The sequence below is a fragment of the Melospiza georgiana genome, chromosome 3 (genome assembly GCF_028018845.1).
Source record: "Melospiza georgiana isolate bMelGeo1 chromosome 3, bMelGeo1.pri, whole genome shotgun sequence".
In the NCBI taxonomy this organism is placed as follows: Eukaryota; Metazoa; Chordata; class Aves; order Passeriformes; family Passerellidae; genus Melospiza; species Melospiza georgiana.
The window spans coordinates 51,664,695-51,736,783 of record NC_080432.1 but is presented as its reverse complement, the minus strand read 5'-3'; positions in this window follow the sequence as shown (position 1 = coordinate 51,736,783).

The window sequence follows — 72,089 nt, the reverse complement described above, 5'->3', positions numbered from 1 at the left end:
ATGTTTTATAGTTTTATTATAAATTTAAACAGACTGGACATGTAAAATCGATAAAAATATTCAACGTATTTCTGATTTTAAGAGGATACAAAAGACTGCCTTTTCAACTCAATGAGTTCAGAAAAACTGTGTGTGTTTGTTGGTTTTTAATGAAGAAGTCTTTAAAATGGAGAATTTTTGAATCTAGCGAATGTGGACAACTCTTGTTAGGCCTGTGCTAGCAGTATGAATTTTAGTTTATGAAAGCGCAAATTCACTGTAAATTTTTGGAGTTGCTTTATTACATTTGGGTAAAATTTAGTGCATAAAACACTACAGGAGATTATTTTTTCCTCCTTAGCTGAAACTGGCCACAGTACTGTTTCCCAGCAGGGATTTTATGAAAACATTTCTGTGCAATGTGTCATAATCTTCTTTCCATCCATATTGATGCTCACTTATGTCTTTCACTCAACATGGAAGTACTTTCCGGCAGCATTACCTTGTTGAAAAGTTGAAAAAGCCTAAAAATATATACACAGGGCATTTATTTGTAAAATATCATTATCCCAAATCTTGAATTTTTACTGTGGCTGCTTTGAAATGTTTGTCTTCTATTTCTGTGCTTACTGGTTGAATAGGTTCTAAACTCCTGATTCTTTCAGGTCATCAGTCTTTATTTACAGAAAGTGGCAAATGCTACAGGCATAACAGGCAAAAGCTATGCTCGTTGTCCATGTTATAGTGAATTTTGTGTCTTTTCAATAAAAAGTGTTAAATTTTTTTTCTCGACACATGTGTCTGTTTATGTATAGTTGACATGTTGCTATTATATAAATCCTGATGCTTTATTCTTTAGACAACATTTTTCTTTTCTTTCCTTGTCTCTCTGCCTCAGTTCTGGCAAGCAAAACCCAGTCTTAATGAAAGAGTGCTGGTAGTAGCATGTTCTGTCTTTGGCTACCTGCCTTGGAGCTCCACACTGCAAAAAAGCAAGACCTAAAGAGCTTTTCATAGAAATTTGCTAGGGCTGAAACCATGGTAAATAGAGGTAAAAGATGAATGGCATAATGAATATTTTTTTTACCACTGCCTCTTTAATGAGTGCTATATTTTGGTAGTCTATAGAAATAAGAAAATTAGTCTGCTGCCATTGGCATAATTAATCATAGAAGACTGCTAACAATGACTTAAAGGGTCATTGCTAGCAGGAAAAGCAGTCTGTATCAATTAAGAATTTGCCTAATTGAATTCTCATAACTGCAGAGAGAATCTGAAGAACTGACTAGAGGGAAAAGGTTGTGGGTTTGGTTTCTCAAGGGTCCAAATCTTGTAGTGAGAGGTATCAACAGTTGTAGCTTGTGGCAAGGTCTGTTGAAGTATTTAATTTGAACTGCAAATAAAAATATTTCCTGTGCTTTTGCTTAAAATATACTGAAATTATAGCATTGGGCACACTTCTCTCTTCTTGAGGAGAGAGTAAGTTAAATCAATGATTAACATGTGTAGATTGAATTCTTTATACAGGAAAAACGTATCCCCTACCCCTTTCTTCCTTGTCCCTTTCCCTAGAGAACAGATCCCTTTTTTTTCTATGGATTTATGAATCCATAACTTTTGCAAAATTGCACCTGAATTGGTGTCCTCTAATAAAGAATACTACTTTTTGTTATTGTTGTTTTGTAACCTTATATCTGGAGAGATGTCTCTGCATGGGGTAAAAATAAAAAAATCGGTGGAGGTTGACTGAAAATAAAATGGAACAATTTATTATTGAAAAGCAGCATTTCTGGCATTCCAAACCCCAAACCACACTGGAGTCCATTCCTTGAATCAGAAAACCTTTACACATCCTCCACACATATCCCTTCCTATTGCTTTCTTTCTTCTGTTGGTATGCTTTCAGATCAAGGCCTACTTTCTGTTATTTTCTTGGTAAAACCACAGGTATGTGTCTTCTGTATCTGTCCAAAGCCCTTTCCCAATTCAAAAATTATCTGTGAAACCTTCTATGGTTTCCTCAGGGGACACTGCTGCAGCCAATCACCCTCTCTTTGCAAGAGAAAGTGGCTGATCTTGCTTTGATGGGGAGGAGGAGACTATCTGTATAATTTTATGATTAACTGGTTTGTTGGTGCTCATAATTAAAATTTCCTTTTGAAAAATATAGATTAGCTAACACAGGTTGCAGCAGAAAGTTTAAAGCAGAAGAGATGCCTGGATTTCATTTATCTAACAAGCAGCTTGTACTAACCAGTGAAGGAAATTTTGTAGCCTGTCCTGATCTCATTAGGACACTAATTTTTGAGAACATTCTGGAAGGAATTCATTGCATATTTTGAGTGATCATATATAGTAGGCATAAGGCTCCTTTACCTGCTCATTAAGAGTTAATTTTGGATTCAGCTGCAGCCTTCTCTGTTATTTCTCCCTGCTGTAAGGAGGTACCTGGTTTCTGCAATACAAGGTAGGAAAAATATGTTGTTGCCTATCATGTTACTTGCTTTTTAGTTCTGTAGGGTTAATCAGGGAGCTGGTAGCATTCAAAAAAAACCCTGAAAAAATAAAAAACAAATAAAAAACTAACAGAGGCAGAAGTAGAACCCAGGGGCATGGACTATTAATTTCTTGTGTGCATTTTACGTTCCCACTGCACAATATCTGGGCCACAGGACATGTGCTTGCCAAGCTTGACTGTTCCCTCAGCAGAGAAGGAGGAACAGGGAAGATAAATCTTTTACATGCAAAAAGCCCTGAACTTCTCTTTAGGCTAACACAATTTTATCTGTTAAATTGTTATGTTTGAAGGAAGACAGAGCCCTGAGATGGAGTGACTAGAGACTCTGTATAGGTTTAATTACCCCTCTAAGCATAAAAATATTAAGTGCACCTGAATACTGATAAGTGCAAATAAATAATTTGGTCAATGAAAATGTCTAAAGGAGACTTGTTTCCTGCAGGATAAACAGCTTCATTGGGCTTCTCATATATTTATACTGCCCAGTAGGAGAGACAGGTGCTTTAACTTACCTTTTTGGTGGTCAGTTTTGGGGGGGGAAGTTTGTTTTGGGGGATTTTTTGGCAACAATTTTCTTTCCTTTTGGGTAGGGCTTTGTCTCTACTATTGTGTCTCAAAGCATCTGGGAGACAAAACTTGCCCCTGTAGTTTGAGACCAGGATCACTGGGTGCCCCTAAGTCTTCCAAGATGTCTATGCAGGACTGAGACACTCTGATAGCCTCCTCTGGTACAAATCCTGGAAATGTGTGGCAGTAAACAGTTCAATGGCAACAAAAGGCATATTCCATGCTTGGGTAGGAAGGATAATTACAGATATTTTAAGAACTGCCTGAATGTTTCAGAGTAGTGACTCATCCCCAGGTTCTTCCGCACAACTGGTACATTTTTCTGTCGCAGTTATATTGCAACCAGGATGATAATTTAATTCTGTTTATATTTGTGGGTGTCTATCCCCTGTAAGGCTTAGCCTGTCTTAACAGTGTGTAAATACTGCTGAGTAAATAACAAATGAAAGGTGAGCCTGGAAAGACAGTGTTCTATTAGTCATTAAAAAGCTCAGACACCTGGGATAGAATTTTCATGAATTGATTTTCTGAGAGACTTTCAGTGAATGTCAGTCATCCAGAATGCTGATTTGATAATAGTTTGGATCTATTTCAAATACCTGTCTGCAAATCAGACTGAAAAAGTTGGATTTGTAAGGAGGGGGAAATGAATTATTTCAGAATGTTCATCTAGTTATATTTTGGTTTAATACTAACCGAAATCAGTCTTTTCTTTTAACAATATGATGACTTCCCTCCACTCCACCCCCGTCCACCCCACAGATATATTTGAAGTGAAAAGAAAAGGGAATCAACAAAATATTTTGATCTTTCTGCAAGGATTTTGTCATTAAAAAAAAAAAAAGGTACCAAAAAAAGGTGACAGCATGTGTATGTATCTTTTCTCCTCTCTTCTTTTCCAGTCCCATTTCGCTGAATGTATGTCACAAGATCAAAAATTCTAGAATGGTTTGGGTTGGAATGGACTACAAAGATCCTCTTGTTCCAACCCTCCTTCCTTGGACAGGAACATCTCCCACTAGATTAGGTTGCTCAGAGCCCCATCCAACCTGACCTTGAGCATTTTCAGAGGTGTGGCATCCACAGCTTTGCTGGGCAATATGTTCCAATGCCTCATCACCCTCACAGTACAGAATTTCTTGCTAATATCTGATCTAAACCTACCTTCCTTCAGCCTAGGGCCCATCCCCCTTGTCCTATCACTATATGCCCTTGTGAAAAGCTCCTCTCCAGGTTTCTTGTAGCCTCTTTTGAGTACTGGAACGCTGCTGTAAGGTTTCCCCTGGGAGCTTTCTCTGGTGAGGTCTCAAAGGGCAAGATCCCCTCCTTCTGGCCACACTGCTCTTGATGCAGACCAGGGAGAAGTTGGCTTTCTGGGCTCTGAGAACACACTGTCAGCTCATGTTGAGGTTCTGCTTCACCAACACCCCCAAGTCCTTGTCCTCAGGGCTGCTCTTTTTGCATCTTCTGCCCAGCCTCTACTTAGGCCCCACAATTACTGTTTAAGATTTTTTTTGCAGTGTAATCTTTGCAGTTTTGTTTAGTATCCAGTTACAATTTCAGGCAGCTTTACTCCTATCTGAGATGAGTTGAATCTATATTTTCTTATTGTGGATTTTTCTTTACCCTAGTTTTGGAACAAAATTGAGGCCCCTGAGCAAAATGGTCTGTGAGGAGCAGCTTGCTGCTCTCAAAGAAATCATTTGATAAATGGAGTGATAGAAGGCTTCAGGGGAGTGCTCTGTCAATTTCAAGAGGAATAAAGTGTGTTTAATTAAAGCAATCTCTGTTTAGATTAAAATAAATCATTTGGTGCCAAGGGTGGATTTTTTTAATGACTATGGGATGCCATTCAAAGGAGATGCAGGAAGCTGATATAGTACTTAAATCCCTATTTCCTCAGCTCATGATCGATGACTTAGATGATGTACTCTGCCAAGAAAATGTTTATTAAACAGTATTCCACCGCACACCAGTAATTGGTAGGAGATGTGGCACTGAGGAAAGAGCAGCAATTCTGAAACAGGGAAGTTCAGGGGACAGAGACTTTGCAATGCATCAGAGGATTGACTATTTTAAAGTGACAACCCATGGACTGTAGGCTGCCAAGTTCTGTCAGCACTGTAATAGTTGCCAAGAGAAGTGTCCTGCAGTTAGACAGCTTCAAAATATTAGGTCTAGATAAAATTTAGGAGTATAACTACTCTTAATGAGCTTGGAAAAAATTAATGATCCTGCCTCCAGTTGTGAAGGCAGTTTTATTGGTGCTTCAGTCTCTCACTTTTAATTTCTTTTCTTCTCTGATTTTTGCTTTTTTTTCTTTTTTTTTTTCCTTTTAGCCAGTAACTTGACTCAAACCCATTTTGATATCCCACATTATTTCTATATCCTGCGCTGCACAGCAGAACCTAAAACTATCTGAGCTCTGCAGTGGTGGGAGCACCTGCTGTCTCAGAGCTTTCTCCCACATACAGCTGAACATTCCCCATGATGAAATGCAGTGGGGAAACAGCTGAACAGCTCTTCAGAACTGATGAGGTGATATGTGGTGCTGGGGATCAGGGAGAGTAGAACAATTTGTAGCAGAAACAAGCTTTGAGGGGCAGTTTTCGTGTTGATGCATGCCTCCATGCCATGTAATGAGGAGCAGAAACTAAAATTTCTACACAACCTGGAGTTAGGCATCTTGGCTCTCCATGTCCAAGGAACGTAGGCAACAAAATAAATGAGGATAGTCATGATAATACTTATTATGGCTTATCAGAAAGATACAACTTTTGGTTTTGTGACTGGATGTCTCCTTTCTTCTCCTTGACACTAGGTTAGACTTAATCCATTGCTCTTTGTAACATGTATATCCTGAAATGGCTCATCTGGCTGTTGAACTAAATGTTTTCTTCATCCAGAGAACATGACTGATGAGGCTGGCTCCTATATAGTTCTGTACTGCTTCTGTGAAATAAACACCGAGCTGCTGTTGCTGCTTCCTGTGTACTACGCAGAACTTCTAGGATAGATACAATTTTGTCGAGGTTCCACAGCTATCCTTGGCTTCATGCAGCACTGAAAAAGCCCTTTTCCTGTTGGCATGTAGCATCCTCTGGCAAAATGAACAGTGAACAAAGCTGAACCACTAGGGTGAGTGTTGTCTGCTCAAGGTGCAGTTCAGTCAATTCTCAATCCCAGATTTGAAGGTGAAACACTAACCTGAGTTTGGCTAGATTCCTGATGTGCTCAGTACCTTTGAGAATGGAGTTATTACACTTCAAATATTTGTGCTCGATTTGTCTTTAATGCTCTCCAGCTGTGGTTTAGTTTCTGAGGGTAATTATAGTGGAAATCAGGTGCTTTTTAATGAAAAAGACAGGACAGTGGTGCTGTAGTGTGGATTATTTTTTTGATAGACTTCCTTGGTTATGCTGTTTAATCCATCTTGTAGTTTAGGAGTAGTAATCCCTAATTTAATTCTCCTGCCAAGGTTCTCTAAACCATGCTGCTGCCTGTTCACTCTCCCTCCTCCTTTTCTGCTCCTGTGGAGAGGAGGACTGGAGACACAGAAGGCCAAGATCACAGGCTGAGATAAGAACCATTTATTGGAAATAGCAATGACAAAAAGAAATTAACAGTAACAGCAGCAGTATAAACAACAAGCGCATGCATGGATCCTTCCTCAACCAGCGAAGAGCTGTGAAGTTTGGTGATCACTCCACTGATTTTGATTATGCAATTACCTGTGTATTTTAGACTCCTCATTTTCTTATATAGGAATAGTGCTCTCATAATTTTACAGTGAACTCATTTTTTATGGAGACATTGTAGGAATAGTTTATCTCCTGAAATTCTTTTAAACTTTAGTATTAAACATTTGTAGAACTGACATTCTAATATTGAAACCAAAATGGCAAATATGATGGCAAACTGCTTTCTTCTGACTCTCTCTGGTTTTGACTTCCCAGTCAAGCCCTCCAAGATGATCAATTCGCTGTAATTTATTTTCTACAGATTGGTCCATTCTTTTCCACACCAGTTTCATGGGTTTTGGGTTAAAAAGAGTGTGCACTGTGTATTTCTATATTAGTGCCCTCAGGGGGTTACTTGGTAGCAGCAAACAAGTGTCATGGCAACTGAAAGAAAAGCCTCTCTCAAAGCTGCTAGCCCAGCATGGTTCTCCGTGCGTGGCTCTTGCCACTCTGAACTGCCATTAAGAAAAGTGCTCCTTGGGGTTTTGTTCATTGTTTTGGGTTTTTTTTCCTCCCCTGCAGCAGTCTTCAGTAACTTTCTTCAATTCTTGCTGCTCACTCACTCGCTTACTTTAAAATTAGGAAAAAAAAAATCTTGAAGTTAAAAAATGGTGGTGAAATAAGAGATGTAAGCAAATAAAAGCTGTGCTGGTCTGGTAGGAAAAAGAAAGAAACAAGGATTATCTGGAAACCAGTAGGAAATACTGATTTTTCAATTAGGCAAAAATAACTCGATTTTATTCTGTCTAAAAAAATCTACAAATTAACTCTTTCCTCTTTGCCCAGGCAGAAATTGAACCAGCAGGAATTCTCTCAAATTTCCTAAAGCTTTCCTTTAGTGTGTGTCCTACCTACATGTTTGATTTCCATCTGTGCGTTTCTTAGTGATATTGTAAGAAAATTTTCAAATGTATATTTAAAATTTTTAAAAGCAGGACTGCAAAGCCTAAGTCAACATAGACAGCCTTAACTAGTCCTTGCACTGGTACAGAAATAGTATGTTGTTAACCCTTTCTATCACTCTCTGGGTCAGTCTGCATTGTGATGCTTGAATTAAATAACTGAGGTCCAGAGCAGAAGAGTGTTTGAATGGGCTATTAACATCTACTAAATATAAACCATTACCTTTGTGGCAACTTGATAATTTACTGATGGCTCAAAGATTAAGAGGAAGGCATATCTGAAGAAGTCCTGATGTTAACATAAGTGCAGTGAATTCTGAGTTGAATTAATACATAATCAAGCAGGCTAGAAGCACAATTACCTTCATCTGGTAATGTTCCCCTAATGCAGCTCAGGGTACTGCTAGCCTTCTTTTCTGCAGGGGCACATTGCTGCTGTGCGTTCTACTTGTCCTTCATTACACCTAGGATCCAGCACAGGCTCGTGAATGGGTTTGCTCCTGCATAATAGCAAAATGGCCTGATTTATCAACCACTCCTCCTAATTCGATATAATCTGAAAACTTGCTAAAGTTGCACTCTTTCCCATTATTAATGGGACTTGTCATGAAGAAGTTCAATTGTATTGATCTCAGAACACGTCTCTTGGGAGCACCAAGCACTCCTTCCAACTGGACTTCAGTGCCACTCATGACAATCTTGTGAGTCCAGCAGTTCAGGCAGTTTTCAGTCTACTTCTTGGTCTATTTACCTACCCCATAATTAATCAGCTGTCTATGATGTCATGGGAGATAGTGTTAAAGCCTTATTAAATCTGTTGCGGGCAACATCCATTGCATCCCATTCTCCCTGCTTCCTTATCCAGCAAGCCAGTCCCATGACTTTGCAAAGATGATTGGAGTTCATCATACAGCAATGTTTGCCTACTCCTTCAGCAACCATGAATACTTCCCATCAAGTCAACATGTGTTCAACTTGTGTAAACATTCCCAAACTCGATCCTTCCACATCAAAGAGATGTCTTCTCTGTCCTCATAAATTTGTTGGTAATACTGGAATTTCAGAGAAATTGCAATGCTTTGCCTTTTCACTGATATCCAGTTCTAATGCCCATTAAACTGATGAGATTCCTGCTGTTTGGATCAAGCAATGCTCATCAGAATGCTCTGAAATTTCAGAAATCTATTTAAATGAAGGAAATAATGGATGCATTCCCCACCCTCCTTTGCAGAAAACTCTCCAAAGCAATGAGTTTTAAGTCCACTCCATTTAATTTGGGTTAGGTTTTTTGGACAAGTGTGGCAGTGGTGACTTGATGCTTGAATTGAAGGCTGAAGGAGTTTAAATACAGCTACTCTAAGACACTAGAAGAACCAGATTTTGAGGAAAAAAATTAAATGGGGGGATATGTGAAATCTAAGTCCTACCAGTTACAAAAGTGGAGAAAAGTGCTCAATCAACATGGTGGAAAAGAAATTAAATCCACTGCTAATTATCTCAGGCTGGACTGGAAGGTCATCTACATCTTACAAGATTCTTTTGTTTGTTTTTTCTTTGCCATTACTGTTCAGTTGGGGAGCAAAGAGTTAACTTAAATGTATGTGCTGGGAAGTGCAATAAAGCTCTTTCTGCAGAATTAGCAGTGTAATTCTGTTAAATCTGCAGTTTACTTTGAAAAGTGGCACTTCTGAATGCTAAACTCTAAATCCAGATTAGAAGGTGTTCGTGAATAGTGAACAAATCCTGCTAGAATCATCCTACCCTGCTTTACTTTTATGGAATTGAGCGTGTAAATTCATCTCAAAATCTTATGTAACTTTGCTTCTGTGAATGAAAGGCAGCTTGAACAATGGTAAAACATTGCAATTGTTCTGGGATTTTTTAGTGTGTTATATTGGCACTGATTGTACCTTTATTCATCTACTATGATCTTGAGTTTTCTGCTGTCAATATTTATTTGGTTCTGTGTGTAGCAGTGGATCTCTACAGGGTTTGAGTGTGTTTGTGTTTTATATATCAGGATAATTATCATGATTGTATTTTGGGGCTTTGGTTTAGGTTCTTTTGGTCATAATAATGATAATATACTTCCTAGTAATGATATTAGTAAATTCCGCTTACCAACTGGTCTATTTGATTATAAATATTTATCTACATTTGCTAAATCTGCAATGTTTTTTCTGGCTATGGCAAACCTGTTTGAGCTGCTATTAAATTTTTGAAAAACCTGTATGAAATGCAGTAGCAATAACAAGTTCTATGGTGAACTAGCAAGTGACAGGCTATCTGTCCACATTTTCTGTGTGTAGTTAGTTTCTTCCCTCCTTTTTACTTTATTCTTTGGTCTAATTGTCTGTGTCAGAAATAGTTTAGACTGCTGGGTGTAACATGGAAATGGAAGACCTGTAGATGGACTTTTGTCACTGTTGTAATATTTCTGGTGTGTCTTTGAGGCTACTGTTTGACTGGAATTATTTCTTTCCAAAAAATGATACCTTTTTAATTCTAGATGCTTGTTTAGCATATGATAATTAGTGTGCCTCTTGTTCAACTTTTTCTCTTAGCTCGGAGAAAAAGATTCTCAGGGCAACCTTATTACTCTCTATAACTATGTGAAAGGTTGTAGTTCTGTGGAGATTCAGTCTCATCTAACAGGTAACAGATGACAAGATCACGGGAAATGGCCTCAAGTTGCACCTGAGGAGGTTTAGACAGGATACTAGAAAAAAATTGTTCACTGGAAGGATTTTCAGGCATTGGGACAAAATGCATAGGAAAGTGATGGAATTGCCATCTCTGGAATTGTTCAAAAAGCATCCACAATGTGGCACTTGGGGACATGATTTAGTGATGAACACTGGGATCCTGGGGTTAGTGGTTGGATCTCATGATCTTAGAGACATTTTTCAACCTTAATGATCCTGTGATTCCACTACAGGCATGTTATTCTAATTAAAAAAAGGCCTACACTTAAATCTTGCTAGGAAAAAATCCATTTAGGAAGAGGGGTGACTAGTGGTCTATTCCTCAGGCAGACTTACGTAGAGATACACTTCTCTTCACCTCCTTCAGGAGGCCAGTGAGATGAGACTGACTAAATGTCATTCAGCTAAAGGCTGCTGTGCTGTAATGTGTCAGTCACAGAGCTTCAAATGAGGCACTGAGTGTCCATTTGCATCCCCAGACAAAGACAAGGATTTTTTCTTCTCTACTACATGCTAAACTTGTCTTCATCTCTCACCTGAGCTAGTTAGTACTGTTTTCCTTCTCCCCTGGTGATTTTCAAAGTTCTTCCCAACCTCTGTTTAATAGTTTATTTTTAACCAGTTCAAGAGTGTTGGTCAGGCTCCAGACACAGCTTTCTACCTAAAATGATCATTGAGAGAGCTGAGGGTAAGAGCACTTTGATTTGTAATTTACAGGAAATGTGTATTTGTAGGTGTGCTGATGAATAGCTCTTTGGAGAGAATAGAAGAGTATTAAGTTTCAAACAGAGTGCTGCCTTTGCTAATATAAGTACAAATACAAGGCTTCAGAAAGTATGCTTTTGTATTCTTTCCTTAATTAAAAGTGGAAAAAAAATTCCCTTGGGAAGAGAGAAATGTTAGTAGATTCAGTTAAGAGAGTTCTTTACTTAGAGCGCATCTAAATTATTCCTAGGTACCAAGGTGATGTCTGAATTTTACTTCACTTCATATATATGACTTTTTAATAATTACAGTAGCTGGGAGTATGGAAACTGCAGCGTGTATTGTAAAGCAGCAGATGTAAAAACAATAAAATATCCTTAAAATTAAAATCTGCCTTTCTCATGGGCCACATGAAATAGTGTATTCAGCTGTGGTATTTCTCCATCTCAAAGTCTGGAGGAGCAAACAGATGAATAATAATTATTCAAAATTTCTTGATGCTTCAGTTGAGAAAAACTGAATGTAGGCATATGGAGATATGGGGCAAGGCATGCAGCCATGATAGGGGAAGGATGAAATCTCTTCCTCAATCATTTGACTCAAGTGAGGGCTCTCTGACTTTGCTGGTGCCAGTTTGGGATCCTGCCACCCACCTAGTAAGGTCTGCTCTATTCCTTTTTTCCTGGTGATCTGTAATGATGCTGGGCTGGGCCAAAGGGCAGACTCAAAATTCTGTCCCTTTGTTTTGTGCCTCAGTGAGACAATCCTTTTTCTGTGGCTGACAATGGAAATAAGCAGCAGTTTAAGTGGCATGCATGGCTTTGCTGTGCTGCTGTCTTTCTGCAAAGTATTTGTTATTTGTAACAGAGTTGCCGTCAACATAAAGGGCTCTGAATCATGAACAATTAAAACCACATTATACTTCAGCCACAATTTCTGACTGTGAAATTGTTCATGACAGGTTGCAATGGGCATTCCTCTTGTGCTCCAGTAACTGCATCTACTTTCCTCTTTTTTTTTACCCCACTGTAACTGGAATGGGATTATCTGAGTGTCAGATGCTGCTGCACAGTGCTTCACTTTACTCTCATAATCCCCATCATCCTCTAATAAGATTGTTTCAAAACTAATGAGAACCTTTGACTGTAAGTCTCATTAACCCACTCTGCCTCAGGTGCTTATTAAGCTTTCTCCTCTTGTTGGTTTGACTCTTGAGATACAGAAGTGAGGAGTGGAAGTTGGTGTAAAAAAATGCTGTAGCGAACTTTTTTTAAATGTCCTGACTGGGGGAAAAATAACAGATGTCTCATCTCATTGCATCTTTCAAAACAGAGGAGCTGTCAGTGCCCTGATTTATTTTAAAAAGGAGGAAATTACCTGAGCTACAGAAATGTGCTGCTGACACAAGCTACACTCAGACTAGACTACCATGGGATGAATTAATGAAAATAATGCTGTTGGAAAATTTACAGTGTAGCCCTGATCTAAAAAATAAAATTAGATAAGGAAGAACTGGTGCAGGATGGTATAGGAATACACGCAATTTTGTGGCTGGAGAAAAGAACAACCTCAAACATCAGTGTCTCATGCTGGGAGAGGGAGGTGTGGGGTGGTGGAACAGAACAAAAACTCGTGATCCCTGGGAAAGAAGGATATCAGTATTCTCCATGCTTGATGGGCTATCAGTATCTGCCATGTTTGTATTCTTAATTTTGCCAGCTTTACTAAGGTATTGTAGAGTGACAATGACCCTTCACAGCCTCATACATTATGTGTAAGGCTCTACTAAACAATTAGTTGGGATATTAAGTGGTACAACAAACATTTGAACCCAGGAATTTGATATGCTACAGAGTATTTAATCAGTTTTCTTTGGCTAGCAATGGCATTAACCATTGTCTGCTGTCTATATGTCTCTTACAAAATTTACTAAGTGTTTTCTGCATTAGCCATATCTTATTACATTTTATATGAGAGAAAATGAAAGTTAATTCTGTCAAATCTGCGGGGGACAAATATTTGGACTCTGAAGATAAAAAGCAAAGTCCCAGTAGGACCAGAGTTAAAAAGTGAAATGTGCCCTGATTTTATAATGCCGTCCTTTCTGTTGAATGTTGATGGTTTTCCCCACACTTCTCATTGAAACCTGTGGTTTCCTGTGTTATTGATATCACTGTTGGAACCTATGCTATGTCAGGGTCTATGTCTTCTCTAGCCTGTGAGGAGACAGACTGATCCTGTGTCAGTTGTTTTTGTTTCTAGATGAGGTGAAGATGTATCACCCACACAGTCATGTAAGAAGTTTTAAATATGTGTTTTCTCACCTTTGAAAATGCTGCAACTCTTAGCAAGAATACTTTGGAAGTAAATGTCTACCACGTAGTACACTAATAAGAGGAATGAAACGCTGAGCCCTGAGTGTTATGACAGCTCTTTCAAAAATATTATTTCAGTTTTGTAGCTTGTATTTCCACAAGTTTTCCTTGATCAGCCTCCATATTTTTTGTATTATGTCCTTTTTAGTTTATTTATAAGCATTTCTTTATGCTCATCACCATTAATTAGACAGCAACTACTTGTAGCCAAGAATCAATTTTTCTAGCCGCAATTTATCCTGACTAAAGCAGAAAAAAATTAGAAGTGGAAGTTGTATTTTTAAGCACCAGATGATTTAGTTTCAGAGGTCTTGATCAAATTAAATGGAGGATCAAATTAAGTGCCAACTAGTGACTAAATTATACTGTAGACACTGTACTTGCAACAACTAGTTTTCCCATGCAAATGCTTATGAGGTGAAAATGGGTAGTTATTTAGAGCTGTAGCAGCTGTGTCCCATATTTTTGACTCTTTCATTCATCTGTCCCTCAGTCACTTCAGAGGAAATGCTGCTCCTCCAAGAGACACATTCAAACTGCCCTAATGCAGCAGTTTGGTCTCTTTCCAAGAAACGCCATACAAGTAACGCAGTCACTGATTCGTAACTGAGACAGTAACTAAGAAAAGCTAGCACATCAGAGCTGCTGGTATATGAGCTATACAAGTGGCAGGAATAGAAAACATAGACAGCTCAGCAGAAGCATTGTATAGCTTTTCCTATAAAATACAGCAAGAATCTCTTGTTCACAGTCTTAATATACGTGGTTTCAAAGCAATGCAAATTTTGTCAAATAGCTCAACATTCTTCATTGCAAAGTGTAATTGATTTAAGTGCAGTATGGAGTTCTGTGCCTTTGCTGGGAGAGGGAATAAGCAAAGAAAATGAGGTACAGTCTTGTAATGTGAGATATTAAAACCAAAACTGCAAATGGAGAATAAAATGTTTAACTGAGAAGTACATTAATGTCCACGGTGCTCTTTTTCTGCTCTAGTTGCGCATGAGGCACCTCAGGCCAAATGCCATCCATGGTGTGCCTGCCTCTCTTTATGCAGTCATGTGGGGTCAGGCAGAGTCAGTAATTAACAGCTGGTAGAATGAAGTCTAATCAGTAAGTCCTGACAGCCATTTTGCACTGAGCACTTTGACAACTCTGTGCTCTGTAAAACCCTCCTGAAGAAAACGGAGTGCTTCTCTCTGACTCCCATGGCAGATTTGTGTCCAGAGATGTAAGGAATGTGAAAGCTTCTTTCTAGTCTCCCATGCCTTCTCTTTTTTATGTTCAAGTGGAAAATCCCGTGAATCAGCTGAGTCAGTGTTTTCAGTCTCCAAAGGTGTCTTTTGTGCCCTACTCTGCTGATTACTTATGGAAGAGTATCTTTCTTGTGAATCAGCTGAGATGGAAATTCCATTGCCATGTTGGCATGGCCCTCTCTTTTAGCTGTCTTTTGGAAAGTCAAAGATAATGTGTTTAGGGAAGAGAACCTGACATACCTATAAAGAAACTGAATAAATCAGTCTTGCTGTGAGGGCTAAATGCAACATCCTAGAGTGAGATTGACCCAGAAGTTTTCCTACAAGATGGGAATCCAATGGCCAGTGACTCTCTCTCCTAGTCCTGTGTGATCTCAGATTTGGGTTGAGCATTATTTGGGGTTTATCATCTACACAGAAGGTTCCAGTGATCACCAAGTTCTCTTTCCCTTCACCCACTCTTTCTTGACTGTCCTGGATTGTAGACAGTGCTGTTATAACAAGCAGCCAGCCTGCATGAGATGGTCTGTGTCTGATAAAGGAGGTTTCAGATAGGAGCAGCTGTTCCTTTCTGACATATGTGTGCTGTTTGGACCCCACACGTGGTGTTTCACAAGTGCTCAGCAGAGAATGGCAATTAGGGTAAATGGAGAACAAGGCAGAATCATTGTGGATTTGCAGCTGATGTGTATTGATTTAGGGAAAATAATGTCGAATTTATTGAAAGAGGTGACAGTATAAAAGCAGGATAGCAAAGTTAGCAGAACTAATGGTATGTGTAATGGGTTAGGAAAGAAAACGGTGAGAAGAGAGAGGTGTGATAATCTTTCATGTGCAGAGTAACTTGATAATGTTCCTCTCAGTTTACTTTGATAGTTAATCATAGTTTAGAATGTTCTTGGCTTATTTGTGATGAACCTTACAGTAATTACTCAGGAAAATTGTAAAATATAAAAGGGCCAACATTTAAAAAAGTATATGGCAACTCTGTTACGCCCTTCTGGATTTTGGATTGTAGTTATTAGGAGAATATATATGGTAGTCAGTAGACTTATTTAATGGACGCATTTTTATTTACTGAGTTGTTCCAATGCTTTTCTTAGCTCTGTGATGTAAGTTATACATGCAGTGCTGATAGCTAAAGTGTGATGCAGACATTTACTTTCTCAAGTGATAGAAAAAAGGGGACAATGCCTTTCACATGTGGAGAGCTGCTGTTTTATAGTAGCTTTGACTGACCTGTCGTACAGCTGTGAAAACTTTTTGGTCATTTTCCTTGGGAGAGAGATCAAGTACATGTGGGTTTTCATGTCTGTCACCAAAATCTGAGTGCAACCGCTATGAGACAGTCAAATTTCACTCTTATGCTTTGTCACAGTGTTGCTGACTTAATGAACATTGCCACTCTCTCCAGGCACCTGGGATAGCCAGAGGGTTAAATCCTAGCAAAGACAATTTTCCCCTAATTTCTTAGATTTTTGGCATTGTTTCTGAAATGTTGGCAATAGACAGCCTATGGTTTTTCAAATTGCCCACTCTCAGCAGACATCCTGATTTAAGGTGGCCAGCTGTTCATCATTATTCAGGGTTGTCATTAAAGCCCAAATGTGCTGGACTCATCATTACACTCAAGTTATGGAGTAATGTTATTAGTAATGCAAATTGGAGTTGAATCCAAATGCTTAAACTTTTGTTCAGGGTCTTAAATTTTAATCAGACTTCTCCTCAGCTGAAATATCATTTTCATAATGTTAAGGTTTATGCAAAGTAACCTATTATTTATTGTGATTTTACTGAAGATTGACATGAAATTAACTCTTAGTTAACCGTCAGTTGTTTTAATATGGTTATTCAATTGCAGTTACTTGAGAGATAATAGTGAAATGAGCGTGTATGGTGCTGCTTATATTACCAATTATAGGATTTTTAATAGTAAAAAATCAGCAAAATCTTAGCCTCTGGATTAATACCCCTATATTAGCACAGACATTATGGAAGTGCTATTGGTATGTCTGTGATATTATTGTTAAAGCTAAGGATTGTGATTATTTTTCATGCAATTAGTAAAAGTACAAACTGTCTAGCTAAGACTGCAGCAGCGGGACAAGGCAGTCAGCAACTTGCTGCTCTGGGGACATCAGGGTATTTTGATTAATGCTGGACTGCACAGAGAGCAGTGGGTATGAATTAGTCTCAATTCACTGTTTTACCACAGCAATATCAGGACGGCACTAATGTATAAGGATGGTGTTAGAGTTTGGCCTGAATCTGCTACTTTTGCAGGATTTTGGGAAGTGCAGCAAAAACTTATATTGGAAAAGTATTTAATTGACATTTTGCATTAAAAACAAAAAATCCAAGCACACTAAAACTAGAAGAGGTTTTGTGTTCCAAAGTATATAAAAAGTATATACCAGAAGTATAACACATGTAGAAGTGGAAGGACCTCAGTGGGATCAAAGGTGCAGTTTGGCTAGGTTTGTTGGATGTGGTGGTTTTGTTTTTTTTAATGTTCGCACTGCATAAACAGTCAGTAGGAAAGAAATGGCATTAAAAACAGTGTAACATCTGATCTTTTTGGTTTCTATGCTGTTTAAAGTAACTCTTCACTTATCTTCATTGTTCCCTAAATACATCTCTTGTTCCAGTCTGAACATAGCCAGACAAAACTTTAAGGGACTGTGAATTTAATATTTTTGTTCTACTAAATTGAAATGCCTTCTGTCAAATTTTTATTCTCTGTGTGTGTTGATCTACAGTCGAAACAAACCTTAATATTCTCTGTGACAGCTAAATACCCTGAGCATTTTTGACTGTTCATTACACAGAATGTTTTCCAAGTCTTCCATAATTCTTTAGGCTATTTTTTTAATAGAGTCATATATTGCCAGATTATTTTTTGGTAAGTGCATCAGATCTGAATTCTTATATAATGCTTATTACATAAGGCACATAGGGCTTGGGTCTTTCCCCTGTGCTTCAGAATAGATCCTGTAAAGCATCTCCTTTGACAGCAAGTTTAATGAAAGCATCTTCTGGAATACTTAGATGTCCAGAACCCTGCAGCAAAGGACTTTGGATGATAAGCCTGGAAATAGAGATTGTGTGGTTGTGTCTAATACCTAGCCAGAAGTCTTTTTTTAGAATATGAATTATTTTATTCTTTAAGACATGGGAATGTTTAAAATCTGTTTAGGATTATCCAAATGTGTTGCTTTCCATTCTCTGTTTATCTGTAAATTTATTGCCTAGAATCTGGGATACCTTTCCCTTCTCCTGAGTAGTGGATTTAATATCTAGGAAGTATGTTAGGTCTCAGAACACATCTCCAGAAATGCTTCTGTTCAACCGTGGCTCCACATTTAAGACAACATTTTAAGGGCTATTACTTTGGGAGATTTGAAATTGTGTAATGCATGCCATGCAGATCTTGCATAATTATAATTCATTAATTAAGGTCAAATCAAATCCTTTACAGAGATCTATTACGTTAACAAGTCTACCACCTATCAGCAAAAGCTCATTTGAAAACAAGATTTAGAATTCATAAGCCCATGTTCATTGTCTTTGATTGCATTGCATTCCTTTTAATACCTAACAGTGCCATAAATTAGTCATTTCATTATTTTATTGGGATTGGTGCCAGGTCTACTGATTACTGATGCTTAGCTAGTCAGCCCATTTGCCTTTGTGAAGTATTGTTCCATCACTGCTTTATTTTCTTGTACTGTTAAACTTTCCATGCCTCCAGAAGCTACTGAAAATCTAGTTCTGTGGTTCAGGTTACTTCTCAGCCAGCTGTTTTTTGTATGACTGCATACATTTTGTAGCTTCTCTTTTTTTTTTTTTTTTTTTTGCTTTCCTGAGAAGTTTATATTTGAAATGTTAAACTGTAATTTACATTTCAACAATAACTGAAGACGATGCAGAAGTATTTGGTTTTCTTTAAGGGATGCAAATACTTTTCACTATTCCTTCACAATATTCAGGAGAAAAATATTGAATACTTATGCCCTTTTTTATATTATCATACATAACTTGTAATCCATAGGCACTATTACTGAGATCATTTGTGTACTTGTTCTGCTTAAAAAATCTTTGAGTGCTAGTCAGAGAGGTACTTTTATGTCTATTATTTGCTACATAAAATTTCTGTTCTTTCCAGCTTTAATTCACAGTCAATGTTATAATGCTGTCATCTTCTTTGTGTGAGTGTGTGTGTACTGACAGATTTTTCTTGTCTCTTTAAAAGTGACTTCTTATTCCAAGTGGTTTTCATTCACAACAGATGGATTGTGACTTTTGGGGACATGTCCTAGTTGTTTTAAATCATCTTTAGCTATCTTACTATAAGTTGCATTTTTTTGCTCCTTTAGGGTGAGTAGACTGATATTTATAAGCTTGACAAAAGGACACATTTACAAATGTTACACTTAGGTTATTAAGTTTCCCTTTTACACCTGTATGCAACAAAATAGTCACATCTGACTTTAAGAAATGGTTAATTCTCTTGTTTTGGGAGTTTTTCATCCACCCAGATGATGGCTGATGTAGAATGACCATGTATGGGATGTGAAATATTTGTGAGTCAGATATTTTTTCAAGTAAAATAAGTAAAAATTGCAGAATGTTTTAGTTCTAATATTCTAATACCTCTATAATTTGAGGTTTAGTTTGTTCTTCTTTGCAACAGCTTACAGGAGAAGTTTATGCTGTACTCCAGTCTACAGTGGTGGTCTGTAGACAGGCCAACTACTATCTTAGATGGTGGTCTGTAAATGTTTGGGAGCACTAGGTGCAGAGGTGAGATGGACTTGGAGAGGAGCAGTACTCCCCACTTTCCCTTAACAGCAGATTCCTATTGGTTGCCTTTAAATAATTAGATTTTAAAAACGTTCTACTTTTAATTCACTGATTTTTGATGCTAACTAGTTGGGTTGATGTATGTGTGGCTCTCATGTTTCTGTAAATGGATCCTCACTGGCAGTGTAGCCATAATTTCCTCTTTTTCAGGCCATATCATTGGTACAGTGTCCCATTGTGGCTAATTTCTGAAACATCTTATGGCACTTATTTTTCTTCCAAGAAGTTCCCTTAAGAGCATATCTGTATTTCTTGAGTACACATAGGCTCAGAGAGGAAAGAAAGTTAAGCCTGAGGGCAAAATCCCCACTGATGTAGTGAAGAGAGTGGATTTATGAGCTATCAGTATGCTCTTGTCCTTGCAAGTTTTCTGTGTGTAAATAAGAAGAGGAAATTCAGGAGATTATATTTGTTCAAGTAGATGCTGATTCAGACAAGAACTTAAGTGTGTGTCTCATCCTCAGAATGCAAGAAGGCTCATCTCTATTCAACAAAGCTTTTATGTCACCACTTAGAGATAGGCACATGCTCAAGTGCTTCCCCAAAATAGAAATGTAATTATTTTCAGTGCTTTGACTTAAAACACTTTGCTTAGGCTGGCACTTGCCATGTCCTCAGTAATCTATTCCCGATTTATAAGCAAACCCCTCTGTCCTTTCCAGTGAAGGGTTTAAGGCTGAGTTTTACAATGCACATACCTGTCTGTGCCTCTGTGTTTACAGTAGTGAACTTCAATGATAGATGGAGAGCTCAGGTGGGGAATTGCAAGCTATGGTTAGCAAAAACCCCTGCTTGCTTTCCCTTTACTTGTTTAATCAAATCTATTACCAGACCTGATGGATTTTTTTATATCAGCTCTAGGAAATAGCCTTTTTACATATTAAAAGTGCTGCCTTTGGAATTTTTTTTTTCTGATGTTTATTTTTTTTCCTTTTGTTCATTTTCCTTTTTATTGTGTTTGGGTTTTATTGTTTTGTTTCGGGGTTTTTGTTTGTTTGCTTCTTTGTTTTTTTTTCTAGTTGGGTTTGATATAATATTTATGTTGTTGTCTTCAGCTGGATTATTCTGGAAGAAAGGAACTGTACTAACACAGTAGGGTGCCTTTGCTTAATTGCTGAGGCTTGTGTGCAACAGGGCGGTGTTTCTATTCATTCCCGTGGCAAATTAAATTTAGTAATGTGGTATTTTTCAAAGCCAACTAAGGTGATCTGAGTAGCTTTTCCCTCAAAAGTGTCCAAAATTGGATTTGGATTCTAGAAACAATCCTTGTGGGTTTTTTGGGAGTTTTTTCCTTTTTTTTTTTTTTGAGGTTTCAATCTATCAGAAGTCATGTCAACATCAAAAAATTTCTGGGCTGCAATAGGAGTAGAGTCTCCTTGAACAAGATTCTGCTTCTGGAAAAAAAATCTATATAAAACTACTTCTTCTAATGTAGAAATAGAGAAATAATGTGGAAGAGAGTTTTGCTCCTACAACAGTTTTTTAAAAAAATATCAATGTCTTATGAAACAGCGTTCCCTAAGACAATAGCGATGCTGCAGTTCATATATTATATTACAGAGCTAATGTGTCCTCTCCTGTGAATGTTGTCTGGGCAATTAGGGATTCATTGAGTTTTGTTGTTTTTCAGCATATATTCCTTAGTGAATGCATAGCTCCCATTATTTTTAGGGTGAGTTCATGTGCTTAATCCCTTGTGCTCCACGTGTTTCTCTGCTCTTTACATTTTTAAACAAAGAGGTTGACTTGTTCTTTATACACATATGCTGCTGTGTGCCCCTGTGAATGCTGTGTGTCTCTATGGTTCCTCGCAGACCACACAAAGTATTTCTAGCACTGTCATGATTGAGTGGTAACACACTTGTAGCCTTTAGCTTGTAAGCCTCACCCAAAGGCAAGTCCATCAACTCCTGTTTGATGTGAGCCAGTGTATGTCTGTATGATCTCAAGTGGCTCCACAAAAAATTTTTGTATTTTGTTGAATTCCTGCTAATATTTGCACATGTTCTTGCAGTATATGGCCTTGTCTGCTCTAACACCAGCACTTTGTGCAGGCTGCAGAAGCATCCAAATTTGAGGAACTTGTCCATGGAGTAGCCTGGAAGAAAGGCGACGACAGCAGTAAAGCCATGAAATAGTGCTGAGGATCTGAGATGAATTGTGTCTTACCTTTGCCTTCCCCTGTGCTGATCTTTATTTAAGTCTGTTTAGGAAAGATGAATACAAATGCTTGGTGTGCAGTGCCACTATTGAAGATATCCTAACACAATTTTCCATTGATAGTTCACTGCCAGATTTTGGAGGTCCCAAAAAACAACTAGGAAAATCAGGCCATAACATATTATTTGGTTTAGCAGCAGAATTAAAATAATATTACTTTTGGGGTATTAAGTTGATATATTTGTCTTCTGCTTCAGGGTGTTCACCCATCTCGCTGCTAGAGTTCTTTGCTTAGTTTTTCAGTGACTTGTATTTCTTTGATATGTGCAAAGGACCAGCTGGGAAGATTGTCCTTTTGGGACAGAAATTTTTCTGGTTGTGAAGGGAGATCATGGATGCTCCATTGCCTACCTGTTACCAGTGAGAGAGAAAGAAATTACTAGAAGCACAAGTGTTTTTTTTTCCTAAATCTCCCTCCAACCTCCCTCCAGCTCATCCTGCTGTATTTCTGAAGGTGTTTGGTCCTCCAGAGGCCTTGGATTGGGTCAATGGGCAAGTGGGTACTTGCCAATAGAGGGAAATGGAAATCCATGTTACTGGAGGTGCCTGTCAGGAGAACCTGACAGCAAACGCCTTCGTTCAGATTACCTTATTACTCCTGGACTATATAATTTCCAGTCTGCTTTTCACTGCATGACAATGCTTTATAAGGCATTTTGGGTGAGTAAGAGTGGGATGAAGGAGACAGAGGGCAAATGACACATCCAGTTCTTTTACTGGGAAGGAGCAGGGTTGCTGAGACTGTTTTTTTCTTTTATTTCTGCTTACTGTACTGTTTAGAGACTGCAGATTCTCCTTAGCCTTTATGCTTACATCCTGACAAACCACCAACAGTGCAGAATGAGGAAAAAGTCCCTTTTTTCTCTTGGCCACGTTTCCTCTGAAAAGGACTTGATTTTTAGGTTATTGTTATGTTACCATGTTACCATTTGTTTGGTTTTGGCTTATTTTTTTTTTTTTTTTTTGTTTGCCTGTTTTGGAGGTTGTGACTCTAAGCTCTAAGAAAATCCAACTTGAATTTAGGCTTTTATGCCTAGGGCCCAAAACATGTTCTTGTTTATACCTGCAGAAGAGCATACACAAGGAGTGGAGTACTTAGCTCATTAGTCAGGTGTTTAGTTCCATATCACAGCAGGTGAGACTTGGACCCAGACTTTTGTTTTTGCTTAAAGCATTATTTTTGCCAGCCAAACCCTCCTTCTGCATCAGTCAGTGAGACAAAGGGTTTGAATTTGTTGAGGAAAAAAATAATGTTTAACATATTTTCAAATCAAATAATGGGAAACCCAGCAATTTTCACTGAATTTGGTTTTAGCAAAATTGTAATTTGACCATGGGCATTAAAAATAATTTCTCAAGCATCAAAGGCTTGAAATCAAAATATGTTACATAGTGCTTTCCTTTTAGCTCCACATAGTAAGGTTGCAGCTATTTCTGCCTATGCAGAACTTCTCTCCTGAGGTCTCTGATGTACAGGAAGATTGAAGAGAAGGCATTCAGATATTTCCTTGTGAAATGTCATCATTGCAGCAGGTTCTAGCTCGGATTATTGGCCTGGAGAGATGATCAGTGTGGATCCTTATTTCACAGTCATTTGAGACTTAAAATACTGTGCAGATTATAAATTAGTTGGAAGGGTGAATGGAATAGACATTCCATTCACCCATGCCAAATCTAGATGTCTGTGGTCATGCTAACACAGCAATTCACAAATTACACCGTGCAGGATGCAAGGCTAGATGAGATGAGCCATAAATTTCAAAGGCTCTCAGTGGGATCTGTTTGTTTTCGATTCTTAATTATCGCAATTTTTTTTTTATGATACAGTGAGGTTTTTTGGACTCGCTGATGATAGAGTGAGTTTAAAAATACAGATAGTTGTGTGTGCTTGGTGTCCTGGATGGGAACACACTCTGTAGCTATCCAAAATGAGAGATAGTTTGATGTCGGAATTGGAAAATAACAGATATTGCAGGCATCAGATATGTTCCAAATGAGAATCAATGATTCTCAACTAAGCACAGGCTCACAGTTAGGACAATAAACATCTATGAAAATCTGGAGGGTGTCCACATCAAGCAGAAACAAAGTCCTGTCTAGGGTAGTCCACAAAATATAATGAAATAAAATTTGGCAAAGCAAAAAAGTCAAACTGAAAATTGTAGAGGATAAGGGGACAAAAAATCCTCAAAAGAGCAACATTCACTTAAAGAAACTAGCACCACTTTTCACTTACTTTGATGTATTTGGCTACTGGGCTGTCTAGTTCATCAGAAAGAATCTAGCACTAAGTACTTCTGAACAGGTATACGTTTAGCATTCTGTCCTCTCAGACACAGACCTTCTAACTGAGAAATATATTCTTTCCTTTAATGTGAGACAGCTTGGGTGAATGGGGGCACCTTTCGATTGTGGAGATTTTTACACCCAAGTTCTGAAAGCTTTCACTGTTTCTCTATTTTTGGTAGGCTTGTAGTTAGCAGATAAGTACATAGTCGCAGAAAGGAAAACCTGCTGAGGAGAGAATGAGAGGATGCTGACAGCTCTTTACTGCTCCTTGAGCACTCTGCAAGGTCCAATGTGGCCTGAACAGAGGTTTTTTGCTAAAATGTCAAGCCCCACTCCTGCTCCTTTTCTTCCTGGCTCTCGGCCTCTTGCCCAGATCTTCAGCCACACATCAGAAGGCTGAGAACAGGTGTTGTGCTGAGAGAAAAAACTGCTGCTTCCCACCCTCTGCCTCTTGTAGCCCTCTGTTCCCAGAGGGAGCTTGCATGCAAGCGATGCATAAATAAAACCATTGAAGCTTGGGCTGCAGGTTACCTGCTTGTTTTTCACATCCTGCTGAAATTCTGGAGCTCCTCCTTTTCATCTTTGCTCTCTTGGGATGGGAATGTTAAGTCTTGAAGGCATGAGGCTGCTACTGCTAGTTGTTGCTAAAACAAAATGTGAGAAAATTGTTTCTGCCTTCCATATTTATCAGGCACCAGGCCCTTAATAAGATAGAGCCAAACAAAAAGACCTTGTCTGCTTGAATTCAAGGGATTCTCTCGGAAAGTTGCAACAGATTTGAGTTTTTTTCTGTGCATGGAGGAAAAACAAGGTGTACACAATAAGCTGTGCTTATACCTTAGCTTGTCAGAAAAAGATAAGGTCATTCTGGCTGTTGTTAAAGGTCAAGAAAGGTAACATGGGTAAGCATAAAATGTTTAGTGTGACTTCAGTCTGGGACAAAGAAATGAAGCAACTGAAACAGGTCCCCTTTTGTGAAGAATTAAATGCTGGAATACATACTCTGTAAACTGATGTTTACAGAGTTGGCAGCACACACAGAGGGAATTTCTTTTTCTAGGAGACCCAAAGAGGATGCATCAGATCTGGACTTGTCAGGCATCAGCAGACTTATAAAAAATTTTTATGAAATTTGACAACTATTGCTAAGAGTGGGGAGTAGTGGGGTGTAAGTAGAGTGATTTGGTACCAAGTGGAAAATTATATAGGACCTTAGAAATGCAGTCATATGTGGCTTGTGAACCAGTAAACTGATAGATACCAAAATACCCAGCAAGGGGCACCATTACTGAGCAGATGCCTTTTAAATGAAGCTGTGAAAATGCCAGTACTCAGTCCAGATCTGCCTGTTCAGCACTTTTATTGGTGATCTAGAAAGTAAACACAAGACTGCTACTGAATTGAGGAGCGGTCAGAAATGCACACTGGGAGAGACAGATGAAAGCCTTTGGTTTATCAGAAAACTGTCTAGGGAACATATGCAGTGTAGTATATAAACACGGAGAGGGAAAAATGAGTTCTGAAATGTGTTTAGTGTAGTGAGGGAAAAGGTAAAAATAGATCTAGTGGCTGAAAGATAAAGGCCAACAAATTTAAAGAGGAAAAATAAGTATGCACACAAAAATTCTAGCAAGAGATTGACCACTGGAACAAATTGCCATGAGTAAAAAGAGCATTCTGTCTCTCTTCACATCAAAACTGTCTGTAAGATATATTTTTAACCAAACAGAATTCATTGGTCCTAGGGTATATGTGGACAGACTGTAATATTATTAGATATAAAGGTGGGCAGGGTGCATAATTCTAAAACACCTTTGGAACAGTAACTGAAACAATAAACCACTGCCTGCAGTGGTTTAAATTCAGCATAAGTCTTTACTATTCGCTTTGTGCCTTTCCACAGGAGGCTGAAGTGGTTATGCATTGCAGGAGAATCCCATCAATTTAAATAGCACAGCAGGGCTGAGTAAGAAGGAGGAGTAACGCATAATATGGAGCTTTCTTACCCTTGCCCTGGTGTCTGCATTTATGTCTGCCACTGTGCAGTTTGGTTTCGAGTCAACAGGTAGTTTGTAGTTCCTGAGGTCAGATTTTCTAGCTCTAATGACACTCATGTGTCTTTGGTGGTCTGAAGCAGACTCTTGCAGAGTGTTCTCAGCTTTCCATGAGAAGAACTGGAGCTGTAATGATGTAGCATTAGTGTAAGAAGCTCTGTTTTTCTTTTTCCTTCTGTTATCCTTACAGAAAAATCAGTCTGCTATAAGGCAATGAAGCTTTAATCACTCTTTAATTACAATGATGCATCAAGAACTTGTTGAATACCATCACATAATGCTTCATTAGAATGAGGATTAGTTGTTCCTCAAACAATAAGGAGCTTAAATATCCTTTTCTACAGGAAGCTTTGTCTTTAGGAGGGATGTTGTAATAAGTAGAATATATTTGGTATGCAATGATGTTTTCCCAACTAATAATAAATGTCTCATTTTCTTCACCTTTTTTGGGTCATGGTTGTATTTGACAAATTCAGTTTACAGCATGTTATTGCTTGTAAAATGCAATAGTTTGTCTCTCAATGTCTAGAAGAGAAGACAACCAGTAAACCTCTGTTAGGAAACTTTTCCTTTGCAAGCCAGAGAGCTTATTTGGTATGCTTAAAACGCCTTGCAAAAATAGGCTGCCTTTAAGAGACTCAAAAAACCTCAAAGTCCAGGGATGGTTGGAAGGAGAGTCCTGTATTTGCCAATTAAAGCCTTCTCACAGCCTTGGGAAGAAGAGAAAGAAGTAGATATGAACATACGCACTTGCATGTCTGTCTCTCTGCTGCCATACAGGCTTTGACAGAATTAAGTGAACCATAGTGAATGTATACCATGGAAGCATCTGCTCTGTGGTTTCAGCTGAATGCCCTTCATTTCATTGCCTGTTTGCTTGTGTGCTATGATTTCATGGACTGGCTCAGGTTGTTCACCCTGCCTTGCAGGCAAAGGATGCTTCCCTCAGCACAGCACTCAATGCCCTTCACAACAGATTGACTTCCCTGGAGAAACACAAGGGCCATTCAAGCACAGATGATACAATGGAAATCTCATTCTCATGGTTTTCTGAATTGAAACAAATTACCCTATTTCTAGTACAAGCAAGCATTCCAAATAAAAATATTACATGAAGAGACCCAGTCAAGAATAGATTGTGTTCTTGAATTATGCAACTTGTAAGCAAATGAAAGAAAGCTGGCTGGAAATGTTGCTATAATCCTTGAAAGAATGAAAGTGAAACTTTCTCTCTGTTCTCTAAGTAGCATACTAGCTTTGGTACCTGAATGTCAAGAGGGGAAAAAAAGCACCATGAAACTGAGGAGGAATGAAAAAAATAGAAAAAATTAAGATGAAATCCTGACTTTTCAAAAACCTCTAATGTGAGTAACACTATACTTTTATTGTTTCTCTCTGTGTGGTCAGTCCTCCACTTGTCTGTAATTAAAACCCTCCGAGAAGCTCTTGTTGTTTTAAACATCTTTTTGATTGCATCTTCTGTGAAAAGGAGTATCATGAGCAGAACAAACATGAATCTAGAGGAAACAAAAGTACCATTGGGGCTCTGGAAGAAATGACAACTCTCCTAAGTTTCTCTGATCATTTCTCTCTCTTCCTATCAACTAAGGAGAAAATTCATTTATCTTGGCAAAGGAAACACTTCATCCCTTCTGTTTTGTATAGAGAATATGGATAATGAAAACTTTTGAGGGAAGTGGAGCAGCAGTTGTAAAGCTGTCATTAGCCCCTGGCACAGCTATTTGTACCCTGGTGGGCCACTTCTCAAGGTCCCTCAATCTGCTGTGGAAAAGACAGACAGTGGAAACTGCAAATACAGGGAGGTGAGTTTGTGCATACAAGGTAATTCAGTCAAAGCAATTAGACAGTCTCTGTCTGGGACAGGAAGCTATAAACATTTAAACAATTAAAGATACTGTGAGCTTTGTGGCTGTTATCTTGTGCAGTTTAGAAAACATGCTTTATCTATTGAGTCTATGTGTGTGAAAACTATTCAGTTAAGGGTTTTTATTCTTCATATTTGTCTGTTCTTTATAGGCCAAAGCAGTTTCTTTTCCTTAAAAGAAAAATATTAATTGAAAAGCTCTGTTACACATGTGTGGATTAAAGGAACACAAGTGTTCTTAACCTCAAAATTTCAAAAAGTGTTTCTATGTTGTGGTTAATTTTAACTCACCATTACTCTTGAGACATTGCTCTTGAGTGTATTGTTGATGGCCCATATCAAGACAGACAGACAGACAGATTTTGAGTATAGAGAACTTGAAATGTCAAGGAGAAGAACTAGGGATAATTGTTTGTTCCTATGACTCAGGCAGATCCTTTGTGGAATACAAGTAGGTATCCATCCATGCCTGAATATGCTGCAAATGCTATTGCTGAATAATTATCCTTGTGGCTTCTTTTACACACTAAATATAGAAGAATGGAGCATAAGACAAATTATTTTAATAGCTAATCCATTTCCTTTTGGAAGATTCTTTCCTGCTAGTTAGTAGAACCAGGAGGAAAAGTAAGTCTTGTTGAACCCAGGAGAAAATGTACGACCAGTCAATATTGGTGCCTTGTCTTTGAGGTGGTTGGAATGTGATTTTTTACATGGAATTCTAACAGTGAAATCTGCCCTTGACCACATATTCCATGTGTGCATGGATGTGCCTTCATGAGCACAAGTATGAAAATGCCCAGTCTAGATTCGATTTCCCTGTCAGGAGAACTGGGTTTTAGGAATCCATCCAGATCTTTTCTTCACATTCAAAAAATCAATTTCATTTTGATGGCGGCAAGACACGTTTTCTTCATCCATGTAGATTCTCCATTTTGCAATCTGGGATGTATCCTTTCCTGATATGTAAAATATTACTCTTAGGTTTAGACTAAATCTTTCTTGAAAGATTCCCAATACTCAAGTAGTCAGTTATCTTTCCCCTACTCTCCTCAGAATATTTTCTTTTTTATTATTTTCATGTAGGAGAGAGACAATTTCCTTCTTTTCCAAACTATATTTCCTTTATCTGACAATATGGAGGAAACTTAATTTAAAAGAATTGTCTGCACATGAATTTAAAAAGATGTAGTAAATAAACTTTCAAAATAATTTTACATATACCAAAAAAATTCATGAACTTTGATTCGCAGAAGTTTATAGTAAAAAAATTGCATACACACACACACATAAAAAATGTGTCTTATTTTGTAGAATAAGCACACACATTAGCAGATGAAGTTTGTTGTAGACTAGTAGTAGTGAACAATAGATGAATTATCTTTTCTTGATGTACTTTAAAACTACACAGGGGATCCTGCTTTATAAACTAGTTCACTGTAATAATGAAAACTCATAAACAATAGACACTGTGAAACACATCTTTACTTTTCTTGGAATGAAATGCCTCTTTTTGAAGACTTTATTTTTTCCTTATTTGAAATCCCAATAAACTTTATGAGAATGTTGTTTCTGAAATTCTAGTTCTGCAAGAGAAATGAGAGTACACATTCAGGTAAGATTTATGTGATCTAAAACCACATGCACTTCTTTTTTCACACTTTGAAAGTTATTTTTAATCTACAGATAATAGGAATGCTAGAAACAACCTCCAGAAAATGGAGACAGAACAATATTTTAGTTTCCTTTGTAAAAAATGGTTTAGAAATAAATTGTTCACAGTTGAGTCTGTGCACTGAAAACAGATATTTTTTTTCCCCCTCTGATATGAATAGAAAGATGCCTTCAGTGTATGGCTTAGAATGGGACCCTTACTGCAGTCTTCATAATGGATTTGTTATCAAGGACCTCTATTATGAAGCTGGATGCTTTCACAGCTAAAATATCTCCTTTCTTTATTATATTTCAGGTCTTAATATGTGATTCATAGCAATATTTTCAGCACGTTAGTATTTAAATACAAGGAGACTTTTAACTTACACTTTGATTTCAATGCTTACAAAGAGTTAGGCTGCATTTTCCTCTTGACTCCTTGTGTCAGATAAAGACTTACCCTAAACAGAGGAGGGGCAGATTAGAGAGATATTCTATCATTGATGTTTTGGGCTTTTATAGCTGTTCTCCATTCTGTCCTCCTTTTCCCCTGCACTCTTCCGGAGACTCCAATGGTGATTTTCCTTGTGGCTGGCTACATGTGACCAGGCACATCATGTGCTCTGGTCAAGGCTCTGTGCTGGACTTGCAAGGCTTAAATATCTTGTGAAAAGAAATTGTGAGTGGCAAGTGGATTTTACTATCATAATCTCTAATTTTCAGGATCTTAAGTAATCATTGCCCCTTAAAATTGAGGCTTTAAGTATTAAAGTGTTTAACAGAGAAACAGAACACTCAGATCAGATTATGTGCTCTTCTGAACAATGCACATGACAGACTTATTTAAAAACACTCAGGAGCACTGCATATCCAACCTATGGCTATAGGGTTTGCTGCTTCTTAATAAGAAAAATGGGTTTTCTTAAGATTAATTTAAAATATAGGTACAAATGCAATTGCTATAGTTTCTTCTAAAATTTTTTTATTGCAAATTCTTGTCCTTCAAAATTTTATTGTTTTTTTACAAATGTTTCCATTTCAGGCTAAAATAAACACACAACCTGTAATGTTGTCAACATGTTAAAACTATGAGTAACCTTGGTACTAATTATCATAGTACCATAGAAATGTTTTGCCCCCTTGGGAAGGGGCCTCAATATCTTGTGAACACACCTCCCTCCCCTCCTCCTCACCATGGGCAGGGGTGTCTTTCACTAGGTGTGGCTGCTTAAAGCCCCAGTTCTTCCAGTTCTGGTAATTTCTCTAGCTAATGCAGTCCACTGTCTCACCACCCTCAAAATAAAAAAGATTAAAAATACCCCAAAAAAACTCTTCCTTATATCCTATCTAAACCTAGGACCTTACAGTTTAATTTCCCTTTTCCTGTCACTACAGGCTTTGGTAAAAAGTCTATCTCTTAAAAGCCCTCTTTATATGGGGTCAATGTGAAACAATTTTTCTAATGTTAGGAAAAAATGAAAAGGAGCAAACTCAAGCAGCCAAATTTGCAGAAGATAGGAAACATTTAGCAAGTCTGATGCATAAAATACAAAGCCTAGCTACACTAATACTTTTGACCACGTTTCTCAAAAATCTGTTGGTAGAATTTTTTGACTGCTGAAGATGATACATCGCCAGATTTTTTGCTATAATCAAATATCTTCAGTTCTTGGCCAGGAATTTGAGTAGTCCACAAATTAATTTCTTTAATTATATAGTGTTTACAATTGTCTTTAGTTATGTATACCTGAATAAAGAGAAAAAATCAAGGATTCTGCTGAAAAGTATTCTCCTTCTAGCAAGGTCACCTGGAAGCTTTTGACTTAATCTTATTCTGTTTCTGTCTAGTAATATTGCCAGGGTACTGAAAAAATGTCATACTGTGACATTACCAGTGGTTTATATTTCTAGCTGTGCTCCTATTTTCATCATTCCTTCACCTTCATCCTTCTGAGGACTTCAAGGAATGAAAGAAAATCTATAATTGGTTCTGTATCCATTAGCATAATTATACAGAGCAGACTGTGTAGTTGTCTTAATATGCTGTCCATACTGCAGCAACTGCATTTCAACTATAAAATTACTACTCTGGTCTTTTAAACCTTTGATATGAGGGAGCATAATTACTGAAGTATTTCTCTGTGATCTGGTCCCTCAGCTGTCTTTGTTCTCCAGGAGACAAGGTTAGGGTTTTTGTGTTAGAAGATGGCCATACTTCTGTTATAGTAGCCCTTAAAATGAAGACTTCCATGTTTCTAGTAGTTTTCTAGTAGTTCTTCCCTAAATATTTCCCTTTTTCTCCCCCTAAATGTGTTCTATCCAGAATTTTGACCTCAGGTATTGTATTAGACCAAATTCTTACTTGCTCTCAATTGTGTGGAGAATAGTCCAACAGTCTCATTTACTGTTCATTGCATTGAGAGAGACAAGATTGCAGATTTCAAAGTAAAAGGAGAATCCAAAATGTTGTGACAAGCAGCAAACATGTCCATCACTGTGGATATGGCAGCTCATTTCCTGCTTGCTGGGTAGTCAGGACCGAGGCTGGGCACAAAGGAAAAAAGCTGCGCTCAGGAGAATTCAGCTTCTTAACTGGCCTGCAGTTTGGTGGGATATTATTTGATTCCTTCAGAAAATTTTGCCCAGATGTGTTGATATTGTGTTGTCTTGTTTTGTTTTTCAGGTTTTTGTTGTATTTTGTGTTCCCCTGGCCCCCCTGTGCACCCCAGTTTGCCTCCACAAGTCATAGGACTTTAACATGACAGTGAAGCAATGAGGGCTTTGGCTGCTGTGGTCTGCTTTGTAATTTTACATAAGTGTGCATCACCATTCCTTTCTTAATTTTTTTTTCATTTAGGGATGCAGTAATGACACCACCATATACCTTTTTATAACCTCACAACTCTTGCAATATTTAATTGTGGAGTACCTCTGGTGCACTGCCAGAATTCCCTGAGAAGTTGGCTCAATGATGTTTTTGTCATATTTCCTGTAAACTCCATACCTAGTGCATTTCAAAAGTTCCAAAATGAACATAAGAAAGTGGTGTTCGGTGCAGCTAAATTAATGTTTTCCTCCATTACTGTGCAAAGTTTGTTGTTCCCTGCATCTGAATGCAGAAAATGTATTCAGAAACTAATATGTAAAAAACATTGTTTCAGAACTGGGTTGCTGGAAAGCAAGACAAAGGAAATAAAGTGCTAAATTGAGAAGAGTTAGTGGATCAAAACTCCTTTTACCTGCTGAAATGGTCTCCAGTTCTTATCTTAGGTGGGGAGAGTTTCAACTGAGGTGTAATACTAGTTATAAAGAATGGCTTCATCCTAGCACCAGTCATCTGTGGTACTTTGGTGATAACGGCAGTGTCTGCATGATACATGACCTTTATCAACTTTGTGCCTTTTCTAACATTAAGTTACATTCTCAAGAGTAATTTCATGCCATTAATATCACTATCACCAGCAGATCTTTATTTGTGAATGAACTGAAATTGAAGCAAATGCTTGTATAATTCCATCCTTTTTCTATTTGTAGGTCGCTTAGGATTTTTTTGTTGTTGCTCACTGCTTCCTTTCGGGCAATGAATCTTGTTTTGCAGGGGTAGATCTGGTCTTGTGTGGTGTTCTTTCAGCTTTGCAGTTTGCAGTAGTTCCTGAGTGAAGCAAAAAAATATTTGCCTTTTCTGCGTTGCCTTTTAGGATTCGGGTAAACTGGAGTTCTAGGACTGATTCCCTATCTAACCTCTGTCTTGTAGGAAACTCTCTCTTGCTTTATATATAGACTTGATGCATCGCTGTATTTTGATAACTCTTGTTTCAGTAGCTGGGACACTGAATTAATGCAGTATATTGCTGTTAATTCTCAAAAATATCTCATTAGTAGCTGAAAAAAAAGATGTTTTAATTCAGACACAGTACAGGTGAAACATAAGCAAGACAGATAGGCAGCTCGTATGCAGTGGTGTTGCATCATTGACTCAATTGTTTTCTTTTCCTCTTAAATCTGTTATTCATCACTACTGACATTCTGAAAAATGAGAAAATTATGACATAAATAATGCTGCCTCAGTTAGTACTCCCTTACCTATACAGTTAATAAACATTATTTTTTAAATATTAAGCTTATACATTAAATGCTTTATATTTTACATAAAGTGTCAAAGAAGGAAGGAGGTAAAATTACTTTTTCATTATAGAATAAAACAAGGACCAAATTAACATTGCCTGAAAATACAGTGGGTGATGGAGTATTATTTAGCATTGGGAGATCAGGAAAGCTTTTGTAAGAAACTCATTTGCTGACTTTTTTTGTAAAAGAGTTGTTTTGAAAAGTAGCTCTGCAAAAAATAAAGGGAGCAATTTCTTCTTAAAACAACTGATAATTGGAAAAAGATGAGCAATTGACTTGACTGCCTTATTACGGATTACTTGTTATATACTGGCTAGAAACTGCAAACTGTATATCCAACCTAAATTCTTCATCTATAAGTGGTTTTTTTTATGTGTTTGAGAATAGGCAGTACCTGTATTAACATTTTCATGGGGAGTTTTCATTAGGATGTGAGATGACTTTTACTCTGTGTTTCATGAAGCTTTTAATTTTTGTGCATGCTAATGATGCATTTTGTTAGATTTCTTTGGTTATTTTCCATATTGCACACAGAGAAGGAAGGTTTTAGTTCCATACTGATGTTCCCAGCTAAAACCTGAGGACTCCTAACATGCTGCTGTTTATCACGTCACTTAGTGTCACTTTCAATGTGACAGAAGAGTACAGTCCCTGAAGGACCTTCCCACACTTCATTAACATCCACTAAAAACCATTAAAAATATTAATGAGAATTGATTTCTTCAATAAAAAGAGTGATAAAGATTAAATGTGGACCATCAGATAAATGCCATGAACAACCAGCAGTATCAGGGATGAATCTGTGCAAACTATCACCTTTGAACATTAGTGTTAAGTAGGAAGGCTTTGAGCTAGCCATAAATTTCAATCCAGATGAAAGCCTACACTTACAAACTAACTCAAGCAACTGTGTAGTTTAGCAAAGACTCAGACACTGATATTTCCAGTCACAAAATTCCAGTTTTAAGTTTTTTCTGCCTTTTCATAGATGTGTTGGTTTGTTTGTTTGGGTTTGGGGTTTTGGTTTTTTTTGTTTGTTGTTTGTTTTGTTTTGTTTGGGGGTTTTTTGTGCTTTGGTTTGGTTTTTTTTCCCAAGTATGAGCATTTTATAGCTTTTTGTATTAGAAATCCTGAATTTTTTTATAAAGAAAGAAGTCTTATCCCCTGTTCTTGCAGAGCCACCAGCACACAGTCCTGGGCTCCTTACCTGGTATTTTCTGTCTCTCTTTTGTCTAAAACAAAAGATGGTTGTAACATGAGGTGGACTTGTTGCTCCTGAATGAAAATAGGAGTTAGGTAGCACCAGGTGGCTGCTTTGTTCACTCACTTTGCTGTTGCTGTTCTTTAACCATGGGAATCAACACATTGCTCTGTTGGAGATACTGGATCTTGACTCTCATAAATCGTCAACAGAGATATTTTGTAAATTTTTAAGAGGTTTGTTCATGTGCTAAACTTGTGTTCTCTTTCACCCTTTATGTGGTGTACCTGGAAATGCATGTTCTCTCTTCTGTAATCAATGTGTCATTTTCATACAAAGGAGTCAAAGGTAGAAAAACTTGGTGGAATTGGCTGTACCATTCTTTCAGTTTGCTGCCTGTCATGCTGAACACTGTGGCCAGAAACCACTGGCTAATAGCCACAGATCCTAATGTCTGCCCTTTGTGTTCAGGAACTTGGACAGAGTCAACCACTTCTGTTGCATTGAGTACCACAGTCTCACATGAAAAAAAGAAAACCATACTGACCAGAGAGGGAGAGATCCCATGATTCAGAAGTTGTGCTGATTCCTTAATTTTCCCCAAAAGTAGGAAATTCAGTAATGTACAGCCCTCTTCTGAAACAAGACAAATCAGCCAGATAGGCTTTCTCTCCTGAGGCTGTGAATGTTGTTTCTGAAACACTCATGTCCTCTGCTGTCCTGTATAACTCTTTGTTTCAGATTGCTTCCAAATTCGTGTATGCTACTAAATGAAAAACAAGAAACACCTCGTAAATTGTTGGCCCTCCGTGATCAATTAATAATCGTTACTTCTTTTCAAAGTGGCTGCAGACTGTACACCAGGGATCTGCATTGATAGCAAAGAAATCCGTCAGTGCTACTTACAGTTTGAAAGCTCTTTCCTGTTCATTTGTTGAGCTCCCGGAGTGCTTGTTCCTTTGCATTCCTCAAGTTTGTACGATTCTTTTAGAAAAACAGAGCAGTCTGGCTTAGTTCTGTGAGGTGCTTGTAATGGTTCGTGTGTTATGTCTGATTTATACATACAGCATTCCTGGAGGGGTCTATTATCTTATGACTATTAATGATCTTACTATCTTTTGGCTATTAATGATGTTATTATCTTACATACAAGCCTGTCCAAGATAAGGAAATGCAGACCTAAGTGACTCCCAGTGCAAATAATTTTTAACATCTGTCTGCCCTGAACATCCAACAGCCATGGTTGAAGTAGGACGTGAGGTAGCCCAAGGGAACTGGGACCAGTGGCAGGAGTTTCAGCAATGTAGAGTCTTGCCTGTGTTTTGAATAGCTTGCTGAAAACTAGGGATGGTGTTGGTCTGGTACCAGCCTTAACAAATTAATTGCTGCATTGCAGCTGTTTTTACTCATTATATGTCCATGTGTTTTGTATTTAGAAGGTGGCAACCTTAAAAAGACCTTGAAAAATTTCCTAGTCCATGCTTCGGTCCCTGAGGCAGATCAGCTATGCCTCAATCTTCTCTAATGATGTCTGTTTGTCAGGCCTGTTGTCAAAAACCCCTCCAGTGGTGGTTCTGCCAATGAACCCACACAACCTTTTCAGTGTTTTTCTCTCCCTACTGCTGGAAAGATTGTCCTGAATTTGACAGCAAGAGAGGTTCACATTGAGCATAACTATTGCTGTTCATTGGCAACAGACATTGAAAAATAATTTATTTTCTTGTTCTTTGCAGCAGTATGTAATCTACCTGGAAGATGTTACCAGCCTTCTCTTCCTTATATCAGGCAACAAGTCCTGTAGACCTTCCTTGGAGGGAAGGCTTTGCAGATGGCTGGGTGATTTTTGCCTTTCATACAAACTGTCTTCACCTTCTTGAAAAATGGTAGCCAAACACACAAGGAGCCTTCTCAGTCCTGAACAAAAGGAGTTTTTTGGTTTTCAGGCTGTGTTTCTGTTTTCAAGTTGAGATGAAGCCACTCTTTTTTCAAGAACAGAATGAATTTTGTACTCATGGCATGCTGTAATCCTCAGATCCCTTTCCAGAGAACTGCTGCACTGAGACATACTCCATCCCATATAGTCCTTTGGGTTACAATTGTCTTGGATGTATGGCATTCTCTGTTTCCAGATCAATTTATGCACCTTGATCTCTAATGCTGGCTTTTGAAGCTTCTCCACCCTTGATGCTATTTGCTAAGTAAATTCTGGAACAGATTTAAAGAAGATAACATGAGTTTCAAAGCACACATAACAAAGCAGCAAAGTGATCTCATTGCAAATAATTCCAAATATTTCCAGTAGAGCCTGCTACTGATCTAGAAGCCCCAGTGTGACAAACCAAAATCTTAACTTAATGTATTTTAGTTCTGTGGTACAACAGGACCCAAGAGAGCTCATTTCAACACTTTGCTAAGCTCTTGATTATAAGTTGTGGGAAGCAAAGATGTTCTTTTTTCCAGCATGAGAATTCCCCCATGTACACTTTGTGACAGTAATGGGCTTCCCTTGTGTGATGTATAAACTCGCTCCTTTTGGGTGGATGGTTTATAAATATATGGAAGTCATATCCATACAGAGATTGATTTTCTTTAGTTTCCTGGTTAAACTCCTTGCCATGCTCAGCTGTGCTGCTGACTACCTTTTCCAAGAGGATAAACTATAAACAGAGAATTTACTTGAAAAAGAAAGAGTGCAAAGTAAAAAAAAAAATCTTATATCTGATATGTGGAGAAAGATATGTTTCCCTTTGAAATTAGGATGTGGGAAAGACATATATCTAGTAGAATATCTGAAAACAATCAGCTCTTTGTTTTTAATTGAATTGCAATTTTCAGTCATCAGGAGAAGAACTTTCATACTGATCTTGATTTCTTACTGCAAAAAAACAATCATGACTTTGTAACCCTTGTGAAAGAATCAAAGCTGAGCTGACATTTACTATTGTCTTACTGTACTAAAGAACCTTTTAAGCTTGTATTGGGACATCATTTTTAGTCAAACAGTGATAGACATCTCAATAGAGTGATGGATGTGTACTTAAACTGCTGGAGAGCAACTATCTTCCATGAATTTTACATTCAGTGGTAGTCATTTAGATGACCAAAGAATGGCACATTGGCTGGATGGTCTCTACTGTAGACAAGGAGTAAAGAAAGTTTCTTTGTAGTAATTATTGTAATTAAGATTGGGTATTTTTACTAGGAGGATAAACAACTTGACATCTTAAGGTACCTGGGTTTTTCCTTTGGCAAAAATAATTGTCCCTGTGTAACTCACATGGCCAACATCCTAATACCTTAGTGGCTGAAGTGCTACTCAAAAATCACCAGAAAAATTAGAGTACCGCTTCAACATACAGCAAGTTGCAATGTACGTTTTTTAACTCTCAAAGTTTAGCAGTCCCTTAGTGTAATATGTACTACAGCTTTTATAGTCTGGACTCTGATAGGTAAAAAAATAATTTGTTTATTTGCTTCTTGGAAATTTATGATGGCATGGGAATGGCTAGTTGACAGAATTTAAAAACAGAGTTCTGTATGTCCAAGCATTTGGATCTTGTTATTTCTGCTCAGTATTAAAATTATTATCCATGGTAACTAGCTTCTGCCTCTTTATGCAGGCAATAGGTAGGCTGAGGTAGAATCGAATCGATCTCTGAAAATGGTGGTAGGCAAGAGACAAAAGTGCTTGCTTGGAGTAGGCATGTACTATGACTCATTGTAGCTGTCACTGGTGGGAAGAAAATTAAAAGTGTATTCCCTCTGCAGAGTTGACTAAGTTGAAGAAATACACAGAAGACTAGAAAGTTTTAAAGCTGCTTCCCTCCTCCTCCTTTTCTTGCTTCACTGAAGCAGTGTGGTATAAGTGCCTTCTATTTCTTAGTATTTGAGTTTACCTTAGAGAATTGAAAGAAATAAAGCAAACCTTGGGTTTAATAGAACTCTCCTTAATTCTGCCACATATTATAGACTAATAGTACTTTAAAATAGTCACTTGGAATGTTAACGGTCTTAATAACCCATTAAAGAAAAAAGTCCTAAACTACCTCCTGAGAAAGATGAGTTTTACTATCGGTATACAAATATCCATCTTCTGAAGAATTTTACTTTTAAAATAAGGGTCCTAAACAGGTGGATGAAATTTATTAAAAAGTAGATATCTAGCTATACTGCTTAAAAAGCAAACAAGCAAAACCTTTCTAGTTTAAACAATGTAGTCAGTATCTCAGGAAACAGCGCCCTCTCATCTTCAGAATTTCAAAATGGACAAGAGCTTTTACACTATCTACTTCCCTTCAGTACAGGTGCTGTGAAGTCATTCCTTGCTGCCAGAAGCTCTCACTGGGCAGGGTGCTCTGCCTGTGATCACAGACACAGCTGGGCCCAGGATTAGCAGAGTTTGACTTAGCAGATGAGACTAATGCCCAATATCCTCATCATGGTAGATGCCCTTCTCTTCGTGCCCATAAGAACTTGGGGGTCCCAAAGTGTTCATCAGTGTTTTTTCTTCCAGGCTTAAGAGCTCAGTTTTCTATTTTGGGTCCCATAAGGAGGTCATGAGGAGCTTTGACTTGGCAAGACTTGTGTCTCACCTTGACAGGTCTGCATTATAGATGGGAGCAGTGACTTGCATCTGCAGTGTTCAATGGGCTGATAACTCACTGAGGCTCTTCCTGGCTCAGGAGTTTAACAGCTGCTGCAGATCAATTGCTGGACTATTTGTTTTACTAAATTGCCCTTCTGTCTTCCATATCACCCAGTATCACAGAGAAATGCCATGTTATTATAAACTGGCAGAAGACTGTAAAGCAAAGAGTGAAAATGTATGTGTATGTAGTTTCTTTGGTTTTACACAATAATTTCAAATGAGTGTGAAGAGAGCACAAGAGGTTGGAGTTGAAAGCCTATTATGGAGAAAATATACAGGATGGGCTTGTGACTCTGGACATAGCTTTGTTCTGCTGGCTCAGTTCTTGGGGAAAACAACAACTTTTTATTGCTGTATTAACAGCATTAGCTGTTACCCTGAGCAAATCTTTATTCCTGACACACCTGGCCAGTGGCCTAAGCAATATTTTTATACTTAGTCACAAAGAATTATTTGTTTGTCTAAAAAAAAAATCCCTCCTGTGGTGATTTACTATTTGTTGTTTTGGTTTTGCTGCCTTTTTTTTTTTTTTTTTTTTTGTACTCTTGGGTAAATAGTAAGCTTCTAAGGAAAACCACCACCACCAAAACTATTTTCCTTTATTCAGGGAAAATATTAGGTTCTTATATATATGACCCTTTATTTTAGAGGTAAAATGCAGAGGAGATAAGTAAAAAAAACCTCTCTAAACCTTGAAAACATGAATGTATTTTGCATATAATGAAATCCGCAAACCTTTAGAAAAAAAATATTTGATTTAAAATTTAGACAAAGATGTTTCACCTAACTATACCAGCAAACAGAACAAAGATTTTTTTTTTTTTTTTTTTGATGGAAAAGGAGGCATGGCCAGCAGGTTGAGGGAGATGATTCTCCCCCTCTGCTCTGCTCTCATAAACCCAGCTTGGAGTACTGGGTATTATTCTGGGGCTCCCAGTATAAGAAGAGTGGGGATGTATTGGAGGGAGCCCAGAGGAGGACTAGGAAGATGATCAAGAGCTGGAGTTTCTCTACTATGAAGAGGACAGCCTAAGAGGGATGAAGTGGTTCAGCCTGGAGAGGAGTAGAGTCAGGGAAAACCTTGTGGCAGCTTTCCAGTGTATGAAGGGGCCCTACAGGAAGGCTGGAGAGGGACTTTTCACAAGGGTGTGCAGTGATAGACAAGGGTAAGTGGCATTAAACTGAGAGTAGAGTTCAATTAGATTTTAGGAAGAAATTCTTTACTGTAAGTGTGGTAAGGCACTGGATCAGGTTGCCCAGAGAAGCTGTGGATGCCAAGACCAGGTTGGATGCAGCTTTGAGCAATCTGATCTAGCAGAAGCTGTCCCTTCCTATGGCAGGGTTGTTGGAACTAGATGAACTTTAAGATTTCTTTCAACTCAAACTACTCTGCCATTTTAATTTACTGTATCTGGCTATGCTACTGACTAAAGGTGTTCTCATTGTCTGTTTCTGCCCCTATGTCCAATGGACCATACTGATCCAGTGGTTCTGTCATCAGCATTCTTTTGTGCCTTTGTGCTGCTGGAAAATTTGTCATTTTACCACTGCCCCTGATGCTGTTGGCTGATGAGATTTCTGGCACAAAGTGTATCAACATGAGGAAGCAATGCCCAGAAGCAACTACCTCCTTGTCTTTAGCTCTGCTCTTCAGTGATGGTGTGATAGAAAGCCATTAGACCTTCTATGATGTTGCTTTACATAATCACATATTTGCCTATTTTTGGGTCTTCTTTCCTTTTGACTTTGTGAGTTCCTGCACAGAGTGTCAGGAGTACTTTCTGCTAAGATAAGGGCCTTTTCCAGCACAAAGCTGAGTTACTGTCAAAGATGGAAGTGTGCAACCACACAAGGACTTTGAATGTGCTAGAAGAAGAAAAGGATGTGAATTCTGTTTTGTTAAATGCTTGGGACTGATGATGCTGTTTGATTATGGACTCCCTCCTGAATCAGTGTATAAAATTTTGTGATCATAAGGGTCCATTCTAAAATTAGAGCCTTACAAGGAAAACTGACACTGGAAATGTGGGCTGTTTTTTTTGCTTTTTCTATGCTAGAAGGTAGGGACAGTGGGTATCAAGATAATTTTACATCGCAATCAAGGAAAAGCAAAATTAAAAAAGAAGGTGCTCATCAGTTTTGTTTTCAAAGGAACCTATTTCACGTTGAATTGTCTTTGAGTTATACAATGCGAAGAGGGTGAGCTGGGGACATGCATGAAAGGAGGAATCAGCTGCTATACGATACAGTTGGCTGTTTCCTAATGTTTCTTAATGAACAAGAGAATGAGACCGGGCCTTAAAATAGAATTTGGGGGAGGGAGGAGAGAATAAAGTTCCCTAAAGTATAATTAACTAGAGAGACACTTTTCTATACTCATTTATATTAATCTTCAAAAGTGAGAATAAAAGTAGGAGAAAAACACAAAGGAACTAGGGTGAAGTAATTTTCTCTACTTTCTTAACACTTACAAATTAAGTCTTGCTTAAAAATAGGGAAAGAAAAGAAAAGGTTGACTTCAAGGAAGGGCCTTCAGGGCAACAATATAAAATTATATGGATATTTAACTGCTCTGTATCATGGTTCCATAATTAAGACAAAGTACCTTACAATTATTCCTCCTATGAGGTTAATGCATACAGTGAGTTTGAATTCAAAATTAATATATATTAATTTTAAAGATTAAAAAGAACCTGAAATCACAAAAAAACCAACTCTCAAAGGCATATATTATAAATAGATTAACAATATCAGCCTAAAGATGAAGAACCTTGTTAAACACTGTCTCACACTATAGATAGTGTGACAATTTGTTTGCATATCTCCTTCTGTGAAGACAGTTAGCAATTTTTGTAATACTAGACCTTTTATCAAAGCATTAATGTACTTGCAAAACAGTGAACTCTCTGTATGTTTTTGTACAAATTTCTGAAATGAGGATGCTGAGTGAGGTAACACAGAGCTTGCCATGAAATGAGAATTTTGTTATAGCAGTCCAACTCCAGTGTACGTAAAACATTTTCTGAAGGCTCAGCATTAGATTTTGTGATGAACCATGCACCTCTGATCGTGTGTCCTCACCATATGCTCCTGTGTTTCAGAGTGGTTGCGCTACTGGGTGTGAGCACACCATTTGGTCAGGGGTCTCTGCCCTGGGCCTCTGATTTCTATGTGATCCTGGAGCTCTTACACAGGTGAGCTCAACTCCCCAGTCTGCCAGACCTGCTTGAACAGCTTTGGTGCTAAAAACTTCAGTCAGCCTGATGCTCATATCTACTGCTAGCAGAGGGCAACAGCATCAAATCAGTTCTGACAAATCTAAATGTAGGTTGTTGCCCTCTTATCAGGTCATGTCTGGGTTTGAACATCCTATATAGGAAGAATGTGTGTGCCTGTTTTGGAAGACTTAGTGCTAAGTATCTTCACTTAAATCCTCCTCCACTGGCAATAATCTCCTTCACTTGGGAGTTGGCTGGCATCACTGTGCCAGCTCTTTGTCATTTTTTCACCAACTCATGCCTATGAATTTGGGGGCTGCTGGAACTAGACAACCTGGGGTGTTAGACAGCTGGCAAATTATGATTTCTGAGTGTGTTGGAAGAACCTAAATGGTAGAATTATATCTATAAAAAAGTAAAGAAGTGTGAAAACTTTGGAGAACTTGGGCCAAGTGCTCTACTGAATCAAAACTTTGGCATTTACTTAAAATTGTGTCCCCTAAGTTTTTAGTCAAAGATTATGACTTCCTTCCCCAGCCTGACATCTTTCTAAACTTAGAAAACTGTTTCTAATGATCGAATGTATGCCTAATAGGACAAAATTAAAGTTCAGGTTGGAAGTGGTGTATCTGCTCTCCTATATCTCAGTTCGGTCTGTTGCACTTCCAATTGAAAACATTTAAAATAAGATTCCTGAAACTATTTCTGTGCTAAAAGTTTGTCACTTCTAGAGATTCTGGTGACACTGTCTTATAGTGAATATCACCCAGATAATACTATGAAGATAGATGAAAGAAAGTATGGAAGAAAAAAATACAGGGTTCTCCCACTTGTTTTGCTGGAAAGATGAGTGCTTGTCTCAGTGTGGGTGAGCAGAGAAGTTCATGGAAGTTTCTGTCATCGCTCTCTGCAGTGATTAATGACAATCCTTGTTAAGTGTGCTCTCTGAACTAACTGAAGGGAATCAGCCCTACCATGACAAGACCCTTCTTAACAAGGAGCTACAATTATAGTGAATATGGGATAACTTTTCACTTGGGTGTAGCTAGTTGAGGTCAACCCTGCCACCTTCATCTCTGGAGGATTTGATGCAGCTAGGGAAGTTAAACTCCGGTGTGAGAGACATAAGAGAGTAACATTTCACTCTTGTTAATGACACAAAAGTGGGAAATTGGGGTATGCCTTAAGTGCATCTTGATTTAGGGACCCTAGCTTAAAGAAACCGAATGCTAAAAAAACCATGACTCTGGATTTGGTCCATACATTCATTCCTTTAAAATACAGCTTGCCTCAGTTGGTGGGGAAGAAGAGCTGCCTCTTTTCTCCCTGCTCAGTAGGTTGCTCTAGAAGCTGTGAAACTGTTCAGCGCTGCCCTGGGGGAGTGTTATCTTGCTATGGAAATGAATTCATAAATTTGACATTTTGCTGGCAGCGACAGGTGGTGTCTGTGAGAGCCTGACTGGCTGCCATCGCTTTGCCTGATGGATTGACTCCCATCACTGCTGAGCCAAAATTCATTGATTTTGTTCTTGCCCTTCCTTGGGATGACCTTCTCAAGAGGGAGACTGTACTGATTTTATACTTTACCCCCCCACGCCTTTCAACTCATTCCTGATCCCTTTTGTTTGTTTCCTTTTGCAATAAGTCAGCTTCTTTAATCTCTTCTAATTATAGATTGAAGATAAGGGATGTGAGTCAATGGGCTGAATAGAAGAGCAACACGTACAAACAGCAGCTCTTAGACAGAAGAATCAGAGGTTGTTCCAGCTTCCCATAGTTGGGCACTGATGCATTGTCAGAACAGTTGTCCCCCTAAAAATCCTTGTCATGAAGAGGAGAATGTGAGGGTGGGCAGGACAGGGCATACGGGGTAGAAGCAAAAACCTTTAGAGTGAATTCAAGATCAAGTAAACTCAAATGTTGGTGTGTGGTGCTAGGGGGCCTGTTACTTCCATTAAAAACAACAGGAAAAAATCGATTTAGAAAAAGGGCAGTGCTAAAAACATTGCTTGCAGTGTTTAATCAAGGCTTTTGCCTTTCAGGGTCACCCAGTGGGGATGGTGCAAGAGGGCTTTGCTACCCTCCATAGTAGATAATATGCTACCTTGAACAATTTTAGTCTGGTAGCCTGACTTTAACCTAAATCAAGGTAAGGAGATGGTCTGAAAGCAGGAAGCATCTGGTGTCTGGGTGCTGACTTGGCAGGAGTACATACAGTGGGAACTGCAACTCTTTCTCAAGTTTTTCTGGTAGTAGTATGTCTGCTGCTATGACAGAATCCACATTTTACCTAGAGACAAATGAATGCTTATAAGAAGGGAAGGTAAAAAACATGTGAATTAAAAAAGAAATGTGTTTTGTCTCTTTTTTTCCCCCATTTCTTTAAAAAACACTCAAATTTGGGCAAATTGTAGCTTAAGTTTTGCCATCTGTTGAGTGAAAGTAGTGATGCCTGCCAAATCAAGGCTTTAGGTCTTGTGTCTGCCAGGGATCTGAGAATTGACAATGTGCAACTACTATAGTTGTTGTAACTACACTACAAATAATTTTTAACATATTTTTAAGCACCATATAAAATGTGTTGAGTTTAAGCCTGCCCCAGCCTGGTAAAGTTGCTATTTTGTCACATGTCAGAAATTTTTGGAGCAACTTCTTCATGGAACAAGAGGGGTAAGGGAGGAGGCCTGGTATGGAGGCTGTGAGGGGGGAAAAATCCTGGGCAGGGAGGAGAAGGCAACACAAGAAAGAAGGGAATGAGGGATGTAAAACAGAGGGGAAAAGGATCTCCTTCACCCCCAGATGATGGGTTCCTAGTCCTTGACTTTGGTTAAAAGGAGTTTGTGGGTGCCCTGTAATGGTGCATAGAGAAATATTCACAAGTCTGGATATAAAGAGCACTGAAGGATGGTGTGTGGGCAAGGAACTTTGGGGTGCTGTTAGCAGGGAGGAGAGTGCAGCTCCACCTCTTACCATGGAGTTGTAATTGGGGGCGGATATGGGGGAAGGTGCATGCTTCAATGTGCATCCAGAAGAGACAGGGCAGTATGGAGCATCTCTTCTGCACAGTGTCAGGAAAAATGTTTGTAAGCACACTGTGGGAGAATGGGTGGATGAGAGGAGTCCTGAGGCTGAAGCACCAGAGGGGACAGGACTCCCAAGGCTCCTCTGCCTGTGCTGCTTGTTATTCTGATCTCTGCCAGATGCAGAGGTGCCAAAATCCCCTGACCAAGGATGTTCTCCTGGGACTGCCGGTTCATTGTTGCACAGTGAGGAGGTGCAAGATGAGCCACCTGCAGTCAGGAATGCTTTTCCTCACTGATCACCCACTGGCTGGTCATTTCTGTCACATACTTGCATCCACTGCTGCTTCTTGGTTTGAATCCAGAGCAAAAGGCTGTAGCTCACTTTTTAGTACCTACTGAGTCTTGCTGACACAATGATGGTGTAGAGCTGGTAGAGAGATTTCTGTAATCAACTACTTCATTTCAGCATATGGTGGTAATATTTTTCATGTGGCAGTAGTTTCAGAATCCAGACCCTGTTGATATTCTGCTTTTTCTAATTTTTTCTTTTTTTTGTTTTTCTTTTTAAAATAAGGGCCTGAATCCTTTAATTCTTTGCTGATAGGATGCTTAGTATGGTACAAAACCAAATTGTTAATGACCAAAGTGTGGTTAGCCAGCTCTTTGAAATCCCCAGCATAGTTCAAGGAGAGCCTAATGTTCTACTCAGTAAAATGCTCTGTCTGTATCAGCTTTACCTTCCTTGAAAGCCTGTAAACACCATATTGCAGATGTTACATTCAATTCAACACAGCCTGAAATGATTGACAGCATCTGCTTCACAGAGGCCCAGGACAGAGCTAGCATGAATACTGTGTTGCCTTGTGCTCAAAAAACCTCCAGCATGTCACTGGGAACATCATTTGAGGGAGCCCATACTGTGTGGAGACTTTGATTGTATTGCAGCTGCCTTCAGAATGTACTTTTTGTAGCTAAGGGACACAGCATTTTCAGTCTTGGGGTTTCATTAGATTTCTTGAGCAGCCTGTCTCCTCCCAGCCCAAATATGAAAAGTTCCTCTGACAGCAAAGTTGATAAAACTGGAGAAAGTATATTTCAGTTTGTGCATTAGAGACAATGAATAACTAGTCAGTTATTTATAATTTATGGTACTTTCTAAAGGAAAAGAGAGAGAAACCTAACTTTTAATTAGAAACTTTCCAAGGAGAGAAATAGTTGCCTGTTTGCTGAAAGAAAAAAATTCTGGCTCGTCTACATGGGCAACTGCTGGCAAACTTTTTTCTTTTTTGTGAGAAAAAGCAATGTAAAATCCTAAATAACAAGCTGATATGGCATTTCAGTATAATGAAACCTGATGGTTGATGTGCTTGGGTCATCCATACCTGATATAATTTTTCTATTCCATACAAAAACATGGTTAAAAAGTAAAATTATTTTTGTTTGTATGTGGGGCAGTGGGAAAGTTGCAAGGAGGTTGCCTACTTGTCTTCTTAGTTTTAATGGGGAGAAGAAGGTAGCAGGGAGGGACACAGGAGTTCCTACCACCTTCTTCATGGAAGAGTAGAGAAGCCTGGATGTCGTGCCCCCCATCAGCAAGAATCGTGGGGATGTGGGATTGGATGGGTGAGTGACTAGCTACATATTTAACAACAGGAGGGGATATTTGAGAGAATTTTTTGTTGTATAAATGATATTTTTTTGTTGTAATCATAATTAAAAAAAAAACCTTTGACCCAGGGGGATGTTTGCCTCCCTGGACATGGGAATAAAGGAGGACTGAGTCCTGCTGGTAGAGGTCTTCTGCAGAATACTAGTTTTTGAAAGAAGAGTCTAGTAGATCCAGTGGATTTTTTGAGTGACTCTGAGCTTTAAAAGAGAGCATTTGCCACTGATAGCTGATAGCTGAGTGCTTTGATGCAGTTTCAAAGCCCAGCTCCTGCAGCTCACATGTGCTCCTGGTGATAAAGTGGCCGTGCTCCCTGGGGTGCCGAGAGCCGATTCAGAGAGCTCAGGTGACCTGCACTACTGTGGGAGCACAGCCAAAATGTGTCTGCCAGGGCACAGAGGGAAGGAGTCCCCTTGCAGTGTCAGCAGTGCTCCTCATGGGCATGTCTGAGTAAGGAAAATACATGGCTAGGCACACACAGGGTTTCCCTGGGCGAGACAAAAAGGCCATGGGGGCCTCTCTATGGTTGTTGAAATAAATGCTGTTCAGCACCCTGTGAAGACAGAATACTTTCTCTGGGTCTCCGAAAATTGTCACCAGCCATCACTACTTAGGTGATGCATCTCTTCCTCCCTCTCTCCATCACAGAGCATTTTGGCTTTTTAGAGCAGAGATTGCACTTTGTGTCAGCCTGATGGAAAGGTGAGCTGTTTATCAGAGGAACTAATTCTCGAGATTTCATTCTGTCCTGTGTGAGACAGTAAACTTAAGAGTGTAGAAATCAGCTAGGCTTTTGCTAGAGGAAGAATATCTAGTTTCAGCTCTGTGGGTTGAGTTTTGTTTGTTTTCCCCAGTGGTTTTTTGTTATCTTTATTGCATTGCCTCTGTGGAATACACCTATGGGCTCTGCGTGTGCAGGAATATCTGTATATGCTTGCAGCAAGATTCATGACAGGCATTCTAATAATTTTAGGGTGCTCTGGTCGTTTAGATCCATTTGAGGTAGTCAAGAATGTGTTATTTGTCACTTGGAAAAATTCTCCTCTGCGAAAAGTTATCTTGCTGGCAGGTGAGGTTGCCAGAGTCAACATACATCCTAACTTGCTCATCTTTTTTCCCTCGAAAAACCAACCCTGAGTGGCACATAAAAGGTACTAGAAACTTCAAAGACCTCATCTGCATAGTTAAACTCACCTTTGTTTTGCTTTATGATGCTAAAGCAGGGAAGGCAGAAGAATTTTATGTGGAGAATCTGTCCTGCAAAGTTTTAAATTAGTCCAGACTGCTCAGAGGCAGGATAAACAATTGTTTTGTATACAACAGATGCATTAAACAGAATGTAATTAACAGCATTTTGAGGGGAAGAAAATAAAATCTTCAAAACTATATGTCACCTATGACATTAGGTTGATCATTGGAAGATTGTGTAATACTTGGATTTTTGCTTTGTTTGTCTAACAGCAGTTTTCTGGCTAGAAAATGGACAAAAATAACCATGAGGATAACATCAACTCTGAATTTGCACGTGTAAATTGAGACTTTCCTCACCTCTGTCTCAGTTCCCCAAATATATATACATCCACTGTCTCTCTCCTTGCCCCCAGCTGTATTTGTCTGGAGGTACCAGTTGCAAAGAAGCTATGGGAATCCATTTCTAATTCTGCCAGGCAGCAGGAGGAGAATTAGCATAGTGACTTTCATTATGGGAAGCAGGAGGCACTGAGGATCTGGATCCAGAATCAGACATTTCAGTGAACCTGTATAACAAATGGAGGGCCCCAGAGATTTACTGCTGTCTAGTGATAAATTGCTCTCCCAGTTTTTTTCTCAGCACTTTTGGACTGTAGTTTCAATCTAACACAACAAAATCAGTTAGCTGGAGTCAAGCAGATGCCTTTGAGTTAGGCATGTAGGTATGTGGGAAGGGCTGCAGGAGCTGGGCAGTGCGACCCTGGAGCAGCTGCAGCCATGGATGTGTGCCCTGGGTGGGTGCTGAGCACAGGCAGCTGTGACTGAGGTGAGGTCAGTCTGTGAGTCCTTCTGCCAGCAAGAAAATGAAGTCTGTCAGAGTGAGGTCTTGCTTTGCCCATCTGGGGACCTGCAGCTCTAAGCATTGCTCCCACTTCTCTCTCTGGTCACAGGTAATTCCCAAGGTCTTTGTTCCTCTTTCACCAGCTGCAAAGTGAGGAAAATATTATTAGCTTGTCTCACAGGCCTGGAAGATAAATTCATTAATATTTGTGAAACGTCAGATACCATAGTGATGAGTGCCACACAAAAGCCCATGAGGAAATTAATAATTAGTTATTCAGAGCAGGGAATGGATGTTATGCAGTAAATAAGGTGAGACTACAGGTTGAATGAAGAGGATGAAAAGAAATATTGAATAGCAAATTGAGTCCCAGAGCAACATCCAGCTTGTGCACTGACTGAGGGAAGGGTTGTTAGAAACTTCCTATTTATAATTGCATAATAAAAATTGTATTGTACACATGTATACCAGAGGTCTAAAGTAAGGTCACATGTAGAGCATTAAATGTAACATTTTCCTAATATTTGATAGTTTATTCTGTATCCAAATTTTGTTTTAATGCATCTCTTCAGTTTTTAACTTAGTTCATTTTAGGAAAGTAATAATATTCCCTGAACAAAATATATTAGGAACTCATATTTCATTCCTTATATATTTTGGGATGGAAAACATGGTACATGGAGAAAACATGCTGCCCTATAACAGTAGTGAAAATTGATTTGAATATGTAGTGAAGTGAAAATTATGTCATCACATGCCCTTCCAGTAACAAGGAACAGGATAATCTGTCAAAGAACCAGACTATTTAAACAGACTAGAAGTAAATTCCCTGCTGGTAACCACAACCTTGAATTTAGCACCAAAGGAGTTTAATTGCTGTAATCTGGGTGTCAAAAGTTGACACTTACGAGGCAAAGATTATTCTTATTACACAAGAGGAAAATCAGCTATGCGTGCATGTTATAAAGAAAGAAAAACCTGGTTATGCTCTGATGGCTGGGTAGGGTAGATAATTGTGGTGCTGCCAGTTTCCTTCTCTTATTCCTATGGATGGGACCCATATGTACATCAGCTTCAAAGGGCTAACCTCTCTTTGTCACAACAGTCATTCCAGTTAACAAATTTAACAAGCCAGCTTCCTTTTGGAATGGGTATTATAACTAGATAAATAGTGTCTGGATGCACTATTGAATTACTTTCCTTAATGTTTTTTAACAGTATGTTTGCTGGAGAGTACTTGACCAGCTATGGCAGCAAATATTTTTTGTTGAATAAATTTGACAAATAGTGGTGAAATGTGCCTAATATTTGATGAATGTAGTTTGGCAGACCCCTCTTCCTCAGTTGATTTTTAAAGCCTTTTAATTCACTTGGAATGATTCCATTTTCTTTATTCCTTTTCTGATAAGTGCATTTATAGGTTTTGCAATCCTAGCTTTATTCCTTCATCTTTACCATAATTGTCTTCTGAACCTGTTTCTTCTTCCCCACTTGTGCTTTCCTCTCTGAACTCCATGCCATGTTTGCTCTATCCTCTTGTATTTTTAATATTCTTAATTTCTTCCCTTTTCTCAAATTCTTCATCCCTTTGTAAAACCAGTGACTCTTATCTCTGATGTGCTTATTTTGGAAACATGCCATGTACTTCAGAAGTGTTAACCACTAGGAAATAATGGTGTTGGCAGTAGTCAGGAGCTGTAGAATGAGAAATCACTCCTTTCACTACAGGCTTCTGGGGAAAAAGGACACTGAGGTCTTTATGATGGTCATGAGCTACTTGGATATGTTACAATATTGCTTTGACTGGAAATCACAACCAAATTCTCTGGTTTGGTTTATATACACACAGGGTATTTTCCAGTCCCCACACCCATCTGCTTCCAATCCCTCTTGAGTGGGAAGCTACAAGTAGTTGTCAGTTTGTGCCCTAATGTGATGGGGACAGCTCCAGTTTTACGTCCTCCCCATATCTGTGTTTTGCTGTCCCTTTAAATGCTCAGTGTTCCTTACTCCTGCTCAGCAAGGAGGTTCCTCAAGCTACAGTGCTGTTTAAGCACCATTGGATCCTTGCCTTGGTGGTCTGGAAAACACCGGCAGCAAGTGATAAAACCCCAAGTGCTCTCCACTTGGTGGCTTGACTTGAGAAACATCTGAACAGCAAGACAAGTCCTGAAGCACCCCTGCCAGAAATGCTGGGAAACGAGAGTGCTTTGTTTTCATGCCAGGATGGTTTTCTTGCCAGTGATAAAAAGTTAGAAGTGTTTCTTCTTGTTGGTTCATTTTTAATTGGCAAACTTAGTCTCTGCAGAAATCAGAAGCAATTGTCTGGGTAAGATGTGTATCTAATTTGCTACATGGGTCTTCAAGCTGTGTTGCCCTTTACTTTAATCCTGTGTTTAAAAAGTGTTTTCAGCTCTTTTGTTTCACTCTATCTTTTGCAGGTAATTAGCGATTGCTTTTATTCCCACAGAGGTGAGGAAAGAGGTCAAAGCTGGTGCCATTGAGCTGAGTTAATTCTCTCGCTGAGATTAGGGTAGAGCTGGGATCGAGCTGCTCTACGTCCCCAGGTGCCAGGTCAGTCTTTTGCTCACAGCCTTGTTTTCTTTCCAGGGGTTAGACACTTCATGGGTCAGGCCCATCTCTAGGATTTGTCTTTAATGCTGGCAGCTATTGCTCCTGACAGCGGGACAGGAGCTGCCCTGCTGCTGCTGCCACTGCAGAGTGGATGTAAAAAACCTGTGCTTCAGCGTAGCCTCCTTCCAGAAAAACAGCATCTATAAAGATTTGGTAAAGTTTAAGCCCTGTTAAGTTTAAAAACTTTGTGAGAGAGCAAGCATGGTGTTCGTGTAAAAAAGAAAAAGTTTCTGGATGAGGAATCTGAATTTTTTTCATTTCACTTCCTTAGCTGAGCATAAGCCCAGTACAGTGCTGGGCAGCTGACAGGCACCCAACTGCTCATATCCATGATTGCCCTGTGCAGGGGAGAGTGATTTTTTTTTTTTTTTTCAGCTGGTTTTCTTTTATTATTCACTTAGTGGCTGTAGTTATTCCCCTAAGCTGATGCATCCTTGTAACTTATGAAAGAGTGAATAAGAAAGAAAACACTTTCTGTTGTCTAAAGACTTATTGATGTCCACTGACTGACTCAAGTGTTGGCTGAAGTCAAAACTAAAGCTTATTGTTTTGGTTTGATTTCTTTTTGAAACTAAGGCTATTTTTTAGATTTAGACACAGCTCCTACTATTCTTGCATTGTAGAAATATGGCAAAGGCTTTCTTCTTTTCTTTTTCTTTTTTTCCTCCCATTGTTAATTTTCTGTAGAGCAGAGAAATATTTAGTCTGGTTATTTTAATATTTTTTTCTGCCTGGACTGATTTGGTGTTGATTTTGTATAGTTAGTCATTACTAATGCATGCAATTCATATCTAATATTGTTAAAACAAATTTGCACAAAGTAAAATAGAAAATATAATTTTGCATTGATTTAAAACTTGCTATATAAAGGGAGCTACTTGTACCTGATATTTAAGAATGATGTGAGAAAATTGCCAAGTTTGAAATCAAGACAAACATATTAAGGTAAACACTTCTTTCTCCTAATCTCTATGACCTCTAAGAAACAGGAGGTGAGTATGATTTTATTGGTGGGTGAAAGTGAAAAATTTCTAGGAAGCTGAACATGACAAGAGCACACACAGTGGACAGCCTGAAACCTACAGTTATCTGCCTATAGGTATTATAAATGTGTCATGTATGTGTGATAAAAGTCCACAACATTTTGCAAAAGTGCCTATTATGCACCTGTTATGATTTTGCTGTTTATAGTGCCGATTCCTCATGTGGTGTTTAGGTCTTTAAAGATAATATGGATGAAATCAGTGTTCTGTTTTGAAACACTCACACCATCACTTCGAGTGAGTTGCTAGGCATGGTCTCTACAGACAAATTATTAGTTTCAGAAGGTTTTTGTTTTTTTTTTTTTTTCTTTTAAATATTAGCATTTTCTTTCAGATACAAAATCAATCTCCTGATTAATCTTTCTTAATAACTAAGTAGTCTAGAATTTTTGTTGGTTGTGTTTTATTTCTGAAACTTTCATTACAGTAGAGCACATAGCACACAGACTTGACTGGCGCACAGAACAAGAAATCTACTATAGTCCTTTGTGCTCTAGCACCAATGTTTTAGGTGTTTGCTGCAGGGCAATCTACAAAATTCTCTTATCAAAGGCTTTTATGCTCTGGAGGTGATCCACTAGTGACAATTTTGTTTTATACATTTTGGGAGGTGGGACAAAAATTCAACAATTCATCCTTCACTTTCAAATAACTTTACCATTTTTGGAATTCACTGAGTAGAATTGGTTTTGATAGTAAAACTCTCTAAAAGAGTAATGGAAATGCAATAGTGCAAAAGTCACTCCTTTAAAAAACAAACAAAAACCCAACAATAACCTCCCCAATAACAGACCCTGAAAAGGAATTTAGGGTCCTTTGCTTTGTACTTGAAGATCAGGCAGCAGTATGAGTGGGGAAGGTGAAAGTTCAGAGTCATGATGTGCCTTGGGGTTGTGAACCCACATCCTATTCTCTTAAGAGAGTCCAAATACCTTGGCTGTAAATTATTCTGGGTCTTTATAATTTGCTAAAAATATCTTCAGATTCTGGGGTCCACAGAAGAGCTATTCTCTCAGAGGGTTCATTTCAGTCACTACCCTGCTCCATGAATATTTGTTGCATATCACAAAGGTGAAGTCCTTTGCAGAAGAGTCCCATGGGCAGTTTCTAGGCCCTTTGTGATTCAAAAAGCCTCTCTAATGATCTATCAAGTGGACTTTTCATACAATTTGTTATTTTATCATTGAGGTCAAATCTTGGTTTTCAAAATCTTTGATTATGCACATTATCCAGCTGGTTGAGTGGAAGTGGATGAACAACACTGGAATCAACCATCTTGCTGAGCAAGTGCTGTTTTTAATTGAAAGAATGAAACTGCAAATGAATCTCCATAACTATGATTTTTGGAGTACTTTAACTATTGATTGAAGTACAAAAGAGATGACATGCTGAAGTGCTGTGTCTCTCCTCTGCCCTTTACATTTTGAAGGAAGACGGCAGTCAGCACTGTAGGCTTGCAAGAATCGATCTGATGGTGTTGCAAAGGCCGTGTGCTCTAGACTGAGTCCCTCCATTCTCCATCTGTCTTTCCTCTTGATTGACTCCAAGATGGTGAAAAAATGAACCACAGACTGAGTCACTCAGTCTTGCCAATAATGGCATCCTCTGCATGAGGAAATGCAAGTCTTAGGTCTCTGGGGAACTTTGATGTGGAAAAGAGTCATACCTCTAAAGTTGGTGACAGCAAGGCAAGTAATCCGGGGACTTCAGTTCTGGACTTTTAAATCCCACTTTAATCCTACTTCCAAATATAGAATCCTTTTGTGGATTTGGGCTTAAGTAATTTCTAGCAGGAAGGACAGTTCAACACTGAAATTGATTTTATTTAACAAGGTTGTGTAATTTCAATTATCAGATGTTTTTTAACGTGTATTAGAGGTCTGTCATGATGGATTTATATAAAGTAGACTGTCTTGGAGCAGGGGTTGAACAAGACAGGAACTTAAAGTCACTTCTAGCCCTACTTTCTGTAATCTACACTTAGAAAAAATTATAAGCTGTTCTTCTGTTCTGGCATGAATGCTGTGGTTGGCTTGTTTCTGTGGAATGTAGGTTGAAAATGAAGAAAATCTGCTGAGCATTAGTGTTGGTCTCTCAAGATTCAAAGTCATAAAGTAAGCATGCAAGGCTGTCATAAAACTGATCTGAAGACTCTATTTCACTGTTTACTGCAGGACACATGTTCCATCCTGATTTATATGCTATGAAGTTATGCTTAGGTGTATTCCATCCTCTGGAGCAAAGCCACTGAGACTAATTAAGTTCTTTGGATTAATGAAGACACAAGTGGGAGTGGTATTTGACTCCTTGACTTCTCTAGGACTGCATAAACATGAATTGGGAATGGTTTTGTTCATACAAATGTGGTTGGATCCAATACTTAAATGCATATGTAGCTGAATATAAAAATGCTGTGTGAGATCACTAGGCTAGGAGTGACTACTGTAGAATTAACAAAAAATACTGTAACAGTTCCCATTGTCTGGAGAAAAAACTTATCAGGTTTGCTTGCTTTTTGTCCTGCAATATATGGTCTTAACTAAATACTATGGAGTTAATTTCAAATGTGTCTCCCTCAACATACTTCCTTAAAATTCTGTGAAAGAAAATATTTTATTTAGTAAGTGGCTGTGGTCCACAAGTTCTTTAGAGTGAGAATGAAAGTATAAAAATTTTGGACTACCTGTTCAAGAGAAGAGTTGAAAGGCAAACTGCTGGTAATGGTATAGTTAGCACTAATTAGATTGGAGTGCTGCCTACTGTCATTAAACTGTAGCACTGCTGCCTTGTACCAGGTTTCAGAAATTGAGAAGTGTTTAGCCTGTTTAGCAACTGATTTGATAGATAAAGGTGCATTTGTGACTTAGTAGGCAGTACTCTAAATTAGAAAATGTGTTTTGGATAATTTGAATTCTGCTGCTAGTCTCTAATAAGGAAAAAACTTGTTTGTGACCATTTTAGTTGCTAGAAATTCATGCCAGTCTTTGTAAAATTGCTTTGTTGTCTTGAAAATTTAGAGAACTGATTAAAAATTAGTTCATAAACAAATACACACATTTTAAAACTGGGACCTAGATGACCCTTTTTGTATACCAGTGAGCTAACATAGGTGTTTGAGTTGCTGTGAGATATGCTTCTGCTATCATTCCCTATCTTGTACAGTGCAAGATTGAGACTATTAAGAACTTTAAAATTTCAGGATGTGTTTCCTAAAGATAAATTCTTGAGATATGCTGACTATTATTGCCTTCCATTTTAATTGACTATAAAAAGTAATAGAATTATTTAAAAGTGGAACCATTTTTCTCCTACAGTGGAATTCAAATAGCTAAATAGTCTTCCCATCTCTCTGTGGCAGATTGATCCTGGCTGGGCAATAGATGTCCACCAGAGGTGTTCTATCACTTATCTGGATAGAGGAGAGAAGGGTCATGTAGTCAAGATAGGGACATTGAGAGATCACTCACCCATTGTGGGCCAGGCAAAAACAGACTTGACTTGGGGAAATTAGTGTAATTTATTACCAATCAAATTGGAGTAAGATAATGAGAAATAAAATCAAAATTTAAAAACACCTTTTTCCCCTCCCTTCCCTTCTTCTCGGGCTTAACTATCTCTTCCACATGAGCTGGTACAGGGGAATGGGCAATAGGCATTGTGGTAAGTCATCGCATGTTGCTGAAACTCTTTCTCTGTCAGGGGGAGAATTCTCTTCCCCTAATCCAGTGTGATATCCCTCCCACAGAACACAGTTCTCCATGAACTTCTCCAGTATGAATCCTTCCACTGCCTGCAGTTCTTCACAAGCTGCTCCAGTGTGGGGCCCTTCCACAGGGTGCAGTCCTTGAGGCGCAGCCTACACCAGCGTGTGACTGCAATGAGGTCGCAAGTTCTGTCTGCAAAACTGATGCACTCTAGACTCCTGTCTCCATGGATCCACATGGAGTATCCATGCCAGTATCCTGCTCCAGTGTGGGCTTCTCACAGCCTCCTTTGGGCATCTATCTGCTCTGGCACGAGCACCTCCATGGTCTCCAGGTGGATCATTGCTCCACCCTGGACCTCCATGTGCTGCAGAGGCACATCCTTCCTCACCATGATCTTCACCATATGCTGCAGGTTGATCTCTGCTCCACCACAAACTTTCATGGGCTGCTGGGGCACAGCTCCCTCACAATGATATGCGCCACAGTCTGCAGGGAAATCTCTGCTCCAGCACCTGGAGCACATTCTTGTCCTCCTTCGTTGACCTTCATGTCTGCAGGGATGCTTTTCTTACATATTCTTAGCCCTCTCTTCTTTGACTGCAGTTGCTGTTATGCAGGAATTTTCCCCCTCCTAAACTGTGTAATCCCAAAAGTGCTACATACCATTGATGGCCTTGACTAACAGCAGGTCATTCTTGGAGCCAGCTTACATTGGCTCTTTTGGATGTGGGGAAAGTTTTTAAAGTTTCTCCTAGAAGCCAACCTTGCAGCTGCATCCCACTACCAAAACTTTGCCTCCTCACCAGTCCAACACTGACTCTCTGATTCCTCACCCAGAGTCACTTTAAATCTTCTACTCCATGTGTTCCTAAGATACCTAGCCTTCTTGTGTTGCTGTGCTTTTTAAACAGCCTAATGATAAATTACCGTCTGTCTGAGATCCTATTTGCTGAATTCTTTCCAAAGTTTGATTTAACAAATAATGATGCCATGATGGTGAATCCATCATGAAGAGATTGAAAAGAAAAACTTTGTAAACTGCAGTTTACAGTCCTCTGCTGAGCACTGCCAGCAGAGATGAAAGAATGCTCTATTTAGACTTTGAAACTCTTTTTATGCTATTCCAATGGAATTCCTTGGGTAGTGCAGTACCTCTTTTCCACAGCAGTGCACTGCCTTGTGACTGGACAAGACTGTGCTCTAACTAGATAGATTCCACTTATGCTCGAATAGGTACCAGCCAAGAGATGAAAGTGCAAAATTTTGTATGCTGACCTTAGAGGCAGAGATTGTCTTTTCAATGGTATTTCTGAGATGTACAAGTTTATTTCCTAGCTAGGCCTTTTACCTCTCCAACCCTGTGTCTTTGTTGTTTGTCCTAATGCTACATGCAAATGCTGAAGTACTTCCCTCAGGACACTTATTTTTCTACCTTGGACTTGCTGTACAGTTGTAATTAAAGGTGTGACTATTATTCCTTTCTTCTTAAGCAAATTGTATCCACTTCCCAAGATTGCACAATATCCGTTACTGGGTTACAGAGATGATGCTGAAAATGATGTGTGTTCTTGCACAGAAAAGCCAACAGGAGACTGAGAGGTTGGAGCAGGGAAATAGATTTATTTGTTTTCCAGAGAGCCTCCTGGCCAATGCAAGGTAATCCTCCACTCATTTTCTTATACTTTGTTTCATCTAAATTTAGCCAACCCCAAAACATGGGATTTCTGCCATTTTGCTGGAGGACTATAACAGGTTAATACATCTCGCATAGAAGTTTTTCATGGTGTTCAGTGTAAATTATTTCACAGATGAAATATACCTTGCTGTCAGGGAGCAGCCTAAATTTTCACTTTCTTAATTTCATCCCATTACTCCTCGTTATATCCCTTGTACCAATCTAAATAATTCATCAATCCTTCCTAATGTTTATACCCTTCAAATATTTATAGGCAGTTATCACATCTCCCTTTAGTCAAAGCTTAGTTGAGCTGTTCGTATTTAGACCTTTTAATCTTTCCTCATAAGAAAATCCTCCTACATGAGACTGAGGGCCTGATCCTCAAAGGTATGTAGGTGCCTGTCATTGACTCGGCAGAATTGTGGCCTAGATATTAGTGCCATTAGGCAGCAGGTTTTTTCTTTTTTCTTCTCTCTGAATTACTACTTATTTGTCAGCCTTAGATTCCAAGGGGTACAGAAGTGAATGTGATATTCTGGGAGCATTCCGTAGCCAGTCTTCCCTGGTTGGCTGGCTCGTGTATCACCTCCAAATGCACATCCCCCAGGGTGTGTCGTGCCTCTTGCTCTCACACAGAATTGGAAATTTGTATCTATGGTAGTGTTCAGTATTGCCCTTACTTGCCTTCTGGACCTCTATATTCCAGATTTCTTACTATTGAATTCCCTATTCTGTGTGTGTGAGTACATATGTTTATTATAGATGCATACATATATAAAAAAATGGTACTTACTGCCCATCATCTGAACATAGATGAAAATTAAGGGGTTCTGCTGAACATTAATCTCTATATCACCACATTATATAGTTTTCCAGCTTCATGTGGTGGCATTAATCACTACTCTTTGTTTACAGATTTTTTTCAAACAATTTATTGTCCATGTAACTCTGCTCATATCCAAGCCAATTGAATTAAGATTGTAAGACAGAATCCCTATATCAAATGCTTTACTAAAATCCAGCTACAGTAAATTTAGTGCAGGATATATTTTGCTGTTTCCAGTGGTCTCTTAGGTCCCTTGGGTATGAATTTTTCTTTGAATCTTCCATTTCTTTCTTGTGCAGTATGAATTGTTGCTGGTGGTTATGGTTTCTGGGCTACCACAACTGGAAAAACTCTCTTATTTCAGTTAGAAATGGAAATAGTCATCCCATGTTTGGGCTCAGGATAGACAGAAATTTTTTTAAGTATCAATTTCTGCCGTTACAGAAGATTTTGGACACACAGGTGTAGGTATGGAACGAGTCAGAGCTGGATAGATCAGCACACTAGTGGTAATGACTGAATTTTTGTGGGCTTGACATGAAATATTTTTAGGTTTTATTCCTTTAGTCCTTTTTGTCTAAATTAAGGAAATAGTTAAAGCAAATATTTTGAAATTAAAATCAAGTACTATGTAAATGTGTAAAAGCAACTTTGTTTTTGAGAGGATAAAACTAATAACCATATTTGAATGAACTTTGAGAGATTTCTTGGCTACATCAAAGTTTTGTCTGAGTAAATAGCTTTTGCATAACTTTACTTCCATTTTGTGTCTGGCAAATGTGAAATCAAATCTTGGAACTTGATAGTGCTATTTTAGATGCCATAGTCCTGGTGCAGAGTGACACTACGTCAAAGCCTGTGTATCACCCACAAGCCTGCCAGACTGAACTGTCTCTCCTTTGCTTGTTTTTCTGACAGTGTTTGGGTGGTGAATTTGGAATTTTTTTTTCCTGAAAGGGCTTGATGCTTGTCAAGTCTGTAAAAAAACAAGACTTCAAAATATTACATGGTAGTAGCACCAAGTTTGAATGACTTTCCTAAGGCTGACTTAGCTCATTTATGCTATTTTTCTGGATGACCTTGTTTTATTGCAGGGAGCACATTTCTCTTTTTAGTATTCAATACAATGCATTTATCATCTTTCATCTCTCACTATTTCACATTTGCTTATTCTGAATCTCATGCTAGATTGTCATCTACAGCAAAACTATTTTACTGAAGACCCATTTCAATATTCTACAGAACTGCTGTGCATTATTTTGAGTCTTATATACCATTGCCTTACAGAGGTATAGAATTTCAGCTTCCATCTTGCAAAGCTGACTTGTTGTTAGTTTTGTGATTTTCTGGCTTTCTGGAATTCTGGAATTCTGACATGAATTCATATGAATTCATTACACAAATTCTTCTGTTGTTTAAACTACTACCCAAAAAGTTGTTTGCTTATGTGATGCAACTATGCATAAACGTGTCCTACCAGAGAGACCCGTACTCTGCCTCTTTCTTTGCAAGGAGTGCCGTGTGAGGAGGGACTATTTTAGGTTACATTACCAAAAGAAAGCTTTTGATGGTCTAAAATCTGATTTTCCCTGCCAGTGTTGGCCCATATATATTGTGAACAATACAGAAGACAAAACTCAGAATTTTCTATGGGAGAGTGAGCACTTAGATGGGCTTCATGCTGGCTTGGACCAAGATGGATCATTCAGACTTGGGAAATGAGGAATTTCATTTTTTTGGGTTTCTAAACAGTAAGCAAAGCAAACAGAAAAGGTATAGCACCTCATAAGACTGATGGTCTCCTACTTAATATCTACTTTTTTCTATTATAATTTTATACCTCTGCAAATGTGTAGTGCTGGGGAATCAGGTCCATAGTGTTCCTCTGACTGTCTGTAATGATTAAAAAAATAGCAACAGAGATGAAGTGTTCAGGAATTAAGGGACTAAAAATGATCTCACACATTTACAACTTTAAAAATCACTAAGATAAACTTTTTGTAAAAGCCAGTTTATTTCAATGTTATATTCTAAACTCTGAAGAAAATACTATATCTTTCCAAAATGTGATTAATCAAGTGGTCATTTCAGTTCTATACAGGAATAGAATATTAGGGGTTTGATTTCGTTAGGCAATTTTCTTTTACTGATTTAAATTCAAAACTTTCAATTTTAATAAAATAGGAATGGCAGGAAGTTGATATACTTTCTACTCTCTTATTAGAATAATAGTGTTAGTTTTTTTAGTTCTAGGAAATGAATAATGACACCAATTATCGATCTTGTGACAGGTTAAGAAGAATATTATCTCAATACATACTAGTCAGCTTGACCTTTTATTGACTTGACCTTCAGCTCCTCTGAGAAACAAAATTGCCTACATAACTTTGTGCTGTGATTTTGAAATTCTAATGTGGTTTGGATTATAATTTTGAAATTGGTAAAAGAGTAATCTATCAAATGGTTGATCTGTACTGGTAACGCAAGCAGATAGAGTTGAGACAGGCTTTGATCAATAACCAATGATAACATAGCTGTTGGAGATTTGGGATAGGGTTTTTTTGTTGATTTTGTATTATTTTTGTTAAGTTTCACCTTTCTTTATTTGCCTTTTTTTTTTAAGGGAAAAAATCCTTTAACAAAAGGGACCTGAACAAAGGAATAAGCAGGCCTTCTAGTCCAGCAAACAGTGTGAGTTTGTTAATATTGTCTGAATTTCAATTCCCACTGCCACTATGCTCCAAAATATTTTTCTTGCTTTCTTGGGGAAAAGACTATTCTAATTTGGCTTTTGCTGCAGAAAATCTACTAAAAATTCAGCTTAATAAAAATAAGTTCTTTTTGATGAAGATGAAAGTCTGCAAATAGTGGAGTGTAAACTAGTACAATCTAAAATATTTTGTCATAAAAAAGGTACCTTTGTATTACTGCGCCTGAGTGGGTCACAGCTGGTGAGAGAGAGACGGTGAATCTTGTTTCTTGAATCAAAGGTTTGATTTATTTATATATCATATATAATACATTAAGACTATACTAATAGAATATAGAGAGAGGTTTGCAGAGCATCTAGGCTAGCTAAGAATCGATAGAAAGGAATCTAAAACAAAGTTGTGTCTAAGGACTGAGTCTTTGGCTTACACTTTGTGATTGGCCCTTAATTATAAACATGGGAAATGAGCTAATCAGGAAACTCTTGTTACATTCTACAGTATCTGATAATAATTGTTTACCTTGCTTTCTGTGGCTTCTGGCCTCCAGAAGACACAGAAATCCAAAAGAAAGGATTTCTTTGAAGAAATGTCTGCGACACCTTTGTTCCCTGTTGGTTTTGTGGTAGCACCAAGATTATCTATCTATCTATCTATCTATCTATCTATCTATCTATCTATCTATCTATCTATCTATCTATCTATCCTATATATCTCCATTTTTCTGCTATCAGAGAAGGAGATAGGCATGAAAAAGAGACTTGCTAGAGGAAGTAACATATCTCCTTATGTGGGAAAACAGAGGTTTATGAAGATGAGTGCATACGCCCTGAGGGAGGTGCACATCTCCTTGAGAACACTAGAAGGTGTCTTCTAGTAAGAGAATGCCTACAAAAATGAAGTATGAAATTGCTGCAAATTGAACCTTGCCTAGATTTGGGGTAAAACATATTGATCAAGATTGTTTTTCATGATACATGTAGACTTTCCTCTACAATATTCATAACAGTCACACAATCTTGTTGACCTCTAAGCCTGATCTGTGTTAACAATGAAAGGTTATTCCTGCTATCAGTCTCTCATCTGAAGCAGCAGAGGTTCCTGTGACTGATATGAAGGTTACAACCCTACTGACGAGCAGTCGGATGCCTTGGGATAAATCCTCTTTTGTAGTTTGCCCTCTTAAAAACCATGGCAACCTCACACATGTACAACTCCAAGCAAATAAACAAATATATCCATGTGAAAAGACAGTGAAGTTGCAAAAAATCCTTGAGATGTGCGAAAACTAGAAAATGTCATAATTAATCTGTTAGTACAACTTTTGTGTGCTCCAGTGCACACATGCTTAATATAGTGGCCTACTTGTGTGTTCAAATCCTTTTCTTGCGATTTCTGATTGTTTTATTTTAAATGAGCCTATCTAAAAGAGCAGTGAGAAAAATGTAACAAAGGACATTATTCCCCAGAAGTGCTTTACCTCTTGTCTATGTTCTTTTAAGTGTGCTTAGTGAATCAGATAGGCAGTTGCAAGGAGAAAAATTATAGTTTCTTGGGTTCTATCCTTGAGTATCAGGCTGTAGAAATGTACTTTCTACCTCCTTCTGCCATGGAAATCTGTATGTTGTTAAGTGTGAGGATTTCAAGTCATTCTTGTCACAGCTAGCAAGGAATGTTCCACTACTGTTTCTTGCATGCCACTAAGAGTCTAAGATGGGAGCATCTTCAGCTGAATTTCTTGGAGTTGTGCTATGAACGTAAGTGGAGTGTTGGGCACACTAGAAAAAAGCGTTCACCTGTGGAGTCCAAAGTCAGGTAACTTTTGTTCTTATAAATTTGTGCCATTGTTGCCCATCTTCAGAATGGAAGGAAAGTGAGGCAGAAACATTTCTGCCTCACTTGCAGGCTGTGAATATTAACTCCTTTTCAGGCCCTGCCATGGGCAGTGCCATAGAAAGGTCAAGGAAAAAATTAATCATTCTGTTTTAGGAGCAAAGAGACAGACCACATACTGTGAACACACACCAGAGTAATGAATGAATGACTGTTCAAACTGTCCCCACATTGACCAAAACATGGATCCTGCAGAAATATTAAAGCCAATGTCACTGAGAAATGTAGCAAAAGAGCTAAGGAACAGAAAGCTGAATGAAGTCACATATAATCATATTTCTGCCACATAACTATATTTTATACCATTTTCATGGTTTTTCCTGCAACCTTTTCCTTACATTTTTTTGCTGGCTATAGGCGATGCAGCGGGACATCCTTTAAAGTTCTGACTTCCCCAGGGCTTCTTGTAAGCTGTAACTGAGACTGGGATAACTCAAAGTTTTCAATTTCTAGATATTCAAATTGGATCCAATGACAGAGTTAGAAAAATGAAACATTATGGATTAGCAGAGCCTAGCCCTGGGTATTCCATAGGAATCACTGAAGGCCTTTTGTGTTATTTCAGCTAAAGCTAGCAAATCTTTTCTTGGGAAAGTTCATTTTGATACTGAGAGATGTTTTTCTCAGGATTTTGCAAACAGTGGAAGGAAACTTAAGACTTTTTTTCACATTTTATCTTACATCCATAACCAAAATGCACCACTAAAATTATGTGATGAGAGGAACTTTTGCAACTGTAGGTGTAGTAGGGTTAAAGACCTCATATGACCTACTCACACAAGTACTTCTCTGAATGGTTTTAAATACATCAGAGCATACTACAATTTGTTTGAAAAAAAAACAAAACATTATATATCACAGTCAGGAGCATTCTGGACTTGATTGCTTCTATTTCATGGTGAGAAATTTCAAAGAGACAAATTTCAGCCAGAAAAAAATACAATCCTATGTTTAGGCTGTTGTGTCCTTCTTACATGACAACATTTTACTCTGCCAGTGGTGCTACGGAGTTTTGTTGGCAACCTCAAACTCTGCAGTATTGCTTTGGGTCAACAGAGTCTGCTCACCAATTCTTCCATTTATTAACCTCCCATCTTTTTTTAACATTGGGCATCATTTAATCAAAACCAACACAACAAAATAAGGTAATAGTGTGTTTCTGCAGTAAATTGTGCTTTTAAACTGTTCTAAGTTTGGCAATTGTGTTTTATTCATGGCATGTTACCATAGGAAGGGAGAAAGTTACAGAGATAAAACAAAATATAATGCAGTAGTATCTTTCTACATGGTTTTGTATTCAATGGAGATTCAGTGTTTTGAATGGTAGGTTTTTTGGAAGTTTTCCAATTAGATAAAAATAATTTAATAATTGTGTTTCTTGGATGATTTCTTGGATGATTTTTAATTTAATTAGCCTTGGAGGAAGAAAAGTGTTGACAAGTCAGAGTTTACTTTGATGAAGTGCAGGACCTGCCTGTAACAAGAGCTGTGATTCTATTGTTAACTACAGAACAGGCAGGAGCAGGAGGAAGATAAATTTTGGTATTGTGGCAGAGATGCTGCTGCAGCAAGAGTGGCAAAGAATTTTCCTAAGGTGTTCTTGACATTTGGTGTCAGGAGTAAAGCAATCTAAAATGATGGGTATCAAGTAATATCAAATAAGATTCCTGTGGAAATACACACAAAATCTTTCACGTGGGAATAAGCAGTTTGTATGTGCAGGGTGCAAATGATGGAGGGTGGTTCTAATGGTTAGATTTTTGTTAAGGCAGCTTGCTTTTAACAGGGTTTGTGCAAAGATCTGTGTAGTGTAGATCAGCAGACTGTCATAATCTTGGCCTTGGCTCTTCAGTGGGAAGCTAAGAATGTTGGAAGTGCCAAGTGATGAATACAGAAACAATCTCAGCATTTACGAATATCCCAGTGTTTGGATCCTTTTATGTGGGAATTAGACACCAAAAGTAAAGGTTTGATACTTACTCTGTCACTTACTGGCTTATCTTCCTAAGTAGTAAAATCCCAGCTAAGCCTTTTTAGCACTCCTGTCCCATGATGCATGTTCGGTGTTGCTGCTTTGATCCACGCCATTTTGGGTTTTGATCTCTTCTCCTTCCTGCCTCTTTCTCTCTGTCCATCATCAGTAAAAAGCTGCTTTGCAGAATTTAGAAGCACACTGAACTTTTGAACTTGCATCAATGGCTGGTTATCCAAATTTCTAGGAGGGCAATCACTATTTAAAATATTCCTATTGTTCCTTTTGCAGTCTTAGCCCAGATAAAGCAACCATTGGTAGTGGTGTGAATCTCTTTGGTACTTTCCTTTGAATGTATTGGGAAATACATATTAAATACATTGCTTCCACATGTGTAATGTGAATTTAATCTCCAAGTCACTAACTCCCAGGTCTACCTCCCGCTTCCCATGAGGTGGGAAGCCTTGTAAGCTAATTAGTGATAGCACATAAGCTTCAGCCCTGAAGAATACTGTTCATTTTATTACTTGTGCTGTGTTAAAAACTGGAGGATGCTGCTGGATGGTAAAATGCATGGAAGCAGATGAAACACTTGGCAATGGAAGAAAGCTTCAGGAATGCTCAGACATGCTGGTGCAAGGCCATCCTGCAATCATACATGTGCCCGGTCAACCCACAGCTGAATGAACTTGGGAAACAATCACAAGACAAATTTTAATATATAAATAAATATACATGTAGGGAGAGATGTGTGAGAGCTCTAATTGCCTTCATGGGGCTCATTGGAGGGTTCTCAAGGGATTGTGCTATGGCCGCCCCCTGGCCCTGAGCCAGTACATTGAAAAATTATATCTGCCTGGTCTCAGTGATCTAGGCAATAAAATGTTGATTGTACTTTTTCCTTTAAATGCACTCCTGATAATGTTTGGTCTACTTACAAAGAGATTCATCATTTGTATATCTTTGTCAAAATGAAGGGGGTTGCCCTATTGCATACCTTAGCATTCTGCTGAGGCTTTAGCACTGTTGGCAGCTGGCTGCTGAAAGATTTTCCTTAGAAGAGAGTAGAGCAATAAAATATATTTTGTGAATGGGGTAGGGGACAGTGGTATCCACAGCAGAGAGAGATATTCTGAATTGCAGAAATTAGAAATAAATTATTCAAAAACAGTAGTACTTTTATGGCACTGTAACCTCTACTCCTGTTGAGGCTTCTTAGAAAAGCCTAGAAATAACAAAAGATGTGGGATGCAAAATGACAAAGGTCAGACACAATGTTCACTACTGAGTTGAAAAGCTAGGCTTGGGGAGGAACTTGCTCTTTGAAACCTCTTCTTCTTACAGAAATAGCAGTAGCATAGGCTCAGTGGCCCTTACCCTTAGTGAAACCAAGTGAGTTAGAGCACATCAGGGACCCTCAGTAACTTTCCAAGCACATCCATGTCAGTAAGAATTAGCCACTAATTACTCCAAAACCCTGATTTTCTATATCAAAAGCTGTGTGGGAGTTCAGTTAACTCCTGCCCCCTGTGATTGTAGTAATGATGTCTCATTTACATGTGAGTGTGTGTCTGAGAGATGTGTGAACACCCATTAATGTGCCTACGAACTTTACTTGTGTTTATATACAAACAGCATACATTTTTTCCTGCACTTGTCAGTGGTTCATTTGTTAGCTGGTCATTATACCTTCTCCTGTGTCAGTATTCAAGGGATATTTCAACTGGAGTCTGTGGGGTGTTTTTGGTCTGTTACAAATGTAAAGCCAAGGGCTTGGATATGTGAAATGTACTGGGACTCTTTAGGTGTGACATGAAATGCTACACTTGATATTTTACATTATTTGCAGCAGAAAGTCTCCAGATGCCAGTGGTGTGAGCAACTTCAAGTGAAATTATTTCACTCTCTCTTGGGACAGGATTTTTGGGTTGCCCTTGAACAAGCCAGTAGAGATAATAATGGAGTAGATTCTCATCCTATACCTCCAGTGTAACAGATTGTAAATAGAAAGATGGACATATGCTTGATGTGAAAAAGAAGTGCTTGTGAGGGTTCTTGGTTGACTTGCCCAAACTTCCAACCCTGATCACTGCACAAACCTATGATCAAGCACAGCCACATTGGTCTAGATCCCAGCTCTCTGGATCTGATCTATGTTTAATAGGGTCTGGAGTGTTTTCCCAGACTCTGTGTTGCATTATGTTGCTGCGTGGAGTTGAGCACCCTCACATCTAAAGACTCCAGAGAAAAAGCTTTTTAAAGTGGGGGGTTTCTTCATGCAAAGTTATGTAAAAGGCCAAGAAGCCTAAACAGAGATGGTGAGACTGTGCAGATATTAGGTGTGTTCCAATACGCTGTCCTGGGACAATTTCAGTACTATAGCGCATTATTGCATTCTTCTTTGAGAACTAAAGACATATTTTGACTTTCTTCTTGCATACTGGATGAGAAAAGGCTGGTATTGTTGTTGTGAAGTGTAGTAATCCAACCTTGTTCTGCAATAGAAGGAATAGCTTGTAGGATGTAGGATAAGCTTGATGCCTGTTCTTGTGTAACACAAAGCTCTGCTAAAATTATTGCACTTCTATGGTTTTAAAATGTGCTTGAGTTTGGTTGCAAAATTTGTCCAACTTTGATTGCTGAACAGCAACAAATTTTGAAATTAAAAAAAAATAAATTAAAAATAGTAGATACCTATACAGATGTTTTCATTTTCCTTAACTGCCATAAGGCTATAAAACTCAGTCTTTTTTTTTGTTGTTGTTGTAGAAATTATTCAATTATTCAATATTCACTTGATTTTTGTAGTGCATATGGTAGCAAAATAATTCTAGAGACAAAATACCAACTGTAAGGCATTCCTCCAGTACTATGTGAAAGAAATAAGGGAGTTTTACATTATTATGAATTATTTGAATTTAGTGGTAAAATTTAACTTGAGCTAAGGCTCTAGTAGGTGAATTGAAATGTGCCTTCACCCAGTCACATTCCTAACAAATTGTTCTTTTCTACATTATCCTTTATGACTCGGAGTCTCTAAGATGTGGTTTTGAGTGGTGCCTCTCATTGCTCTGCTGTTACTTTCCTTATAATGAGGAAATAAAAAAAAAAATCATCTCCATACCTAGATATCTTTGCATTTTTAATATATTTTAATTAAAAGTCCATTCCCAATGTTAATTTTAGATGAATTATTGTATAGTGACAGACAGCTGAGGGGTCCTGCACTTGGCTATATTCCATTTAGACTGTATGACTTGTAATTAGAAATGAGCTCATGCCAAGGCTGATCTTTTCTGTAGTCTAAGTATGTTCAGAGATGAAGACTGTTTTAATTAAGAGCAGAGTGGCCAGTAGCAAAGTTCAGGTCCTCTATGTAGTGAAGCAGCATACCACTCAGCAAAATCATAAAATAGAATTAAGTTTTGCCATCCTGACCATGGCAATTTATGAGATCTTAAGCAGATTTTGAATTTAGTGGGCTCTAAAAATATACTTACAGTTAAGAAATAAAAATATTTTTGCTGACTTTGGATATCAGATTTTACAACTTTGGTTGTACTTTTTATTAAGCATAATTTTAGATGATGTAATATTGAAACTTTTTTTTCTAGGATGTAATAATAACCAACATTTTCATTAGGTTTTAACTAAGTCTTTAGAATTCCTTATCCTCCTTTTGAAAAACTGAATCACCTGATACTTTTCCAGCAATGAATTTATAGATTAGGAGCAGTAAATAGCGCATGAGTTGTCTATTGTAAGACTGTGAATTAAAACTCTTGTGGTTTTGAGTGCCTATGGATAGTGGAAGTGGGAGACACACAAATCATTCTTATATCAAGGATTACAATGAGAGTAGAAGGTGGTGATGCTGATAAACTCCTCATGTCTCCTGAATGCATACTTATTCTTGTTGCTTTTCAAGTAAATGCCATTATAATAAGCCCTTTTGTTTACAACCTCTCTTCTAATCCAGAAAGCTTGTGAATGCATTCAGCATACTGTAGAGAGGGACATAGTCATCTATTCATCTGTCACTGAGGTGCAATCACCTCTGAGGAGAAACATCATGGCACTGGTTCTTACATTAAAGTACTGTCTGAACACTTCCTTTTTTTTTTTTTTTTTTTTTTTTTAATATCTCAAGATTAAACCTCACCATAAATCAAGAGCTACTTTTTCCCTTTTTATTTCTTCCTATGACTTCTTATACTGGAACCAAAGTAGTTCTCTGCCCTTTATCAGTGCCTATTTTTGAGAAGAGACTTGGAGTTAATAGTGAACATGTTGTTTTGAACTCCTGCAAAGGATCTGAGTTTGCCATTAAATTTGTGCTAATGGTAGACACAAAGGGGCAGCAAAAATGCCAGACAGTCCAGACCTTAATATGTTTTTCACAGCTGGACGTGGCGTGACAGTCCTCTAGTCATTTGACCATGAATTTAAAAATATTTGCCTGGAGCCAAAAGCCACAACCATATAGATTTCTCACTGTGCTCCAAGATTTAGGCCACCAAGGCTATAATTTTATTAAGGTGTCTTAGAGAGAAGCATTCTGTTGTAAACAGCCCTTGTCTTTTGAAAAGACCTTTCTCAACTTCTATAATTTTTTGTGCACTGATGACAGAGCAGCTATTAAATCTGGGCAGAGATAATGCCAGGTGATAAATCCTTTCTCTCCTGACCTCGTAAATCAATTGGCAAAACTATACACTGCTTGGTGTTACAGTGTGCCATTTTTAATTTGCTACTACTGCTGCACAAACTAATTTTAGTACTTTAATGTTTGCTCTCTGATCCAGTTTGCAAAACAACTCCTGGGTAAAAGCAATGCAATAGGTGGCTATATTTATTGTCCTTATACCAACAACTGACAACAAGAAAATCACAACTGATGCCGGTATGAGTGCTATTACATCTAGGTACTTGTGAAAAAGGTAGTTGTGTTTATAGCAAGATTTGTATCAATTCACAGTATGTTATTCACATGTAGTTTGATTCTCATAAGTTCCTTGCTGATACTTAGGGAAGAGAGATACCTTAAGTTTCAGTAGTCTTAGTTTGCCCAGGGCAAAGAAATCTGATTTTCAACTGGCATAGTTGTAGGTCAGGTTTCAAGAGGTCTACATGATCTCATTCTCTTGAGGAGTTTGTGGAAGAAAACTTCGGTGATCTATTTTCAGAGTTCTTCCCTCGTTTTTCTCTTAGTATTTGGAAAGGGCCAATGAAAGTCTCTGAGTGGAGGAATTTGTTTTTCTGTGCATAAGGAGTTCAAATGGTGTCATTTTGCTGAGTTTGCCACCTTACTTCTGCCTCCTGGGAGCAACTTATAATATTTTCATAGTAGCTCAATCCCTTCAGCTCCTCGACCTGTTTGCATCGTGGTTGCAGGGTCAGTAGGATTAGCTGTAAGAATGGATCATGGATATATTTTGAAGTCCAGTGTAGAAGGATGGCCAAAGCAGTCTTAACAGAAGAGCCAGACTTCCACTGCAAGAGGATGAGGCTTTAAACCAGATAAGAATCCAAAAGCAAAGAAAATTAAAAAGAGGAGACATTAATATTCATCCATGTCATATTTATTCCTTCAATTTTTTTAAGAAAAGTTCTGGTATAATTTCTGTCTTTCAAATGAAGTGCGTGTGAAAACACCATGGGAAACTTCAGCTTAATGAAAGAAAATGAGAGTGTGAAGGAGAAATTAAGGAGTCTGGGCAACACAGGAATGATAAGCTTTGGGATGCAGTGGACAGTCAGCAATCTGAAGCTAGAAAGGAGAGCAGTTGAGCAGTGTGCAGGTCCTTAAGAAGGTATTGTATTCATGCAGAAGCAGGCAAGATTATATAAATAAATAGATAAATAATTCCCTTCACATGAGGAGTGAAGGCATAGGGAGAGATAGCCTTGAACTGAGCGGAAGAGAGTCAGCTTTGAGGAGGTCAGTTTCAGGGAAATCCCCAAAGGAACCATCACCGTAAGAAAAACATCTTAAGCTATTGGT